General features: G+C 32.5%; 1 protein-coding gene and 1 non-coding gene across 2 annotated transcripts; one reads left to right on the top strand and one right to left on the bottom strand.

Moving 5' to 3' along the window:
- The first annotated feature begins 15,303 nt into the window (after window positions 1–15,303).
- Window positions 15,304–15,409, top strand: LOC133038622 (small nucleolar RNA R71). The gene has a single exon (XR_009688122.1). It is a non-coding gene; the product is annotated as a small nucleolar RNA R71 (small nucleolar RNA).
- Window positions 15,410–21,851: 6,442 nt separating this feature from the next.
- LOC133038277 (uncharacterized mitochondrial protein AtMg00860-like) lies at window positions 21,852–54,329 on the bottom strand. Its single transcript, XM_061116373.1, has 3 exons — window positions 54,251–54,329; window positions 49,012–49,082; window positions 21,852–22,214 (listed from the first exon to the last, which is right to left on the bottom strand). The coding sequence occupies exons 1-3, from the start codon at window positions 54,327–54,329 to the stop codon at window positions 21,852–21,854; spliced, it is 513 nt and encodes a 170-aa protein (XP_060972356.1).
- Window positions 54,330–72,089: the final 17,760 nt, after the last annotated feature.

The raw sequence follows: 72,089 nt of genomic DNA, 5'->3' as shown, positions 1-72,089 counted from the left end.
TTTACACTTCTCCAAAATCGCTACTCCACCCCCAAAGTAATCACCATCTCATCAGCAGACTTTCTAGCACACATGCAAGTCTCGAAATCTGATGTGGTGTAGTCTAAGAGTTTCAAAACCACCCTTATTGACTAACATATAGTTCCTCTTCTTAATCTTAAAAATTTACTTGATTGTCTTCCAATGTTCCTCTCCTGGATTAATCTGATACTTACTCATTACTCCCACTCAACAGCAGGTGTCTGGTCTAAGACATACAACATATCTGAGACCTCTCACTGTTGATTTAAGAAATTCTTTCATGGCTTTATCTTCTCTGGAATAGTTGAGACTTTTCTTTAGATAAATCAAATCTATATCTAAGAAGTTGTGAAGCTTCTATAGATTTCCATTGGAAAGAAAATGCATCAGCATCTCATGCTTGCATTAGAGTAAGTAATTACCAGGTATACCACAAGCCATAGGTTTAGATAAACTCAAACCTATAATACTAGGAACAGGAAGTTTGGTTAAGTCCATTGAATAGACTTATGAACGAAAATTTCCTTTCATGTCCTTGTAATAGAAAACTTTAGGTTACTCCATGTGAATGGATCAAACCATAGTTCTATTGGCTTTCTTCTTAGTTTCTTATCTTGACAATCCATTACTTGTTTAAACTCACAATGGATTTTAATCACTAGTGTCTTCCAAGTCATAAGAGTGAGTTCCTAGAAACTCTCCCACTACGACAAGGTACTGTGAACTATGTCTAAGAAAACTAAATGGTATAGACCTCTTCAGTTGTGTTAAGACAACAGAGGCAGTGGGATCATCTTGTAAAATAAGATGATAGAACACTTATGGAATCAAGAAAAAATATCTCCTTTATTTGCTACTTTATTTTCAGACTTAGTCATTTTCTTAGAAAAGTAGAATTTGTTTGAACAAACACTTTCTTATCCATTGACAATGGGATGGTCCACCCCTAATCACTTACAATAGCTAACAAACATGCAAACCAGGGTTAGCAGTTCTAGCTTTTCTTAAGATTTCGATTAGGTCATCCATGAATCTAGTAATGATTTACATTAAGTATACAACCATTGCATCATTCTGAAATTTTATTTCCATAGAAGGATTTAGGCAACGACTAATAACTAATCATCAATATGCAACTCGAATTTCTGGGGAGGTAAGTTTGGATATAATTCAAAATCAAATTAATGATCTTTGAACTGCATATCTACTAACTTTTTCTCCACCCCTATCAGTTCGCAAGATCTTTAACCACTTACCATTGCTAGAAATTCATGAAATTTTTTAAATATTTCAAATTTCTTTTGCATAAGGTAAAATCTAGAGTGATCGTTTTAAGAATACAACGAAAACTCATATCCACCCCTGAATGTACATCCATCTGCGAATGAGATGAAATTACTTTCAGTGGATATAGGCATATTAACTCTTTGCAGAGAATGATCTTGTCAAAACCACTATGAACAAGATACAAATGCCTTAGATTTATAAAATATGTGGTTGTATCTTTTGATGACTTAAGTTAGTTACATCAAAGAGTTCTTAGAATAGTGCAAGTGGATTCTGGTCACAGAATACTAAACTCATACAGTTTGAATCCATTGAAAGAAAATGGTTATGAAACACTTGTGAAAGTGTAACTGTATAATTAGTAACTCTTTCTTGGACCACCACTACTAATCTAACTCTATGATTTGCCTATACAAGTAGGAGATATCTAAGATTGAGGATTTATATCATTTAGGGATAGAATTCCGGGAATATAATCATATGCGTCATCTAATTTCTTAAGAGAAAATAAGACTTTATATGATTTATAGACCATTCATCCAATGATATGTCATTAAGCTAATTCGAAATGAATAAGCTAAGAGGAATTAGGATAATTTCGTTTTAAATAAGAATCCAACGATGCTCCGATTAGCGAGAGTCAAAGTAAACTTATTTATACAATCTTCTTGTTTCATATTGTAAAACACTAGTCTAAAGTGTCATCAATTGATGAACAGCTAGACCTTGCGTATACAATATTTATCTTTCGAGATCTAACACTATTATGTTAGTCTAATGGTGAAAATCCATTAGGGATTTATCTCATTAGAAAAACAAATCAAGTTAGACCAACAATGAAGATTCGAAATTAAACTACAATTTAATAACAGAAAATAACATGGTTCAATACAAATTCATACACAATTCAGAAATTATTAAGCACATAGCAAGTAGGAATGACAAGTGAAAATACTAAAACATACAATCCTAAATAATTTCCAAGGTTTTCAACAAACTGATATCAGTGTCCCGTTTAGGCGAGAGTCAAAGCTACCATTCATTGAACAGAGTTGTCAGCTCATCTAAAATGATCAACATTCTAGCAACCTTTTATTCGATCAAGATGTGAATCCGCGTTGTCCCGTTTAGGCGAGAGTCAAGGCGATTCTATCTTATGAGCTTCCACCATTGTTTCATATTCTTGCAAGTCTTATATAGTCGCCACCATTAGGGTGATCATAAACTATATAAAAAACTTACAAGATTACTTATCTTTCGAGATTAAACGGTGCTAACTTGCTAATGAACGTTCCTCCATTAGGGAGGATTATTCACTAAAACAATAGCTATGTAAAACCAACAATGGAGATCGAATATCCTAATAATAAATCTCATCATTTAATGAAGGGTTGTATTTTCTTCTAATATTTATTTTAATCCATTTATTTTAAATATATATTTATTTAATTAAAATTTCCAATTTAGAATGAAAAATTTCAAATATAAATTTTAATTTAATATTTATAAATTATACTTAGATGGATAAATAACGTGAATTATTTCCATCTTAGTAATAATTTCCATAAATATTTAGAAAATTATTTAATTTAAGTTGTTTCAAAATTAATTTGAATTAATTTACAACTCAAATTTAATTTTCTATAAATATATATTGCATTTTCGAAAATGCTTTAAAATAAAATAAAATAAATCTTGGAAAATTACTCTAATTTTATGTTGGCCCAAAATTAATAAAAATTAATTTTCAACAAAAAATATAATTTCCTTATTTAATTAAATATCTAAGAAAAATTTCAAATATTTAAGTATCATGATTAAAAAATCAACTTAAATATTAATTTTCTATTTAATTAAATACACTAGAAAAATACTTCAAGCAATACAGACAATAACTATCTAGACTTTCATAGACTAATTAATCCAATTTCTAATTATAATATATTTTAGTTCATTTATTTTAATTAACCATCAAATGAAAAAGTCACTGATTTAAGTTGGTCCAAAATTAAATAAATAATTTTCAACTTTAATCTATTTTTCAAATAAAAATCGAAATTTCTGCATTAAAGAAATGCAATTTCAAAATTTTGGGAAATGATTAATAAAATAAAATAAAATATATTCTGAAAATTATTCAAATTTAAGTTATTCTGAAATAAGATTCCAAACTTAAAATAATTTTCAACTTTAATTAAATAACATGAAAATAACAATATTAAAGTATCATGATGAAAATCAACTTAGATATTGAAATTTTCAATTTAATTAAATGTATTAAATTCAAGAAATAAATAATTAAGTAAAGAGGAAACTTAATTATTAATTCTAGTTTAATACTAGGAAAATATACTAAACTTAGATTGTACCAAAATTAATTATGAGACAATTAATTTCACAATCAATGATATTTTCCTATTTAAAATTAGAAATAATAACTAGTACTAGAAATAACTATCTAGAATATAACATTGACTAAGTGTTTTTCTAAAATTAACTTTAAAATATTACAATGAAAAATAAATTTCATATATTTTAAAAGTTAATTATGTTGCTAATTCAATTTTAATTAGGTTAGACTAATATAATTAACCTAATACAATTATTTAAATAAGGCAAATGGGCCTTCACAATTGGGGTAGTTCATGTGAGGGGGAGATGGGTTCAGTATGTCGTACCCACTTCTATGGCCCCCAACTCTCACACAAGGCCCAAAAGAGAGGAATTTAACCTTAAAATAAACAATTGTTATTCATTGAATAAGCCCAAATCTAATTGGGCCTAAATAAATTTCCTTATGTCAAAATTTATTTTAGCAACCTAGTCCATTTACTTAGTAAAAACTTAAATGGGCTCCCTATATGTATCTAAGCCCAAAAGCAAACATATAGGCTCACACAGGTCAAATGATTTGGATGGACCCTATCATGTTACTAGGTTTACACAGATGAAAGAAGTACAAAATTTACCTGTTACAAATTATTTATAAGATCTATCGTCAATTGGACTATGATTAAAATCAGATCATTGGATCATGATCTGTCACCAAGTTAATCATAGCAATTTAGATCAGATAAATAATAGGTTTGTTAAAAAGTTTTGAATAAACAATATAGATTAACAAACATTGTCCATGTAACAGATGTGAATCAAGATATTAATATAATTAAATTATTATTCTTAAACTAACCAAATAAAGGAAACTAATTTTAAAATATCTAGGTTTATTTGAATCAAATAAATTAAATATCTAATAAGATCAATGATTTAAAAGAAAAGAATCTCCAATATCACTTTCAGATCTTATAATTTAATAAAATAAACCAATTTTAAAATAGATTTGGTTAAATAATAATTACCATAATTATATGTCAAAATATCTTAAATTAAGCAATATTCAAATCTCTACAAAAATATCTATGTTATTTAAATATTTAAGATATGATTTATAAATTTCTAATAAGGAAAAAATGATATATATAGAAAAAATATCATTTTTAAACTTATAATTTATAAATAATTAAATATTTAACAAAATAACAAATTTTTGAATTTGAAAAACATTATGGTAAGTATATCTATAAAAATATCTATGTTAATTTCAAATTTATTAATTATTTAATTTGTCATATAAGATAATTTTAATATAATATTTTAAATAAAAAGACAAAGTTATCTTTTAATTTAAAATATCTTAAATATCAAAATATCCAATCTTATAATTAAATAAAAAATAAATATTAAAGAAGTTAACAAATTTTTAAATCTGACCATAATAGGAAATATTTAAAAATTGGAAACAATCCAAAATAGAAATATTTAAAATTGGAAAAATTCCAAATTAAAAATATTTAAAATTGGAAGCATTTCAATTTAGAAATATTTAAAATTGGAAAAATAAAATTTGGGAAACAATCCCTTGAAAAAATTGGATTTTTGGGGAAAAAAAACCCCCAAAAATCGCAATTTTTGGGAAACTGCCACTAGGCTGCCCAGTAGGCTGCAACTGCAGCCCAGGAGGGCTGCTAGCAGCCCATACGCGCGCGGACAAGGGCACCCAGCAGGGTGCATGTGCGGCAAACGTGGGCGCTGGCAGGGTGCACTTGGGCGAGGCTCACGGGCGGATGCAGGGTGCACTCGGACGTGTCACGCGCGTGCGATTGAGCACCCTGCATACCCGAAATCCCTATTTTTCCAAAATTCATAACTTTCTCGTTTTTCATCGGAATCGAGTTCCGTAAAAACAAAAATTGCTCAATTTTTCACAAGGAATCCAAATAAAATATTTTCAAAAATTGAAAAAATATTTTTCATGGAAAAATTTCGTACAACATAAACATTCATCACATAAGCACATAAACCAACATGAAACCATCCAAATCAACACAGAAACATGCAATCATCGTTTTAATTCATATTACATGAAAGTAAATCATTACCATGGCTCTGGTGCCAGTTGTTGGAAATTATTTTACCAGGATCTAGATTTACTAACAAGTATGTTGGATTAACAACCTAATATGAATTCTAAAACAATGAAAATAAACACATATAAAGTTAGAAAACCTTACAGTGGGTGCAGCGGAATAATATGACTCCTTCCGTTCAGATCTCTAGCCCTTGATTCCTTTCTGTAGTAGAGCATCACCAAGATCTGAACCTGGATCTTCTTTTCTCCTTCTTTGATGCAGAAATTCCATAGTCTTCCATACTATGATTGAGATACCACTTGATGTGTGTGGGCACTACTCATCACTCAAGGATTTCGAAAATTCTCTCTCTTTTCTCTCTTAATTTCGTGGATGATAGCATACCAGAGAAGAGACACAAAGGTTGCTTTATATAGGGAGAAGGGAGAGCACAACTTTCCAAATAAAACAGTTTCCTCTTTTACTGTGTAATTTATTAACTGCCTTATTTAGTGTGATCCACCACTTTCCTATTATAGCTAGGCTTTGATTAGCAATTATATGACAATTAAAATTGAAAATAATAATTGGGAAAACAAGCAAAGAGGTGCCGGCCATAGAGGGAATATGGGCCTCACTTGGATTTTGTAGTTTCCTCAATTTTATTTCAATTTCTCCAAAAATACCATTTTTCCAATTCTAATCATTTAAATGCCAAAACTAATTATTTAATAACTAAAATAGATTATTAAATAATATTTTCATTTAAAATAATTATTAATTAGACATACAAAGTCTCTTAATTAATAATTAAACCTAGAAACCCTTTTCTTTACGATTTCATCCTTAAACTGTGAGAATTCATAAAGTAGACATAGTCCAACTTTTAGAATTATAATTGATTAATTAAAATCAATTAACTGAGTCTTACAAGCAGTATGGCCTCAACTAGTATGGGGACCATGGGTCTATATAACCGAGCTTCCAATAAGTCGAACCGAATTTACCAAGTAAATTCCCTAACTTATTAATTCCTCATTGAATCCACACTTAGAACTTGGAATTGCACTCTCAGTCATATAGAAACGCTCTATATGTTCCACGATATAGACACGTCATTAGTTATCCATTGTTATAACCCTAATGTGATCAATGATCCTCTATATAGATGATTTACACTGTACAGGATTAAATTACCGTAACACCCTACAATGTATTTTATCCTTAAAACACTTAACCCTGTATAAATGATATTTCACCTAAGTGAAATGAGATCTCCACCATTTATCTTCGTTTGGTTAAGCTCGAAGGAAATCATCCTTTACTTCTATTTGCCAAATAGAAGCTATAGATTCCATATTTTTGTTAGCGCTCCCCCACTCAATTGTATTACCGTGTTCCCAAAATGTACGTATTACCCTGATACAAAACTGGGCTTAACTAACAAATCAAAGAACACGAATAATACTCTTGAAATTGAGCCTAACCATATCAGGATTTCGATCATGTGATCTAGGATCAACTTATGATATTGAATTGAATAGATATTTACGGTAAGTTTCAAAATCTAATTCAAAGTTCAATATCGGTCCATTCCAATGCATACTCCATGCATCCGATACTGGTAAACTTTGCCAATGTCCTGGAAAGGACATAACACTTTTTCAAGGTGTAAGAATACCTATCGCTGATTATACCATGTCAGTCTAAATCCAGTGTTCTGACAAATCAGGGAATCTACTTTTGAACATATAATAAAGATTATATTCCACTGTGCTGACAACACTATAATCTTTAACCAACTCATATGTTCTGGACTTAAAAAGAATTCATACATTATATACCTATATAATCATGAAATAAATCATGTGAACCATGCAACATAAAATGTTATTTCTGATCTTTATTAATAAGTAAATCTGATTATATGAAATGAGTTTTATTTAGGGCATAAAACCCAACAATAGGCATATTAACTCTTTGCAGAGTTTGATCTTGTCAAATCCACTATGAACAAGATACAAATGCCATAGATTAATAAAAATGTGGTTGTGTCATTTTGATGACTTAGGTTTAGTTACATCAAAGAGTTCTTAGAATAGTGCAAGTGGATCCTGGTCACAGAATACCAAACTCATATTCCATACAGTTTGAATCCATTAATAGAAGATGAATATTAAACACTTGGAAAGTGTAACTGTATTGCTTCCTGGAAATAGAAATATAAGAAAATTTCTGTTTGGATTCTAAAATTAAAGTGTCAAAGACTTAAATTCAACCAAATATAATGAGTAATTCTTTCTTAGACCACCACTACTAATTTAATTCTAAGTCAAATTTGCCCATAAAGTAGGAGATTTCTAAGATTGAGGATTTATATCAATTGGGAATAGAATTTCGGGATTATAATCATATGAGTCATTTAATTTCTTAAGAGAAAATATAATGACATGAAATGATTTATAGACCATTCATCCAATGATATATTATTGAGCTAATTCGAAATGAATAAGCTAAGAGGAATTAGGATAATTTCGTTGATTAAATAAGAATCCAACGATGCTTCGATTAGCGAAAGTCAAAGTAATCTTATTTATATATTCTTCTTGTTTCATATAGTAAAAATACTAGTCTAAGGTGTCATCAATTGATGAACAGCTAGATGTCGCATATACAATATTTATCTTTCGAGATCTTACACTATTATGTATGTCTAATGGTGAAAATCCATTAGGGATTTATCTCATTAGAAAAACAAACATGTTAGACCAACAATGAAGATTCGAAATTAAACTACAATTTAATAACAGAAAATAACATGGTTCAATATAAATTCATACACAATTCAGAAATTATTAAACATATAGCAAGTAGGAATGACAAGTGAAAATACTAAAACATACAATCCTAAATAATTTCCAAGGTTTCCAACAAACTGATACAGTGTCGCGGTAGGCGAGAGTCAAAGTATCATTTATTGAATAGAGTTGTCAGCTCATCTAAAATAGAAACCATTCTAGCAACCTTTTATTCGATCAAAATAAGAATCCAATGTTGTCCCGGTAGGCGAGACTCAAGGTTATTCTCATTTTATGAGCTTCCACCATTGTTTCATGTTTTATAAGTTTATCTCTGAGTAGTCACCGTAGGGGAGAGTCTAATAGAGACGAAAACTTACAAAACACTTATCAAAGGAGATCTTACGGTGTTAAATGCGTTCAACGAATAACCATCCATAGGGGGACGAAGTCTAGCGTCTCGAGGTTATATTGAAAACATTTAACTATTGTAAGACCAACAATGGAGATCGAATATCTTAATAATAATAAAGCTCATTATTTAAAGTGAGTTGTATTTTCTTTGATTCTCTTTATTTAATCTATTTATTTTAAATATATATTTATTTAATTAAAATTTCCAATTTAGAATAAAAAAAATTCTAAATGTAAATTTTAATTTAATATTTATAAATTTTACTTAGATGGATATGAAAATAATATGAATTATTTCCATCTTAGCAATAATTTCCAATAAATATTTAGAAAAATATTCAATTTAAGTTGTTACAAAATTAATTTAAATTAATTTACAACTCAAATTTAATTTTCTATAAATATATATTGCATTTCGAAAAATTAAAGTATTTAAGAATACAATTTTCGAAATTGCATATTAAAATAAACAATAAATCCTGGAAAAATTATTCTAATTTAATGTTGGCCCAAAATTAATTAATAAAATTAATTTACAATAAGAAAAATTTCAAATATTTAAGTATGATGATGAAAATCAACTTAAATATTAATTTTCTATTTAATTAAATACACTAGAAAAATACTTCAAGCAAAAATATCACCTATCTAGATTTTCTTTTGACTAATTAATTAAATTTCTAATAAAATATATTTTACTTCATTTATTTTAATTTAATCAATAAATGAAAAAATTATTGATTTAAGTTGATCCAAGAATTAATTAAAATAAATAATTAATTTACAACTTAATCTATTTTTCAAGATAAATTCAAAATCATCTTGCATTATGAAATGCAATTTCAAAAATTGATTAATAAAATAAAGAAAAATATATTTTACTTCATTTATTTAAATTAATCATTAAATGAAAAAAAAAATCATTGATTTAAGTTGGTCCAAAATTAAAATAAATAATTTACAACTTTAATCTATTTTTCAAATAAAATTCGAAATTCCAGCATTTAAGAAATGCAATTTTGAAATTTGATTAATAAAATAAAGAAAAAATATATTTTGAAAATTATTTAAATTTAGTTAAACAAAAATAAATTTCAACTAAAAATAATTTTCTATTTAATTAAGTGTCATGCAAAAGAAATATTTAAGTATCATGATGAAAATCAACTTAGATATTTAATTTTCAAATTAATTAAATGTATTTAATTCAAGAAATAAATAATTAAGTGTAGAGAAGGCTTAATTATTAATCTCTAGTTTAATACTAGGAAAAAATATACTTAAAATAAATTGTACCAAAATTAATTATTTAAATAATTAATTTCACAATGTATAATATTTTCCTATTTAATATTAGAAATAATAAGTAGTCTAGAAATAACTATCTAGAAAATATCTTATTTGACTAAGTATCTTTTCCACAAAATTTGAAAAAATATCTAATTTAAGTTATATTAGAAAAAATCTAGAACTTAAATATTTTCAAATTTAAATTTAATTAAATATCAAAAAATTAAGTTGAAACCACTTAATTTGAAAATATTCCATTTTAAGTTAATATTCGAAAAGTTATTAACTTAAAAAAAAATATCTTAAAGAATCTTAATAACCAATGCCTAAAATTCCTCAACTTAATTTTGAAATTTGAAATTCAAAAGATATTCAGATTTAAGTTGATTAGTTAGAGATAACTAAATATCAACTTAAATAGGAATATTTTATGAAAAATTTAAATTAAGCTTCAGAAAGAATCTAGATGGTTATAATTCTATATTTAATTAAATACAAGAAAATACACATAGCTTAGCTTAGAATAAATTCTTTAAACTATGATTTTCTTAAATTAATTTCAATAAATGAAATTAATTATGTTGCTAATCAATTTTATTAGGTTAAACTAGTTTAATTAACCTAGTACAGTTATTCAAATCAGGCAAATGGGCCTTCACAATTGGGGTGGTTTATGTGAGGGGGTGCTTGGTTCAGTATGTCGTACCCACTACTATGGCTCCCAACTCTCACACAAGGCCCAAAAGAGAGGAATTTAATCTTAAAATGAACAACTGTTATTAATTGAATAAGCCCAAAAACTAAATGGGCCTAAATAAAATCTATCAAGAACTATGATATTTTATTTAGCAACAACAACCTATATGCATCTATAATGAAATTAAACACATAGGCTCACACAGACACACTTTGGATGGGTCCTATCATGTTGCTAGGTCATACACAGATGAAAGAAGATTGTAAATATACTTGTTACAAATTATTTACTTGACCAAGGGAGCCATGAGTTAAAATCAGATCATTGGATCTGTCAACAAGTTAACCATGGCTATTTGCAATCAAGCAATAATAGGTTTTGAAAAATTACACACAAGCTAAAACACATACTCCTGCAACAAGGTTAGCTGGATAGTTGGATGTAGGATTTATTTAATTTTAAATTAAATAATTAATTTCGAAATAAATAATTAATTAAATAAATAAAATTTCGAAAATTTAAAATTAAACCTACAATTTTGAAAAATTAGGTTTCAACCAACCTAAATATCATTTCAAAATTTGCTAACTACTTTTAAAAATTAAATGTTATTTTATAAATAAAAATTAAATAAAAAATTAAAAAAGATAAATGAATATCTTTTTCAGATTTTAAATGTAATTTAAATAAATAAAATAATAAAATTTAAAAGTTAGCAAAATATCTTACATCTATTTAAAATTACATGATTATAGTTATCTTATTTTAAATTTAAATAAGGTCAAATTATTTAAAAAAGAAATTAATTTAAAATATTTAAAATCTGACCTTAAATTTAAAAATAAGATAAGATATAATCAAATTTAAAAATAAAATATATTATTAAGCAAAAAAGATAGATACTAACTATTTTTAAATTCAAATTACACTAATATCATGAATTAAATTTAAAAAATATTAAATTAATTCATTATGATAATTAGAGTTGAATTAGGAATAGTAATAGTATAAATACAGAACTACACAAAAAATCGGAAGTTAATTCCATGAAAAAGCATGAAAAAACGAAGAAAAACGAAAAAATTGCAAGCTGTACGGACAGTATGCTGAGCATACATGTCCGTGGGCGCGCATGAGGGGTGCTGGGCGTGCAAACTCGGCGCTGGTGGGATTTGCATGAAATCCGCGCGCGCATGAGGGTGCTGCTCAACCCCGATTTTTTCGAAACTTCAAAAAATCATAACTAATTCAAATTAAATCGAAATTGAGTTTTGTAAAAAAGTAACTTGCTTAATTTTTTCCATACTATCCAATAAAAATAATTCCAGAAATAGATATTCAATTACTTTTTACGAAAATTCACAAACATCAATCAATCATCAAATAACACTCAATACAACATGATACCATCCAAGACATCAAACAATCGTTTTAAAGTCCAAATTTCTTGCAAGTAAATCAATTATCATGGCTCTGAGGCCAGTTGTTAGAAATTATTTTACCAGGATCTTAGATCTACTCACAAGTATGTTGATTAACACCCTAAATATGAACTTTCTAAAACGATGAAATAAACACGTATAAAGTTTAGGAAACCTTACATTGGGTGCAGCGGAATATAATGACTCCTTCCGTTCAGATATCTAGCCCTTGATTCCTTTCTGTAGCAGAGCATTATCAATATCTGAACCTGGATCTCTTTCTCTGAATTTTTGATGCTGAAACTCCTTCTTGTTGAAAGTCTTTCTTCACGATCTTCTTCACTATGGTTGAGGTATCACTTGCTGTGTGTGGGCACTACTCATACTCTAATAATTTCGAAATTTGAGAGGGAAGAAAGAGAGAGGGAGTGGTCGGCCAGATAGGGAGAGAGAAGGCTCAGGTTTTTCTGAATCAGAAGTGTAGAAATTTAAGTGTAAATTTCCTGAAGCCTTCACTATCTATTTATAGCATTCCACTAGGGTTAGGTTTGAATTATTTGGCATTAAAATAATGAAAATATCAGTTTAAATTGCCTACAAAAGTGGCCGGCCATGCTTAGTGGATTTGGGCCTCACTTTTTGTAATTTTGCAGTTTTATCTTTTCTGCATCTGATTTTCTCAAAAACGCCAATTTTCTAATTCAACCATTTAAATTCTAATTCTAACTATTTAATAACTATAAATAATTATTAAATAATATTGTCATTTATCATATTTATTAATTGAACCATACAAAGTATCATAATTAATAAATATGCCCCTAAAACTCTTTCTTTACAATTTCGCCCTTACTTAGTGAAAAATTCACAAATAGACATAGTCTAAATTGAGAATTATAATTGATTAATCAAAACCAATTATATGAGTCTTACAAGCAATATTATCTCAACTAGTGCGGGGACCATGGGTCTAAATAACCGAGCTTCCAATAAGTAGATCAAGAATTTATTACTAAAATTCACTAACTTATTAATTCTTCGTTGAATCCACGCATTGAACTTAGAATTGCACTCTCAGTATATAGAATGCTCTATATGTTCTACCATATAGACACATCATTAGTTATCCATTGTTATAATCCTAATTTGATCAATGATCCTCTATATGAATGATCTACACTGTAAATTGTTATAATCCTAATTTGATCAATGATCCTCTATATGAATGATCTACACTGTAAAGGGATTAGATTACCGTAATACCCTACTATGTATTTTATCCTTAAAACACTTGACCCCGTATAAATGATATTTCAGCTTATGTGAAATGAGTACTCCACCATTTATGTTCGTTTGGTCAAGCTCGAAGGAGATCATCCTTTGCTTACTATTCGCCAGATTGAAGCTATAGATTCCATGTTTATGTTAGTGCTCCCACTCAATTGCACTACTGTGTTCCCAAAATGTACGTATCACCCTGACCTAAAAGTAGGCTTAACTAACAAATCAAAGAACACGAATAGTCTTTCAAGATTGAGCCTAATCATAACAGGATTAAGATCATTTGATCTAGGATCAACTAGGCGATATTGACTTGAATAGATATTACGGTAAGTTTAATAAATCTAAGTCAAAGTTCAATATCGGTCCCTTCCGATGCATACTACATGCATCCAACCTGAGCTTCACTTTAACCAATGCTCTGGAAAGAACATAGCATTTCTCCAAATGCAAGTAAACTCTGTTGTAGATTATCATATCAGTAAAACCCTGTGTCTGATAAATCTAGGAAACTTTATTCACATAGTCATGTTTACTTTCCAATGTGTTGACAGCACAATAAACAGGATCAAGTATGTGAAAAGGGTTTCAGATGAATTCATACATTATATACATATAATCATGAAATAAATCATGTGAACCATGCAACATTAAATATTATTTCTAATCTATATTAATAAGTAAATCTGATTATATTGAAATGAGTTTTATTTAGGGCATAAAACCCAACAAGGATCTCACTATGACTTTCCAGTACCTTTCCAGTGGATTTCAAAGCCTGAGGAAAGGGCACCTTTACTGGAAGATTTTGTGGCACATCAACATCTGGAGCAGGCATTGGTACACTAGTGGTCTTAAGTAATGGTGATACCGTACTTTGACCACTTTGGGTAGTAATGGCATTAACCCCTTTGAGATTAGACTCCGAAAGAGCGGAGGTTTTTGCCATATGTTGCTTTTTGGGAGTGATTAGAGGCTGAGCGGGAAGCTTACCACGCTCTTGAATGACTGAAGAATCATTTAACTTTGTTATTTGAATCTTTATGTCCTTCAATTCCTCTATCACCTGAGTGAAATAAGTCCTGAACTCTAGTTGGGATTCTGCGAGAATTTTCATGGAACTCTCAAGAGAATTCTTTTGTTGATCAGGCCTCCATTGGCTCCCAGATGCTTGATTTTGACTTGTATCCTTCCAACTGAAATTGGGATGGTTACGCCAACCAGGATTGTATGTGTTGGAGTAGGCATTATAAGGCTTCTTGTAATCCCCTAAGGCATTACACTGTTCCTCATCTCCTCCCATCAACATACTAAGACTAGGGCACTCTTGTGGTTGATGATCAGTCCCTCCACAAATGAAGCTTGGTTCTTGCTTTTCCACTTTTGCAGCCATCTGGAGTGCTTACCTTCTTGAGTTTTGAAAGCCTCAAATTGTTTTTTCAAAGCTTCAAGTTGAGCTTTCACACTGTCCTCCTCCTTCAATTGGTAGACTCCGGCTGTTCGTGGCTTGTCCGTAGGACTTGGCGCACTCCATGTGTATGATTTTTCAGAAATTTCTTCAAGATATTCCAAAGCTTCTTCGGGATCTTTCTGTAGAAAGTCGCCATTGCACATCATTTGTACGAATTGTCTTTTGTCGGCTGTGAGACAGTCGTAGAAATAGCTGACAAGACGTTAACTTTCGTATGCATGATGTGGGCACTGGCCCATCAAATCTTTAAACCTCTCCCAGACCTGATGAAACGTTTCATGGTCCTTTTGGGTGAAGGTAGAGATTTGCCTCTTAAGGCTGCTAGTCTTATGGGGTGGGAAAAATTTAGAGAAAAATACTTTTGTCATTTTGTCCCATGTCCCAATAGACCTTGGCCTTAAGGAATACAACCAGCTTTTGGCTTTATCCTTGAGTGAGAAAGGAAAGAACTTCAATCTCACCAAGTTAATAATGTCAGCTTGGTTGTTGAATGTGGCCACCACCTCTTCGAAGGCCTGAATATGCACATATCGACTCTCATTTTCCAAACCATGAAAGGTTGGTAAAAGTTGAATCATGCCAGGTTTGAAATCGAAGTTGGGCATATTCATGGGGTACATTATGCATGAAGGTGTGGCCGTACGCGTAGGATGTAGATAATCATGTAGCGTTCTTGGTTGGATTTCCTGTTGTTGAGCCATCATTGGCAGTGCAGGAAGTATGGGTGATGGTGGTGAATGAGAACGAGTGGAAGAAGACGATTTAGGAGAGTTTTCTAAAATTTCAATTTGTTGTTTTACAAATCTCCCTAATCTGTCTCTATTTCGTGACATTCACTATTTTTTTTTTTTTTTGTATTTTCACTTGTTAAATAACGTAAATTACAACTATGTAATAATGTAAGGGTATTCACACAAGATATTCCCAGGCTGATTGGGAAGGTTGCCAAGGTACCGCTTCGTCCCACACTTTTACTAGAACTCCCCGGGGTTGCTAGAAAGTGTAGAGGGTACTCTACCACAAACCTTTAAAGCCAATCTTTCTTAGACAGAATGATCTCAGTTTGTACCACTTTTACCATTACACAATTGGGTTTACACTAAAAAGTTTATGAAAATATTTTATGCACAATTTTTTTTTTTTAGCCTAAAGGATAAAAGTCTACAACTAACCTAAAGTAAATAAAAAAAAAATGGCTAATCCTAAAAAAAAAAGTACACAAAATAAAATAATGTAAGAAAAAAACTAACACCCTAATATAGTAGCAAAATAATAAATACAACTAACAAATAAACTAAACAAAAAAAGTACTTGCTTTTTTTTTTTTTTCAAAAAGATTGAAGAAGAGAAAAAAATAATAACAATAATATATAGTGATTTTTTTTTTTTGAATCTATATATATAACCAAAAAAAAAAACTAAATTATACTATATTAATTAATTTTTTTTTTATATAAAAAAAAATAAAGAAGAGATAAAAAAAGTAATAAAAAAACTACTATACTAACCTCTTGTAGCGTAGAAACCTCCCCGGCAACGGCGCCAAAAATTGATGTCGCCCAATTAGTTACACTGCGGTCGCGGTAGTAAACGGGCTATATGTCGTAACCACAGGGAGGAAAAAATACACTGAAAAGGACAGTTAGTAATTTTACGAGAATAAAATAAGAACCTTGAATGTGATGTGAGAATATTGAGAAAATGATTTTCAAAAATTAAACAAGTAATTAAAATGAGAAGTGATCAGAAAATGATTATGGAAGACACAAGCTTTGTACATACAATTATATTTTCCTAATAAAATTGATTCTTTAACCTCAACTATAATTCTACACCATTAATTATAGTTGGAAAATGTGTATGATTAAGCTCACTAGAAAAATATGTTCTCTAATTAAATTAATACTACTTCTAAAAATACAATCATATTATATAATTTAAATCGACAAAATACCACCGGCGGAATGCAGTAAAAATCATATAATATAATAAACACTCTAATAATTAATAGCCTAACTTACATAAGAAAAGCATGACTGAACTTATATAAAAGGTACTATTAAATTTAAAGTGCAATTAAGAAGAAGAGAAATTTAATATAACAAATGTGAAAATGAAGAACAAAGAGAATCATTATATTAGAAGAATAAAAAATCTGAGTCTTGCCAAAGAAATTAGTCTAGAAAAGGCATTGTCTTTACACCAAAATTAATAAAGTAAAATAAAGAAGAAGGAAAGAAAAAAGATAAATTTTGTTATAATAACACTACTAAAATCTGATTGCTTTTTCATTGTATTTAGCTCCTATTTATAGTGCACATTTGCTCTCTAAATTGGAATTTTCGTACATTATTTAGTGGTTTAGTGGCTTAAAATGCTGAGATAAAATGAGAACATGGGCACATCTCAGTTTGATTGAATAATGACTTGCACTCCGGACACGTCACAACTAGCTTCAACCACCATATGCATGTGGCAGGTGTAGTGGAGTACATGCTGACTAAGTGGACTTGCTGCTCAAGGAATGTGATCCCTTTGATGTTGGATTGTCTCGTGTTGTGGTCATTTGAGATGATCAACTAAAGATTTAATTGATATGGGCTCTTAAACCCAACAAAGACAAGATTTAATGGGCCTTTTAAAAAAAAATCCAATTTCATTTATAATCTGAAAAATAACACAAAATTAAAATAAATTAATATTTTCAACTAAAATAATATTATAATTAAAATTATTAAAATATCTACTTAAATTAATTTTATGTGTATAATTAAAGGCTTAAAATATACAAATTTGAGCTTTAATCAGTCTGCACATGGTAACTTGATAAGGGTGAGCTACTAAACTCAGTAAGGAAATGTGTGTCAGGTAGTCACATAAATAAAAATAAAACTTAACTAAAAATGCACATGCACATATATAGATAACTAGCAAAACATAAACTTAATCATATCACTAGTAGCTAATAATTAGGTTCTAAGCTAAATCACATAAGATGATTACGTCCGAGTCCGACTTTGGAAAATAAACTTGAGCTATTAGATTAAAGGGCGGAGGGCTGTGTTCAGTAAAATCGTACCCACTACTAAATGGCCCCTATCTACCAAATAGACCCAACAGTCAAGTATCTAACCCTTATCTTCTCGGTCAAACCATGTCACATAAACTATAATCTACCTAATTTAAATAATGCCAAACTACTATACATTATTTAAATAACATTACAATCATAACTAAATAATGTGAATCTTATAAACACACTATTTACATACATACTTAAATAACATGAATCTTATAAACATATTATTTAAATATATACCTTTAGCAATGGCCATGCTCTAATACTGTAAACATACATAAATAACATGAATCTTATAAACATATTATTTAAATATATATTATACAGTACATTAAATAACAAACAATAAAGAGTCAGGCAGAAGACCTTAGTTAACTTCTCTTTTACTATTCCCACTCTTTCTATGACTGTTATTACATATAGAAAATTTATGTTTTTCTACTTAATTTCCTTACCTCGAATGTGGAGTCCTAGCCTTGATTGGAATGAGAGTTATCCTCGAGAAACAATAATTACTTATGAGAAACCTAAATTGCATATTAATTAGGATTTGTCATAATGATAAATATGTAATATATGAAATTTTAACCTTGAATCTACACACTCAAAATTGTAAAATGATACCTTAGCTTCAAAAGAAAATCTGGCAGACCACTAAAATTTAAATGTGAAAATGGTGGTGGTGACATTGATAAGATGAAAGATATCTATAAATGTATAAGAGATAATACTCTTGGCCCTTGAAATAACAAGTAAGCTTGGAGGAGATGACAGTAGGATGGCGTTAAGGGAAAGAGAATATTTATATAAATATATACATGTAAGACCTTGATGGTGAATAATAGTGTTGGGTCTTAATGAAACAAAGAGAATTTGGAAATAAAGAAATTAGAGAGGCTGACTTTGGTACGTAGAAGAATGCTTGAGTGAGAGAGAGAATAAAATCTAATTCAGGTTTTTGAGTGAGTGAATCAATGTGAGAGTCATGACACTTGTATTTATATAGTCTAACACTAACTAAACCCCTCCTACTAACCATATGCCGTGGTTATTGTTAACTTATGAATTATTCAAATGAACAACTAAAATTTATAATTCACCACATGATTCGGTCAACTAGGCTAACAAAGATAACATTTTTTTTCTTAAGTGTAACCGAAAAAGACTTATCCCTAGTCTTCAATTGTTGATCAATGTGAGCTACTATTCCTCAATGGCAGCCATGTGTCCCTTATATCAACAAATAATTCAAATTTTGAATTGCCTTCCACATCCTCTAAGTCCACTCGTTCAAGCTAATACCACCATTGTCATTTTATACATCAATAGCTATAATCACACATCTAAATATACTATTGCTACTACCATTTTACTATTTCATTGCTACTAATTCTACTACTATATGATAGGTGTTACATATCCATTTTATCACATAAAACCCACCAAAATTACCTTTGACTTAGCTATAAAATCTATTTTATCACATGCCTAATGCTATTTCAAACAAAACCTATTTCTTATCATACGACACTGCTACTATTATTACTGCTATTTAACTATATAGTCAACTAATACCACCATATATAATATGTTCCATTACTATTAAATTTTCAATATATCCGTTTTTATTATTAGTTTTCATAATCTTTTATGTTGGACCATCACAAGTTAGTACTATTCTTGGAAATTTACTACTTTCTAATTATTTTAAGAAATAATTTCTTCTAGTTATTATTTCCACATCGAGATAACTAGACTAACGCAATAGAAAATAATAATCAAATATTTTGGTTATTACAATCTACTCTCCTTAAAGGAATTTCGTCCTCGAAATTTACTTACTTGGAGAATAACTCTAGGTACTGATCCTGCATGTCCGTCTCCAACTCCCATGTCGCTTCTCTATCAAAAATATCACTCCACAGAATTTTGACTAAAGGTATAGTCTTATTTCGAAAGACTTTTGTTCCTTTTTCTATCACGCGCACAAGGCGTGCCATATAACTCATATCCTGCTGCAAGTTCAAGTTCTCGTATTTAAGCACATGTGTCAGATCAGGTACATACTTCCGTAACATAGAAATGTGGAAAACATTATGCGTTTCTGTTAATGTTGGCAGTAGGGCCAAACGGTAATCAACCTGACCAACTCTGTCCAGTATCTCAAAAGGACCTATAAATCTTGGGCTTAACTTTCCCCTTTTTTCGAAACGCATAATCCCCTTCATAGGTGGTACCTTCAAGAACATTAAGTCCCCTACAAAAAAAAAAAAAAAAACTCAACCTCCCGTCTTTTCAGATTTGCATAACTTTTCTGTCTACTTTGGGCGGTGAGCATCCTTTGCCGTATCTTTTCAACTGCTTCTGAAGCTTCTCTTACTGCTTCTGGACCTAAGTAGCGTCTTTCTTCAACTTCATCAAAGTGAAGTAGTGATCTACATTTTTTTCCCATACAACATCTCATATGGTGCCATTCCGATTGTGGCTTGATAACTATTATTGTAGGAGAACTCTATTAGGGGTAAATACTTACTCCACGAGCTGGTGAAGTCTAGTGCACACGCTCGAAGCATATCGTCGAGTATTTGGATGGTGCGTTCAGATTGTCCATCTGTTTGGGGATGAAATATCGTACTAAGTTTTAATCTCGTCCCCATTGCCTTATGTAGACTCTCCCAGAACTTGGAGGTGAATAATGAACCTCTATCAGAGACTATCGTCTTTGGAACTCCATGCAACCTCAATATCTCTTGTACGTACAAGTCAGCGTACTGCTCTGTGTTGTAAGTAGACTTTACTGAACAAAGTGTGCTGACTTTGTGAATCTGTCTATAATTACCCAAACTGAGTCGTGTTGCTTGGTTGTTTGGGGTAGTCTTGTCACAAAATCCATGGCTATATCTTCCCACTTCCATTCTGGTATTTCCAAGGGTTGCAACATCCCTGCTGGTCTCTGATGTTTAACCTTAACTTGTTGACATGTGAGACATGTAGCTACGAATTCAGCCACATCCTTCTTCATCCCTGGCCACCAATACAAGGTTTTTAAGTCATTGTACATTTTGGTTGACCCTGGATGCATTGAGTAGGGTGTAGTGTGTGCTTCCATCATGATCTTTCTTTTAAGCTCTATGTCATCGGCTACGCACACTCTTCTCTTATACCTTAGCATGCCGTCGGTACCTTCGGAGAAATTCGTTGCCTCCTTCTCTGGCAAGCTCGCTCTTTTCTTCTGTAAGAACTTATCAACAATCTATGCATCATTTGTAGCAGTGTTGAGACAATGGTTAGGTTAGCTAGTTTTTGAGTATGATCTCTATACGACTTCTTTTGAGTTCTTGTTGTAGTAGCATTTCTATTTAAGCTAGTATTACCAAGCTGGCATAACTGCGTCTACTTAGCGCGTCTGCTACTACGTTGGCCTTCCCCGGATGGTAGTGGATTTCACAATCATAGTCCTTAACAAGCTCTAGCCATCGCCTCTGCCTCATGTTGAGTTCCTTTTGTGTAAAGAAGTACTTTAGGCTCTTGTGGTCGGTATAAATTTCACATTTCTCCCCATAGAGATAGTGCCTCCATATTTTTAGCGCAAAAACTACTGCTGCCAACTCCAGATGGTGTGTTGGGTACCTCTGTTCATACTCCTTAAGTTGTCTTGAGGCATACACTACTACTTTGTCATTTTACATCAGCACGCATCCCAACCCTTGTTTTGATGCATCACAGTACACCACAAGCTTATCCTTGTTATTGGGAACACATAATACAGGGGCTGTTATTAGTTGGTCCTTAAGTGTTTGGAAGCTACCCTCACGCTTTTCTGGCCAGACAAACTTCTGCATCTTTCGTATTAAGTTGGTTAGAGGAGTTGCGATCTTGGAAAATCCTTCAACGAAGCGTCCGTAGCAACCAGCTAGACCCAAGAAGCTTCTTACTTCACTTGCAGTCTTAGGTGTTGGCCAACTCTTGACTGCTTCGATCTTTGTGGGATCCACCTCAACTCCATCTATGGAAACTATATCGCCTAGGAATTCCACCTTCTCTAACTAGAATTCACATTTCTTATAGTTTGTTCTCCTTAAGTTGGTTTAGAGTCATCCTCAGGTGTTCCTCATGTTCCTCCATAGTTTTGGAGTAGATAAGAATGTCGTCAATGAATACGACAACAAACTTATCTAGGTACTCCTTGAACACCCTATTCATCATATCCATGGTGGCTTCTGGGACATAAGTTAGACCGAAAGACATTACCCAAAAACTCATAGTGTCCATATCGTGTTCGGAATATTGTCTTGGGTATGTCTTCCTTCCAAACCTTCAGCTGTAGATCTATTTTTGAGAACACACCCAAGCCTTGCAATTGATCAAAGAGATCGTCAATCCTTGGAAAATGGTACTTATTCTTGATGGTCACCTTGTTGAGCTCATGGTAGTCTATGCACATCCATATGCTTCCATTTTTCTTCTTAAAAAAGCGTACTAGAGTACCCCAAGGTGAGCAACTTGGTCTAACGATCCCTTTGTCTAGGAGCTCTTGTAGCTATACTTTGAGTTTCTACAGCTCGTAAATTTCCATTTTGTATGGAGCCTTCACAATTACAGCAGTACTCTTGGAGCTAACTTGATTATGAACTCTACATCACTATCTGAAAGGTATTTATGGTAGATCTTTTAGAAAGATCTTTTAGAATTCACAGACTATGTGCATGTTTTTCATTGTTAGTTGTGTCTCCACTGCTTGGTGCACTACATTAGTCAACAATGCTTGACATCATACCTTCCTTAGCTGGCTAGAAGTATGAGATTAAAGAAGTTCATAAGGCTATCTTAACTCTTGTGAAAGTAAACTGGTCTCTGGCCTTTGTTACCAAAAGTGACAAAATACTTTTAGCAATTGATGATGGATATCCAATCCAAATCGAGTGTAGCATCATGATCCTTCATTTTCAGCTTTATCAAGTCATTCGCCAGTTGTCTATTATTGAGTTCCATATATCTAATATGGTCTAATATGGGTGCTACAATTCTAGGTCATTCCTTCTCCTCCAATGGGTTAAAGCCTCCTTCAAATGTCGATGGTTCTTTTTTTTTCGATTCTTTCATATGGTGGCTCAAAGCAGTGTGTTGGTTGTTAAGATGAATTCCTCGTGCTTTACCGCTTATTGCAACACAACTTTTCATCCTGAGATTGGAGTCGTTCCCTAAGCTTGACATTCTCTTTCACCAACTACTCGCAAAAACGAGCGTCCTCTCAGCTCAGCTTACACGGGTGCCTCTTCCATAATAGTACAAGTCGTTAGCCTTGTCCTCTACCATGACTAGCTTAGCCTCGTAGTTCGTCACCTTCTTAAACTCCTTGTAGGTGTTGAAGCTCCTCCTTCTTGATTGTTTGTATTTAGCTAACTTGATCGTCTAAGCAGTACTGCCTCTTAAATTTTAGTTCTATTTCTTCTAAAATAAAATTTTTAAGAAACGGGCGTAACTATTTGAATAATTTATAATATTCCTAGTAGATAAAATCAACTAATTATTTTTCTATAAAAGAAAAGTTTCTCTCTATTAACATAACATTGATAGTTCACGAAATAATTTCTATTTTTACCAAGATAAAATAACTAAATAACAACGTAACACATAAAATAAAATAGTAAAAAAAAACTTTTTCTTTTAATATTGTTACTTAAAGAAAAGAAAATTTCTAGGCTTTCTAGTTATGATTTTTTTTTTTAAAAAAAAAAAAAATATCTAGAAATATATCTATACATATATATTAAAAAAATTAAAAAAAAAAAAAATATTTGATTTCATATGGGTAGTACCTAAACTTGGATATTGATACTAAGATTTTTGTAGTAAATGCAATTTTGAAATTATACACCTACAAATAAAAATGCAAACATATAATATGAGACTTACATGGTAGCGAGCGAAGACTTATTAGCCGATGTGTGTAACTCGTGATGACGTTCGGGACCGATATAACTGTGGCTCTGATTACCAAATTGTAACGCCCGTACTTTTATAAAAATATTAATTTTATTTACAAGCATTAAACGCGGAAAATTATAATGTCACTTTTTTTTTATTTAATACTTGAAAATGTTCACAAATGACCAGTTTTCGTACAAAAGATATCATAAATAATAACTAAAATAATTGCGACATAAATTTAATAGCATACATAAATAAACAGAGCGCCCTAGACCGCCTGCAGTTATATGACCCTCAGCGAGTTCACACACACAAGCATCTAAAGTTCCACTCGCCACTCGCATTCTAGACTTTCAGTTACCTTGGTCTGCACATGGTAACTTGATAAGGGTGAGCTACTAAACTCAGTAAGGAAATGTGTGTCAGGTAGTCACATAAATAAAAATAAAACTTAACTAAAAATGCACATGCACATATATAGACAACTAGCAAAACATAAACTTAATCATATCACTAGTAGCTAATAATTAGGTTCTAAGCTAAATCACATAAGATGATTACGTCCGAGTCCGACTTTGGCAAATAAACTTGAGCTATTAGATTAAATGGCGAAGGGCTGTGTTCAGTAAAATCGTACCCACTACTAAATGGCCCCCTATCTACCAAATAGACCCAACAATCAAGTATCTAACCATTATCTTCTCGGTCAAACCATGTGACATAAACTATAATCTACTTAATTTAAATAATGCCAAACTACTATACATTATTTAAATAACATTACAATCATAACTAAATAATGTGAATCTTATAAATACACTATTTACATACATACTTAAATAACATGAATCTTATAAACATATTATTTAAATATATACATTTATCAATAGTCATGCTCTAATACTGTAAACATACATAAATAACATGAATCTTATAAAGATATTATTTAAATATATATTATACAGTACATTAAATAACAAACAATAAAGAGTCAGGCAGAAGACCTTAGTTAACTTCTCTTTTACTATTCCCACTCTTTCTATGAATGTTATTACATACAGAAAACTTATGTTTTTCTACTTAATTTCCTTACCTCGAATGTGGAGTCCTAGCCTTGATTGGAATGAGAGTGATCCTTGAGAAACAATAATTACTTATGAGAAACCTAAATTGCATACTTATTAATTAGGATTTGTCATAATGATAAATATGTAATATATGAAATTTTAACCTTGAACCTACACACTCAAAATTATAAAATGATACCTTAGCTTCAAAAGAAAATTTGGCAGAGCACTAAAATTTGAATGTGAAAATGGTGGTGGTGACATTGATAAAATGAAAGATATCTACAAATGTATAAGAGATAATACTCTTGGCCCTTAAAATAACAAGTAAACTTGGAGGAGATGACAATAGGATGGCGTTAAAGGAAAGAGAATATATCTATTCTATATAAAGTGTGCCTATATAACTGAAATTCTTGGTTTGTGAGAAATTTATGGGTGAGTTTTTATTTTTATTTAATAAAATAATAAAATATTATTTATATATAATAAAATAATAATAAAACAAATCCTATTAATATTTGAATTGATATTTAGCATATTTCAACTCTGTATATAATCACAACTATAACTCTAGAAATTAAATATATATATATATATATATAAAATAATCGTCTATTTTATTTATATTATTTAGAATAATTCATTGTGGTTCAAGATCAAAATGAACAGAAAAAGTGGCAAAAAGACAAATGTAGTTCAAAATCATAGTAAACTAAGAAAGAATGAGATGAGATTATTAAGCATTAAATATTCTCAGTAAACACACTCAAAGAATCGCAGAGAGGAAAAAAAAATACCAATTGTAATATATATTAATAAATAAAAGCTAAGAATATTATATAATTATTTATATCTATTCTATATAAAGTGTGCCTATATAACTGAATTCTTGGTTTATATATGAGAAATTCATGGGTGACTTTTTATTTATATTTAATAAAATAATAAAATATTATTTATATTTAATAAAATAATAAAATATTATTTATATATAATAAAATAAAAATAAAACAAATCCCATTAATATTTAAACTGATATTTGATGATATTTGAACTGATATTAGATATCTATATATCTATATATATATGACGTGGCACTCTCAAATTATTTTTCTCTACTTTTTAATTCTCTCATTTTTAATATTTTATTATATCATAAATCTATAAATTATATTTTACTATTATTTTAATAAACTAATTAAAAACTTACATATCTAACTTTAAATTTTCTCTAATTTTTAAAACACATATAACTCTAAACCTATAAATATATATTATATATATTTATATATTATTCTATATATCTCACGTTTTTTTCTTCTACTTTTTTTTTTTTTTTTTGATAAAAGTTGTTTTATATACATCTTTCTCTTACACTATTTCTTCTTCTTCTTTGTTCTTTTTATTTTTTTCTTTTATTTTTTAATGAAAATTCTACATCTATCGCTAATCTTATTTATTTTTTTTTTCTTTTTTCTTTTATTTGCTTTAAGTTTAAGTAACTATTAATTTTTGATGTATGCACGACACCTCGACAGTAATAAATAGCATCAAGACCTCGATTTTTAATATTTCTTCATAATTTGAAGACATACAGACTTTCTTTCTTTATATCGACAACTTCACCGTCATCGATGTCTTCACATTATTCATAAATTATTCATTAGTATGAATTATTTGATGTAAATAATTGATTTTTTAATGATAAATTCATTCTAAAATCATTCTAGAGCTATTTTTCTCTACTTCTCTTAATTCTCTCATTTTTAATATTTTATTATAGCATAAATTTATAAATTATATTTTACTATTATTTTAATAAACTAATTAAAAACTTAAATATCTAACTTAAATCTTCTCTAATTTTTAAAACACATATTTATATATTATTCTATATATGTATCTCATGTTTTTTTTTTTCTTCTTCCTTTTTCTTTTTATTATTTTTTTAATTTTTAATAAAAGTTGTTTTATATACATCTCTCTCTCACAATATTTCTTCTTCTTCTTCTTTTTTTTTTCCTTTTGTTTTTCAATGAAGATTCTCCATATATCTATAATACTATTTATTTTTTCTCTTTTTTCATTTATTTGCTTTAAGTTTAAGTAACTATTAATTTTTGATGTATATATGGCACCTCGACAGTAACATCAATAAATAGCATCAAGACCTCAATTTTTAATATTTCTCCATAATTTGGAGACATACAGACTTTTTTTCTTTATGTCGACAACTTCACCATCATCGATGTCTTCACATTATTCATGATTTACTCATTAGTATGAATTATTTGATGTAAAAAAGTAATTTTTTAATGATAAATTCATAAAAAGTGATGAAAAGACTATTATAACTTTTTCTTCCTCATTCTCATATGATACTCTCTATTCTTCATTATATTTCTATAGTTTTTTATATTATTACTTTTAGTACTTTTTTCTCAAAAAAAATATTTTAAATCAAACCTTATATCTATATGAACAATAATTTAAATTAATCTTATAATCTTAACTTTTTAATTTAATTAATAATTATTTGTCACGTAATTATTAAGTCTTTTCCCTTTAATTTTTCTTTTGTTGATGATGCTAATTTATTCATATTTTAATTTCTACAATTTTTGTGCTCAAACCATTAAGGTAGTGTTCTACTAGGGGATCTAACGAGTTTCGCCCCTTCGCTAATGGCCTCTAAGAGTTCAAATTTCAGTATTGTATAAATCTTCAATTTGTTCTATTTCTTATATTAACTGAAATTTTGCTACTTTTTTTTTTTTAATTTACAACTTTGTTGTTTATATCTTATTAGGGACATTCATGAAAATTTAGGTTTCTTTGAAATATACAATTAATGAGCATTACTTTTTGATCATAATGTGTTTTCCATGGCTAAAAACCTCAATAATCTCTATCACTTGATATCAAATAAAATAAAATTATCATGATGTATACATTATGGTTATTTAATGAGTAATTAGTGTGTTGAAATTGTCAAGCTGATATTTAGAATTATTTATAATTGAATTGTTTCTTTGTCAAAATTAATATTAAGTATATTTATATGTTTATAGGTTTATCTATTTTCTCTTAGATCAATCATGCTCGTATAGCAAAAAAATCATACTCGCATATAGACATGTTATTTTCATTTCGTAATTTAGATCTTCTTAGTCATTATTTAGTTCACATTATTTATTTTTGACTATGAGGATGTGGATTTCTTTATTGGGAAACATATAGCGTGACAAATTATTGTTCATATATTGAATAATTATTTTTGATTAATGGGATTCATATATATAACTGTGTATATTGAATTCTTTATTCAAATAATTATTTTTGATTTTTACGTGATTATTTATTGTTCATATATTTAGAACCCTATTTGATTAAAGTTAAGATTATAAGATTAATTAATTTGTGATTTCTTCCTATAATAATAATCTCACCTAATAATTAATAATATTTTTTCTTTAATTTTTAATTGTATCACTTTCAAATAACATAGAAAAAAACTAGCATAAAATTTAGTATACGTGCCTCGCACGTAGTTTTTTGCTAGTATATAAATATATATGTAAGACCTTGATGGTGAATAATGGTGTTGGCCCTTAATGAAACAAAGAGAATTTGGAAATAAAGAAATTAGAGAGGCTGACTTTGGTACGTAGAATAATGCTTGAGTGAGAGAGAGAATGAAATCTAATTCTAGTTTTTGAGTGAGTGAATAAATGTGAGAGTCATGACTTGTATTTATATAGTCTAACACTAACTAAACCCTTCATACTAATCATATGCCGTGGTTATTGTTAACTTATGAATTATTCAAATGAACAACTAAAATTTATAATTTCACCATATGATTCGGTCAACTAGGCTAACAAAGATAATATTTTTTTTTCTCTTAAGTGTAACCGAACAAGACTTAACCCTAGTCTTCAATTGTTGATCAATGTGAGCTACTATTCCTCAATGGCAGCCATGTGTCCTTTATATCAACAAATAATTCAAATTTTGAATTGTCTTCCACACCTTCTAAGTCCACTCGTCCAAGCTAATACCACCATTGTCATTTTATACATCAATAGCTATAATCACACATCTAAATATACTGCTGCTACTACCATTTTGCTATTTCATTGCTACTAATTCTACTACTATATGATAGGTGCTACATATCCATTTTATCACATAAAACCCACCAAAATTACCTTTGACTTAGCTATAAAATCTATTTTATCACATGCCTAATGCTATTTCAAAAAAAACCTATTTCTTATCATACGACACTGCTACTATTATTACTGCTATTTAACTATATAGTCAACTAATACCACCATATATAATATGTTCCATTACTATTAAATTTTCAATATATCTGTATTTATTATTAGTTTTCATAATCTTTTATGTTGGACCATCACAAGTTAGTACTATTCTTGGAAATTTACTACTTTCTAATTATTTTAAGAAATAATTTCTTTTAATTATTATTTCCACATCGAGATAACTAGACTAACGTAATAGAAAATAATAATCAAATATTTTGGTTATTAGATTATCTATTAACGGTAAAAAAAAACATATGCTTCTCATATATTAAAATAATCAAATTAAAAATATAAGTTGATAAATCAACTAGTTAGTGCATTATTTTTTTTAATAACATCTAATAAATTTTAAATGTAATTTTTTTTATAAATAAATACAATAAAAAATAATTTTAGTATTATTTAATTCTTTAACAATTTATAAAAGAAACTGTTAATTATAATTTCAAACATCTCATTTGGTAATATTTGGTAATAGTGTATAAAGTGTGGTTCTCACATGTTTAAATAATTCACTTGAAGAATATGTCACACTAATATTATTTTTTTTAATTAAAATAATACCGTAGTTGTTATTTTTTATTAAGATCGTAGAAAAAAATATTAAAAAATTAATAATAAAAACAAATGTTAGTGGTCACTCATACAGAAAAAATAATAAAAAAAAAAGAAAAAAAACTAAAAGATGGGCTGTGACAAAGAAAAAATTGGATACTTTGATATATTGGGCAACACTAACAAGAATGTATAATTTAATTTAGCAGCGGTATATATGTTAATAATTATAATGTTAAGTATATAATTAAAAAATTCCCTAATTTATATTTATAACATATACAAAGGGTCGGCCCTGAGCATAGGCGGGCTAGGCCTGTGCCTAGGGCCCACCTAGCTCAGGGGCCCAAAAAAAAATTTATCCCCTTTTAAAATTACATATTTTTTTTATCAATTTTGAAAAATACCATATTTTTTTCTAAATGAGGGTCCAAAAATATTTTCTTTTACTCACTAAATTTCAGGGCCGGCCTTGCATATACATATAAAAATTTATAAGTAATTCATTGTATTGACCTCGCTTTTAGTTAACGACGTTGAGTCAATTAAAACGATTAGAATAATAAATAATAATTATATGAAATTAGGGATGAATCTCATCAAAAGAAGAACTATGTAGAACCAACAATGAAGATCGAATATTCTTATAATAAAGCTCATTATTTTAAATTATGTATTTTCATTTAATATTTATTTTAATCTATTTATTTTAATATATATTTATTTAATTAAAATTATTAATTTAGATTACTCCTAATAAAAATTTTAATTTAATATTTATAAAATTATACTTAATAGATCTAAAAATAAATAAATTATTCCCCATCATAGTATTAATTCTCAATAAATATTATGAAAGTTATTTAATTTAAGTTGGTCCAAAATTAATTAAAATTAATTTTCAACTTAAATTTAATTTTCTAATAAATATATGTAACTAAATTCGAAATCCAATGTATTTAAAAAAAAATACATTTTTGAAATTTATATAAAATAAAATAAATTTTGCAAAATTATTCTAATTTTTGTTGGTCTAAAATTAACTAATAAATTAATTTTCAACATAAACTGAATTTTTCTATTTAATTAAATTTCTTAAGAAAAATATACAATATTTAAGTATCTTGAATAAATCAAATTAAATATTATTTTTTTATTTAATTAAATATATCTAGAAAATACCACAAGTCTATACAGAAAGTAACCATCTAGATATTTTATTAACTAATTATTTATTTTTTAATTAAAATATAATATATTTTAGTCTATTTATTTTAATAAATCATTAATGAGAAATTTACTAGATTTAAGTTGGTCTAAAATTAATTAAAATTATAAATTTTTAACTTTAATCTACTTTTAAAATTTTCAAAATATCTGCATTTAATTAATGCATTTCAAAATTTATTAAATTAAGATGATTAATAAAATAAAATGAAATTTGAAAATTATTCTAATTTAAGTTGTTCTAAAATTAAAATTTCCAACTTTAATATAATTTTCCATCAAATTAAATTTCCTGAAACATATTTAATATTTGAGTGTCTTGAATAAAATCAACATAAATATTAATTTTCTATTTAATTAAATGTATTAAAAAAATGAAATAAATAATTAAGTATCTTGAATTAAATTAAATTAATTATTAATTCTAATTTAATATCTAAGAAAAATATTCTAATTTAAGTTGATCCAAAATTGAATAAAATTAATTTTCAACTTAAATATATTTTTCAAATTAATTAAATATTAAAAAATATAATTTAGTTACTAGAAATAACTATCTAGAATTTATTTCATTAAACTAAGAGTTTTTTTTAAATTAATTTTATTTATTTTAATATTAATGATCTTGCTAATCAATTTTAATTAGTTTAAACTAATATAATTAGCCTAATACAATTATTTAAATAAAGCAAATGAGTATTCACAATTGGGGTGATTCATGAGGGAGGACTAAGTTTAGTATGTCGTACCCACTACTATTAGGATTGAACATTTTAAGCGGGTTTGACCCGAACTCGAGCAACCCGCCCGAACCCGCAATTTTTTTTTAAAAAAAAAATGTTCGGGCAGGTCGGGTTCAACCCAGTACCCTTCGGGCGGGTTCGCGGGTTGAGTTTTTAGGAGTACCGGGTTTCGGGTTAAACCCACCAACCTGCAATTTAAATATATTATATATATTTTATTTTTTTTATTACAGTTTATATATATTAAATTATTAATTAAAAAAAAATCCTAAATTTTTTTTAAAATTTAAACTCTCAAATTTTTTTATTTTTTATAAATTTATTTTCTGTTAAATAATATAAATTAAAGATATTTTTATATATAATTTTTTATTAATAATTTATATATATTATATATAAAATAATTTATATTCAGAAATATATAATAAATTTTTAATAATATATATAAATTTTATTTTAATTTATTATTATTTTTATTAGTTTTGGATAAAAAATTAATTTTTTTAAAGAGTTGACCAAGTCAACCCGGCAACCCGGTCAACCCGGCCAACCGAAAGCCGCCAACCCGTGACACGCTAACCTGCCAGCCCGTGCCCTATTCAGGTCCGGGTTCGGTTTCATTTTTTTGAACCCAAAACCTGCATACCAAAAACCTGGTAAACCCACCCGATGTTCAACCCTAACTACTATGGTCCACTTACTCTCACACAAGGCCCAAAGGAGAGGAATTTAACCATTAATTAAATAATTATTATTCATTGAATAAACCCAATACTAATTGGAACTAAATAAAACTATCAAGGTGATATTTTTATTTTAGCAACCTAGTCCATTTAATTTAATCGAGCTTAAATGGGCTTCCTATATCCATCTAAGCCCAAAAGCAAACATATAGGCTCACACAGGTCAAATAATTTGGATGGACCCTATCATGTTACTAGGTTTATCACAGAGGAAAGAAATTACAAAAATTTACCTGTTACAAATTATTTATAAGATTTATTGATAATTGGACTATGATTAAAATAAGATTATTGGATCTGTTAACAAGTTAATCATAGCAATTTAGATCAAATAAATAATAGATTTATTTTTTTTAAAAAAAGGTTTTGAATAAATAATTAAACAAACAATCAAACATGTAACAAATATCTGGAAAGTAGGTTAAGATATTTTTATTTTAAAATAAAATATTTAAACAAATATCTTAACTAGAATTTAAATTTAAGTTGTCAGAAAATATTTGAAATCTAACAAATCCTAAAATATCTTAAATTCAAATTGTTGGATATTATTTTACCAGGATCTAGATTTACTAACAATTATGTTTCATTAACATCCTAATATGAATTCTAAAACAATGAAATAAACACATATAAAGTTTAGGAAACCTTACATTAGGTGCAGCGGAATATAATGACTCCTTCCGTTCAGATCTCTAGCCCTTGATTCCTTTCTGTAGCAGAGCATCACCAAGATCTGAACCTGGATCTCTTTCTCTCCTTCCTTTGATGCTGAATCTCCTTCTTGTTGGTTGATTTTCCACAGTCTTACACACTATGATTGAGATACCACTTGATGTGTGTGGGCACTCACTCATTCACTCAAAGATTTCGAAATTTAGAGAAGAAAAGAAGAGAGAAGGGAAGTGGCGGCTATGTATAGAATAGGAGGCTCAACTTTCATCTGACAGAATTCACAAAGTTAAGTTTGAATGAGAGCCATCACTATCTATTTATAGGTAACCACCTAGGTTTAGGTTAGAATTATCTGGCATTAAAATAATAAAAAAATAAATGATAAAATCCTATAAGTGTGGCCGGCCATGGGCTTGGATAATGGGCCTCACTTATGCAATTTTGCTGTTTTATCATTCCTGCATCCGATTTTCTCAAAAACGCTAATTTTCAAATTCAACCATTTAAATGCTAATTCTAATTATTTAACAACTAAAAATTAATTATTAAATAATATTGTCATTTAATATATTTATTAATTAGACATATAAAGTCTCTTAATTAATAAATAAACCTAGAATCTCTTTTCTTTACAATTTCGCCCTTGCTTAGTGAAAATTCACAAAGTAGACATAGTCTAACTTTAGAATTATAATTGATTAATCAAAATCAATTAACTGAGTCTTACAAGCAGTATGGTCTCAACTAGTATGGGGACCATGGGTCTATATATCCGAGCTTCCAATAAGTAGATCAAGAATTTATATCTTAAATTCACTGACTTATTAATTCTTCGTTGAATCCACGCATAGAACTTAGAATTGCACTCTCAGTATATAGAACGCTCTATATGTTCCACGATATAGATACGTCATTAGTTATCCGTTGTTATAACCCTAATGTGATCAATGACCCTCTAATAGATGATCTACATTGAAAAGGCACTAAGTTACCGTTACACCTTCAATGTATTTTATCCTTAAAACACTTAGCTTTGTATAAATGATATTTCAGCGAAGTGAAATGAGATCTCCACCATTTATCTCTGTTTAGCCAAGCTCGAAGGATATCATCGTTTCACTTCTAAATTCCTATAGAAGTTATAGATTCCTTATTTATGTTAGCGCTCCCACTCAATTATACTATCATGTTCCCAAAATGTACGTATCACCCTGACCCAAAAGTAGGCTTAACTAACAAATTAAAGAACATGAATAACACTCTTGAGATTGAACCTAATCATATCAGGATTAAGATCATTTGATCTAGGATCAACAGGTAATATTGAATTGAATAGATATTACGGTAAACTCTAATATATCTAATCAAAGTTCAATATCGGTCTCTTCCGATGTATACTCCATACATCCGATGTTGGTAAACTTTGCCAATGTCCTGGAAAGAACATAATACTTATCCAAGGTGTAAGAATACATATCGCTGATTATACCATGTCAGTCTAAATCCAGTGTTCTCACAAATCAGGGAATAAACTTTGGAACATATAATTAAGATTATATTCCACTGTGTTGACAACACTGTAATCATTAACAAATTGATATGTTTTGGACTTAAATAGAATTCATACATTATGTACATATAATCATGAAATAAATCATGTGAACCATGCAACATTAAATGTTATTTATGATCTATATTAATAAGTAAATCTGATTATATTAAAATGAGTTTTATTTAGGGCATAAAACCCAACACAAATATCCAACTAATTTTCAAATATACAATTTATTTAAATAATTTAAATTAACTAAATATCTAATAAGATAATATAACATAATATCTTAATTTTAAAATTTAGATATTTCTGATATTATATTTCAAATCTGATAATTTAATAAATTAAATTTAACAAAATATTTGAAAATAGGATATTTTTATGGTTAGGATATTATCAATTTTATTTAAAAAAATAAAATAAAATATCCTAAGTTTGAAAATTTTATCGTTGGGAAACCCTAAAATATCTATTCAAGTATTGGCAAGCCAATGTTGGCTTTGGCTGGCCAAGCCTACAATAGGCAGTTATTCATGGCCGACTAGACCTGCATAGGGCATGGTCTGGCCGCCGTGATTCCTCAGTTGGCTGATGTTGCCGGTGTGTTGACAAGAGGTATATTGCACCGGTTCTTGGAGTTTGGTGGATCTAGATGTCTAAAGTGATTAGTTTCACTTCTCAGATTGTCATTTTGGGTGTTTCCACCTGCTCTTGGTCCTTCTCAGTTGAAGATTGACCTTTAAGTGGCTCGCTCCCCTCGGGGAGGGAGTGCTCCTCTAGCTAGCGAAAGGGACTCCTACAGGTGGTTGGCCAGCCAAAGGTTGGATAACGGGGGTTGTTGCTGAGCCTAAGATCCCTGGCTGGCTCCCATGCCGCTGGTTGCCAGGATATGACTGTTCTCATCGTTTGACCTTTGTGGCAAGGTCTGTCCTCCCTCTGGAAAGGAAAGATTTGTCCTTGTCCCTGAGGAACCAGGTTGGTCAGCTTGTTAATAGAACCTCCTTGATCTATCAACCAGTCTTCCTTGGAGTGGATCTCTGATGAGATCTTGTCCTCTTCCGTCAATTCTCTGGTTGAACCACCTTATCAGGTTGCTGGCCTCTCTATTACAGTGATCCAACTCCATTTGGTGAGGTCGAAGGATGTACTCTTGGTCATCCATCCACCTCAGGAATTTGCGTCTCTGTTGAGTGAATATTGTTGGAATTTATTTTACCATGATCTTAGATCTACTCACAAGTATGTTGTTTAACATCCTAAATATGAACTTTCTAAAACGAAAATAAACACATATAAAGTTAAGAAAACCTTACATTAGTTACAGCGGAATAATATGTCTCCTTCCACTCAGATCTCTAACCCTTGTATCCTTTCTGTCGCAGAGTATTATCAAGATCTGAGCCCGAATGTCCTTCTTCTTTGAATGTGATCCTTCACAGTCTTCCAATCTATGATTGAGGTACCACTTGCTGTGTGTCGGCACTACTCTATCACTAGGAGATTTCGAAATTATGAGGAAGAAAAGAGAGAGAGAGAGAGAGAGAGAGGGTCGGCTATAGAGAGAAAGTGGAAGGCTCAGTTTTTCTGAAAGAGCAATCTTAAGAAACTAATAAAAACTTATTTTTGACTGAGCCATCACTTTCTATTTATAGGCAACTACTAGGTTTAGGTTAGTAATTATTTGTCATTAAAATAACGAAAATATTAATTGGAAAAACCCAATCAAGTGGCCAGCCATAGGTGTTAGTGGGCCTCACTTGGATTTTGCAGTTTTCACAATTTTTATTTCTATTTTCTCAAAAATGCCAATTTTCCAATTCTAACCATTTAAATGCCAAAACTAATTATTTAATAACTAAAATATATTATTAAATAATATTGTCATTTAATATAATTATTAATTAGACATATAGAGTCTCTTAATTAATAATAGACCTAAAATCTCTTTTCTTTACAATTTCACCCCTGCTTAGTGAAAATTCACAAATTAGACATAGTCTAACTTTAGAATTATAATTGATTAATCATAAATCAATTATTGAGTCTTACAAGCAATATGGTCTCAACTAGAATGGGGACCATGGATCTATAATGCTGAGCTTCCAATAAGCGAACCGAATTTACTAAGTAAATTCCCTAACTTATTAATTCATGTTGAATCCACTCTTAGAACTTGGAATTGCACTCTCAGACTTATATAGAGCATTCTATATGTTCCACGATATAGATATTCTATCTCATTTAACCATTGTTATAATCTTAATGTGATCAAAGATCCTCTATATAGATGATTTACATCGAGATGGGATAAATTTACCGTTTTCACCCCTCAATGTATTTGGCCCCTTAAAACACTTAGCTACCTGTAAATGATGTTTTAGTGATCTAAGAAATAGTCACTGAAATAAGAGCTCATCCATTTACTTCTATTTAGCTAAGCTCGAAGGGAATCATCATTTGACTTCTATACACCAGTAGAAGCTATAGATTCCATATTTATGTTCAGCGCTCCCACTCAATCATACTATCATGTTCCCAAAATATACGTATCACCCTGACCCAAAAGTAGGCTTAACTAATAAATCAAAGAACAAGAATAGCACTCCTGAGTTGAGCTTAAGCATATCAGGATTTAGATTCTTTTGATCTAAGATCAACTAGTGATATTGACTTGGAAAGATACAACGGTAAGTTTATAATATCTTGACTAAGTTCAATATCGGTCCAGTCCAATGTATACTCCATACATTCGAAACTAGTATACTTTACTAATGTCCTGGAAAGAACATAACACTTACTCCAAGTGTAAGTACACATCATCGCTGATTATCACATCAGTATAAATCCAAAACACTGATGAAACAGGGACTTAGTCTTTTGAATCATATAATCACAATCACATTCCACTGTGTTAACAATACTGTAATTGTGAATAAATATATGTTCTGGACTTAACTGATTTTGTGCATATATAAACATATATATTAAACCATAAGCATGAAAAACTCATCCAAACATAAATCACTTCAAATTTCTTAGATTGATAACTAATCAGATTGTAATGGGTTTTATTTAGGGCACAAAACCCAACAAACTCCCAGTTGCACTAACATAAAACAAATTGTCCATTCCAATCAATATGTTGTCTTGATCTTCAGATCAAGTGTAGTATATTTGAATCCATCCAAAATTCTGGAAACAAGTTGATAAAAACATTATGAAACATCGTTTACTATATGCTTACTCATCAAGGGATACTGAAATCCTTCCTTCTTATTAAGTACATCTGAATAAACAGAAGACATATCTCTCATATTTTAAAATTTGGAACTGAGATAATACAGTGTAGAATTTTCTTCAGTGAAATAACTTTCTGGTAATTTCGAATTTACAAAGTTATAAATCTTTTCTGGTAGAGCTTGAATTATTATAGAAGGGTTTTTACACTCTTGTAGAATAACTCCTCCACCCCCAGAGTAACCACCATCTCAAATTCTTGAATGAGTTGGGGTAGATATAAGGATAAGTAATATACAGTTCCTTAATATCTAATGTTGCTCGTAAATTCGCCCAAAATACGTGGACCTGTCGAGAGGGGACACGTGGATCAGATAACTTGGAAAGATTTGCTAAGTCTTTCTATGCCACCTGGAAGCGCTATTAGCATGGGTCCCGGAGGAGACACCCGGAGTACAAGGTACTCCAGGAAGCTAGTATAGCATGAAGGCTCTCCGGGATGTGTCAGGTCTCTCCCGAGAAATCAAGTCGCATTTAATGCTGCATGGGAGGAAGCGTGTTGGGACTGTAACACGCAATAAAGTCTGACGGCACAACACCCAAACAGCAGCGCTACAGTAATGATCATTTAAGTCTAGCGACGGCTACTCTGCGAAGAGTCACGTCAATCACAAGACAAAAAGGACATTCTCCATAAAAACCCTACAGCACCTAGGGATTTGACCATGCATCACCCATGGTATATTCATCGGAAATGCCCAACTTTATGGATACTTACAGACACATGTGTAAGAACAATTCTAGGGATTACCCCACCAAAACACTATAAATACCCCCTCAAAGCTCATTTAAGGGGGTCGAGAATCTTGGTTGCAAAAGAGCAAGAAGAGAAAAAACTCACCAAGAACATTCTCTGTATTTAAGAGAAAAACATTCTCTCAAGTGTAGAATCTGTATTAAATACATCCATTAATAGCAGTGGCTCGTGGACTAAGGCTCATTAACGCCCCAACCACGTAAAAAGTCTTCATCTCACTTTCTTACAGCTCATTATTATAATTATATTTTAATAGTTGCCGAAAACCTCGGTCAACATTTTGGTGCTTTCATTGAGAGCTGAGGAAAGCTGCTTCACAACAAGCATTTAACTTCACGACAATGGTGGAGACAAGAGCTACACGTCATCCTCGCCCTCTAGAAGACGCTCAAGATCCCAATGAGGAAGATGTAGCCTCAAGGGCAGCAGAGGAGTCCGAGGAAGAAGAAGAAGAAATAGTTCCCGATGAAAACTACGAGGAACACCTCGACGAGTATGCCTATGAAGGAGGAAGCTACTCGGAGCTGGTGCTCCTTAGACAAAAAGCTATCGATCATGAAGCTGAGATCGAAGCTCAGAAAGCGCAAAATCAAAAAATGCAGGAAGTGATGCTAGCCATGCAGAAAGCCATGGAGGCAGCTGGTATTCACGTGCATCCCAAGGCGATGGCCGCTGGACTCGACGGGGAGCCAGCAACGTCTTCGCCTAATTCCCAGCAGCAAAGGCCTAGGGAACCTAGCCCTATAAGGCGTCCTGCTGAGGAAAACCAAACAAAAAACCCTACTTCTGCCCCTGGTCGAAAGAAAAAGGCGCAGGATCCGCGAAAGGTCCGCTCGGATTTCCCTAAAGGGAAAGGTCCGCAGAGGGGCAAGCCCCGAAGAGGGAGTCTTGGCCCTCAGGATCGAGGGGACCGGAAAAGCGTTTCCGTGCACCAGGAACCAGGGGGTAGAGGAAGAGGAGGACAGAGATGTCCACCCATTGATCTGAGAAATCAAATCAATGGGAATCAAGGTGACCTCCGGGATCACCTTGACCAAAAAAGATACAGGCCCGTAGTCTCCTCGGGTACTGTAAACGAAGGGATTATGGCAGAACTTGCCATACTTCGAAAAGATATTGCCCGAGTCTCCCGGAGGCAGAAGGGAGATGACTCCGACTCGGACAGTGAGGATCGGGAGCCTTGTGCCAAACATATCCTGGAGGCGGAGCTCCCTAAAAACTTCAAGATGCCAGAAATGGCGGCATATACTGGGAACTCCGACCCCAGTGATCACTTGTCACGATTCAACCGAGTCATGACAGTCATGCAGGTCAGCAATGACGCCAAATGCTTATGCTTCCCCCTCACCCTGAGCGGATCGGCAGAGGAATGGTTCGAGAAATTGGAACCAGGATCGGTGGGTTGCTGGAACAAACTCCAAACCAACTTCCGGAGACAATTCGTCGCTGCCAGGAAGGTCAACTTGGAGGTTAGTGCCTTGACCAACATCAAGCAACTGCCCACCGAGACCTTGAAGAATTACATCAAGAGGTTCCGAGAGGAAGCCTCGAAGACCAAGAAGGTCGACGACGGACAACAGCTTGCGCTTCTCCAAGCAGGAATCCGCACTGGGACTCCCTTCTGGAACGAATTACAGCAAGAAGGCGCTGCTAGCCTTCAGGACTTCCAGAAGCGAGTCCAAAAATATATTAACCTCGAAGAAGCCCAGATCGTGGCTTACGGAGGCTATTATCCCACTGGGATAGCGGGATACATGCCAGGAGTGTCGCCCTCGGGTACTGTCCCGATCGCGACTCCTCCAGTAAGTGGCATACAGTTCTCTGCTACTCCCGGATACAGCCAGGGCCAGGCTTTGGCCCCGGCATCTTCCCATTACGGCAACCCGTCCGGGGTGAATGGACGGGCTCCTTCACAAGCTGCCCCGACTGTTAGCTTAACAGGCCCTACCCAGGGGTCGAGGAGCAAAAGGTCTTCCAAAGGCAGCACCCGAACGGGAGAGAAGCGCCAAAAGAAGGGGTACACACCCCAATACACCCAGTACACAGAGCTCACGGACTCTCAGGAACGTGTATATTTTGCCACAAGGCAGAATACGCACTACCGGAGACCACAGCCATTGTACAAAGACAGCTCCCGGAGAGATCCGAGTAAAAGGTGCGAGTACCACAACGACATTGGTCATAGCACCAATGAGTGTAAAAATCTCAAAGACGAGATTGAAAATCTGATCCGTTTGGGCCACCTCTATGAGTGGATCAAAAATAGGTTGCCCCACCTTAATCCGGGGCAGGTGGCAGGGGGTATGCCTTCGGGAACACCAGGGGGTACAGCAGGAGTATTGCCTCCAGCTGCTCCCGCAGGTGACACCCAGCATGTACCCGGACTACCGCCCCGGCCTAATCGACGGGTAGCCATGATCTCCGGAGGTCCCCATATCGGAGGAAACACTCGCAAGGAGCGAAAGAGATATGCCGAGGCCGCAAGACACAGTGAGGTGTGGGAGGTCACTCAACTCCCGGCTCAAAGGCCTCGGCTAATGGACCAACCCATAACGTTCACGGAAGAAGACGCCAAGACGGTGCGTTTTCCTCACCACGACCCGCTGGTCATAGAGACCCCCATCGCAAATAAAGTGGTGGCTAGGGTCCTGATTGACAATGGGAGTTCCGTGAACTTGCTCTTCAAAGAAGCCTTCACTGCGATAGGGTTGACCGACCGGGACCTCTCTCCTAGTGGATCGCAGCTCACAGGGTTTAACGGGACGACGCTAATCCCGATGGGAAAAGTCAGGCTCCCGGTTACCCTGTGCCCCGATACCCCCCAAAGCACATTCAAGTATTGCACCTTCGTGGTGGTAGACTGTCCAACAGCCTACAACGCAATCTTAGGCCGACCGGCCCTCGTCGACTTTGGTGCAATAACCTCAATCCGACATCTATGCCTAAAATTCCCTATCCAGGAAGCCGGAGTCGGAGCGGTGAGGGGAAATCAAGGAGAGGCCAGGCAATGTTACAATGTTGCCACCCACTTGCCAGTACTCATGGTCCGGGGGCCCCCTGAGATAGAGAAGGCTGAAGAGGACGAGTTGGATCCTCGCATAGGGTCCGAAAGGGTCGTAGAACCAATGGAGGACGTCGAAGAAATACCAGTGTGCGACGACGACTCCACTAAAGTACTCCGGATAGGGAAAAGCCTGGATCCGGAGGAAAAAGATAAAATAATAAAAACACTGAAGGGCGCCATCGACATTTTCGCATGGCGCCAAGAGGACATGACCGGCATCAGCCCTCATGTCATCACCCATGTACTCAACGTCAACCCGGACATGCCCCCTGTACAGCAAAAGAGACGCCCGCTCGACTCGGTGAAAGCCGAGGCCTTAGAGAAAGAGGTGGACAAACTTTTGTCCAATGGCATGATCCGCGACGTATACTATCCGGAATGGCTGGCCAATCCGGTCCTGGTGCCCAAGCCGAACGGGACTTGGCGGGTTTGTATAGATTTCACAGATCTAAACAAAGCCTGCCCAAAGGACTGCTTTCCGCTGCCCAGGATCGACCAGATGGTAGACGCCACATCCGGATTTAAGCTGCTGTCTTTCATGGATGCCTATGCTGGGTACAACCAAATAAAAATGCATACGACAGACCAGGAGTGCACTAGCTTCAGGACCGATAAGGGGGTATACTGTTACCTAGTCATGCCTTTCGGACTGAAAAACGCCGGAGCAACCTATCAAAGAATGGTTAACCGGATGTTTAAAAGCCTCCTGGGACGAAACATGGAGGTATATGTAGACGACATGCTCGTCAAATCCAAAGCATGCAACAGCCATGCAAACGACTTAGAGGAATGTTTCGAAGTCGTCCGGAGATACGGCATGAAGCTCAATCCGAAAAAATGCACCTTCGGGGTCAAGTCGGGAAAATTCCTGGGCTTCATAGTCAGCCAAAGGGGGATCGAGGCGAACCCGGAGAAAATCCAAGCTCTCCTGGACATGCCATCCCCCAAGAAACATAAGGACGTGCAGAGTTTGACCGGAAAGGTAGCCGCTCTGAGCCGCTTTATCTCACGATTCACGGACAAGTGCATACCCTTCTTCAACATACTAAAGAAATGCCAAAAGTTCGAATGGTCAGATGAATGCGAGGAGGCATTCAAAAGGTTAAAAGACCACATGGCCAAACCTCCTATCCTATCAAAGCCCGTCCTTGGAGAAGACTTGTTCCTTTACTTGGCCGTCTCCGAGCATGCGGTCAGTGCTGCACTGGTCCGGGAGGAAGAAAAAATTCAGCACCCCGTGTACTATGTTAGTAAGCGCATGGTAGGGGCCGAGACAAGGTACCCGGTTATTGAAAAATTAGTATTCTGCCTCTTGATGGCATCAAGGAAGTTGAGACCATATTTCCAACCCCATCCGATCAGAATCTTGACCAATCATCCACTCCGGCAGGTTCTCAAGAAGCCTGAAGCATCCGGAAGGCTCCTCAAGTGGGCGATGGAGCTGAGTCAGTTCGACTTACATTACGTGCCCCGGATTTCCATAAAAGGCCAAGCCTTGGCGGACTTCATCACCGAATGTAATGAAGCCGAGGCGACAGCCAATACACCGGAGCCACCCATCCCCACTTGGAGAGTATTTGTGGATGGAGCTTCTAATGAGAACGGTTCAGGAGCCGGAGTGGCTATGATATCACCTACTGGATTGCGGCTCTAGGCAGCACTCCGATTCAACTTCACAGCTTCGAATAATGAAGCCGAATATGAGGCCCTGATAGCAGGGCTAAAATTGGCTAAAGCTGTAGGAGCCAAGAGGGTGGAAGTCTACAGCGATTCTCACCTGGTCGTAAACCAAGTTTCCGGAGAATACCAAACTCGCGGCGAAAGGATGGCCGCGTACGTAACAATAGTCCGAGAACTACTCCACGAATTCACGGACCATAAAATAGATAGAATCCCCCGAGAAAAGAACGCTCATGCGGACTGTCTGGCTAAGTTAGCCTCGGACAGCGAAATCGAAGAGCTGGGGGTAGTACCAGTGGAACGCTTGGCAGAGCCAAGCATCAAAATAAAAGAGACCACACAAACGGTTGGGCAAGAACCCAGCTGGATGGTCCCCATCATAAAATACATAACCACAGGTGAGTTGCCCCAAGAGAGGGCACTGTCTCGAAAGATTCAGTATCAGGCTCATCGTTATGTAATGATGGATCAAATTCTCTACCGGAGAGGACTCAGCATGCCTTATTTAAGGTGTGTATCGGACCCTGAAGCTAGACAAATCATGCTGGAGGTCCATGAAGGGTTTTATGGAGATCATACGGGAGGACCCAGCCTCTCAAAGAAAATATTGAGGCAGGGGTACTTCTGGCCAACAATGAAAAAAGATTGTATAGACTATGTCCAAAAGTGTGACTCGTGCCAAAGGTACGCGAACATACCGAGAGCCCCTCCAAATGAGATCACTTTGATGACCAGCCCCTGGCCCTTCGCGGTCTGGGGAATAGATCTCATCGGGTCTCTACCTACGGGAAAAGGAGGGGTAAAGTATGCAATAGTAGCAGTGGACTACTTCACCAAGTGGACAGAGGCTGAGCCTATGAAGACAATAACTGCTAAGAAGGCGTTGGACTTTGTTATCAAAAACATAGTGTGTCGATACGACTTGCCTCACAAGATAGTCTCAGACAATGGAAAGCAATTTGATTGCGAGGAATTTACTGACTTTTGCAACCAACACGGAGTGGTAAAAAGCTTCTCCGCGGTAGCCCGGCCTCAAACAAACGGCCAGGCGGAAGCAGTCAATAAAATCCTAAAGGTCACCTTGAAAAGAAGGTGCTGGCACGTAAAAATAACTGGCCTGAAGAATTGCCAAGGGTATTGTGGGCCTACCGGACGACCCCCAGAACCACAACCGGTCACTCGCCGTTCTCAATGGCATACGGTTGTGAAGCAATGGTCCCGGTGGAAACATTATTCCCATCCCACAGGAGGACGACTTATGATCCGGCCACCAATCAGGCCCTGCTCCAAGAGGCTCTGGATCAAGTCGAAGAACTCCGGGATGAGTCCCAAATACGGATGGCTGCTTATCAAAAGAAGGTGACCAAGTATTTTAACTCCAAGGTTAAAAATAGAAAGTTCGCTATTGGGGATATGGTCCTAAGAAGGGTTTTCCCAGCCACCCAAGAACCCGGAGTGGGGGTACTTGGACCAAATTGGGAAGGACCATATGAAATCGAGGACGAAATCGGTTCTGGCACTTACAAACTGAAAAGAATGGACGAAACTACTGTCCCAAGAGCCTGGAATGCCGATCACCTCAGAAAATATTACCAGTAGCGAATTAAACTTAGATTTTGTTCAAAGGGTTTGTACCGTCCAAATGTATGCCTCCTCTATATTAAATAAAACTGAGTGCCTTAAAAACAAAGTTTCTATGCCACTCAGGGGGGTACTAGGGTATACCGCACGGACAAACAAAAACAAACTAAGTAAAATATCTTGACCCAAAGGGCATGTCAATCTAAGTAAAATATCCTGACCCAAAGGGCAGGTCAATCTAAATAAAATATCCTGACCCAAAGGGCAGGTCAAAAAATATGCGCAAAAATAAAGAGCGTAAGTATAAAAGCCCTGAGCCAAAGGACAGGTTAAAATACCTAAGTGTGACAAATAAAGATCGCATATATATAAGAAAAAAAATATCCTAGCCCGAAGGGTAGGTCATACACATGTAAATGGCCCGGGGACAGGCCTTAAGATATAATTGTCTCCCCTTCAAATAAAAGCTGCCGCCTATATGTAAATTGTTCTAAGGCAGCAGCAAGTATGTACAAAAAAAAAAGTTATAAGAAGAACGGGTAGAATCTGGGTCAATAATACGGCAGCTCAGTCAGCCCGCGGTGGAAGACGAGGTCCAATCCGTGCCTCAAGCTCAGCATCAAGCCTCTTCTTCTTTTCCCGAAATTTGGCAATCATGTCCTCGGGTTTGGGATAAAAAGTAAGCTTGATACTCTGATCATTGGTGGCCCAAGCCATGTAGACACCATCATCAAAGCGCTTCGGGCACCGGGCGCAGGAGACAGGAGAAAGGAGCTCGGCCCTCTTGGCCTTCCTGGTAGACTGATCTTTGTATTCCCTAAGCTCCTTCAACTCTGCAGCTAGAGCGGCCTTGGATTCGATATCCGACTGGTGAGTCTCCTCTAGAGACCTCACCTTGGCGGCCATTTCATCCAAAGCCTCCCTGGCCTCCCGGAGATCTCGCCTGGCCTTCTCGACAGCCTCGGTTTGAGCCCTTAGTTCCTCCTGATGATGGGCCTCCATCCTGTCTCTCCGCTGGGCCTCGTCCCGGATCATGGCCTCCGCCTGAGCCTCCCTCCGGTGGGCCTCCTCTTCCTTGGCCTTGGCCGCTGCCTCCTGGCGCTCGGCAGCCTCCTGGTAGATCTGCCTCTCCGCTGTGAGGTCTTGGAGGACCTTCCTGACGTCGTTCATGTCCCCAAAGTCGGACAGAGCGAAGCCATGGTTTATGATGTTCCTGGAGAGGCGACCAGCCTCAGCAGCAAGCTGAACCATAACGAGGTATAAGAAAAAATTTCTCAAAGGAAGAAAACAAAATACAAACAACAAAAAGGAAACGCAAAAAATTGCAAAGTACTTACCACTGTGAGAGAATGGCTGAGGTCCTGGACCTGGAAGATAGAGTTCAAGGAAGCACAAGTGGCGAACCGCTTGGGCGCACAACGTGTAAGCTGAGAAGCGAACTCACCGGTCATCTCCGCGGCAAAGGGAGCCAAAGTGGGCCCTAGGAGGGGACGGAACCAATCCGTTAAGGGGTCCAGGTTGAGGTTCCACGGATCGTGATAGTCCGGGTGGTTGATGCTCGCCTCAACCTCAGCTCGCAGAATCCTCCTAAGGGCCTCCACTTCGGCATACCCCCGGGAGTACTCGTCCATAGCATAGTTGTGTTTGGCTATGCGAAGCTCCTGCCTCACCTCATCCCCCGGAATCGGGGTAAGATCAATGTGGGGAGGAGCAGGATTTTCCTCCATCGGGGAAACCCCGCCGTCTAGGCCATGAGCAGGAGTGTCGGCCCTCCGAGGCCTCTTCGGCTCGTCCTGGGCAATCATCTTGCCCTTACGCTTGCGAATCAGAGCCACTTCAGGCTCCTCCTCGTCCTCCTCTGCTACCACTGGAAGGGCTTGAGGCTCTCCAGTACCCTCAGCGGCTTCCTCCGAGAAGTCCCACCCTTTCCCTTGGCCTTCTCCCGGAAGCACCTCCTCGTCATCCACTAAGTCAATGGTTTCGGGGGGAGCGCCGGAAGGAACCTTCAAGGAAGGAGCCGGGGGAGAGGGGTGAAAGCCGGAGGAGCCACGGGAGTATGAACCCCGGCAAGCTGTTCCAGGATGGCATCCATGGAGGTACCTGTTCCAAAAAATAAGCAAGTGTTAGAAGTTCGTGAGGAACCGCTTATAAAAGATGCAGCAAATAAGCTACTCCTACCCGAACTTCCTAATTCGGCACTAGCAAAGTCCCGAACTTTAATGCTGGCAGCATCATCTCCAAGATAACTGTCCGAGGGCCGAAACCAGCTGGACGCTATGTAAGCCGACGGACCTAAGGGAATAGGTTCCGGAGGGCCGGAGCCCATCCGGGACCGACCTAGGTAATCTCCTAAGTTCGTAAAATAAAATTCCTTCAAATGATCCCCCCACCGGGTCGACGGCATCTTAAACCTACGGAGACGCTCGTCGAACCCTATGGGCCTACGACTGGTATATTCATCAACGGAAGGGACATAGCGAATTATCAAGGGAGACTTACCACCGGCACCGGAAGTGCTAGCACCGGGAGCACCCGAGTTTGGTTCGGGGGCTGAAGGCTGAGGCCGGGAAGTCTGATTCTCAGAAGAACCTTCAAGACGAAGGGGCCTCCCGGCGGAAGGACCCCCAATCTCTTCTTGAAGTATCTTGTCAAAAAATTTAGCCTCGGACTTCCCGCCAATGGCTTGGCTCCTTCGCACCACCGGACTCCCCACGCGAAGCCCTCTCCCAGAGGCAGCCTGGGCCTTAGAATACGCCTTCTCCTGGGCCTTCCGGTAGAGATAATCTTGGTACTTCTTCTCTGCCGTAGCAATGAGCTCATCCCGGAAGGCCTTCTCCGCAACCGGCGCCCTCACATTGGGGCAGATGACCTTTGAGAGGTTGGAGTCATCCACGGATTGATGAGAAAGGATAAGTTTAGCCTTCCTACAATTCTCCGTGGTGACCAGGCCCCCGACATCAAGATCGGCATGGTCGTAGGAGGCGAAGGCTTGGGCCCGTCGAAGGAAAGCCTGAGTGGGGAGCGTCCGCTGGTAAGGTGGGATCCGCACCCACTCCGTGAGAAGCTCCGGGTGGTCCACGGCTCTGAACCCGGACGAGAAGAAAAAGCGGTGGCGGTACTCCTTAACATGAGTCTGCCTATTATATGGAACCATCCCCTCGTTAGCAGGGTGGATCCGGAACCCATAAAAACCATCCTTAAGTTTGTCCCCTTTCTTGGGGACGGATACAAGTTCATAAAAATATAAAATTTCCGCCGGGCTGGGAGATCCCCAGCCACGGGCGGTGTAAAAAATGAATAAGCCTGAGAGCAGGCGGTAAGCTTGAGGAATAAGTTGGTATGGCGCAAGGCCGACAAATACAAGAAAATTCACAAAGTAATCTTGGAGCGGGAGCATGGCACCGGCCATCAAATGGGTCTGACTCCAAGCCCCGAAGCCGTCATAGTTGTGATTAGGCGTCTCCGAGTCGCGAGGAGGCCGGTGGAAGGTCCCTGAGGTAGAGGGTTTGATCCCAGCCACATTAATAATATTCTCCAGCTGGTGAGGACAAGTCAGGGTCGACCGAAGCTCGGCCGCTTCCCAGCCAGTTGCACGGGACTTGTACCCCTCTTGGGCGACGGGTCCCAAAGAAACCTCCTCCAGCGTGGCCATACTTTTCCCTTTCTTCTTAGAAGATTTTGATCCAGAAGCAGACATTTTGTGTTCTGAGAAAAACAAAAGGGAAAAAGAAAAACCCAGCAGTTAGGTCCCATACCAAACCCTAAATCAAGAAAAAGGGAGTGGGGGTCCCCTAACCGCTGGAAAGAGGCCCCCTCCGGACACGTGTCACCTGGGAAACTCTGGAGAGAATCCCTCAACAAGTGTCGGGTGCAATGAAATCGCAGAAAGTGGTTTCGCAAAAAAAAAAAAGAAAGAAAAGCCATCTTATGCCCTAAGCAACTGTTAAAAGAAGAACACATGGCCTTCTCCAAACAGAACTGTATAAACTACAACAGGGGCATGATAAATGGCGATTCTGCAACTAATGCAGTAAACATAAAACAGAACTCGAAGAACTTAAACACTCACACACCCAGAAGCCTCTAAGTGCGAACCCAGAAAACAAACGAAGTAAATATAAGCATGTTATTATCTAAGGATGCAAGAAACTTACAGTCGATTGTTGAACTGGAGGAACTGAAAGGTGGTTGAGTGAGAGTTGAGAAGCACTGGCAAAATCAAACACTGGAAAATTGAATGAAGTGTCTGAGTATTAAGATAGTTCGTGCTACTTCGAGAAATTTTCTCTCTAGGAAATTCGAGCAGAAATGGCAAGGAATGGAAAGTAACCGAAATGAAGGAAAGGTGGTGGCTTTTATAGGCAAAGGTGCATGAGGAACAGGCGTCTTCACCTACCAATCGCACGGTGGGGGAAACGCACGATTCGAATTCCCAAAGATCAACGGACCAGATCAATCTGCCATTAAGGCGGTGGAAACGTTTGAGCATCCGTCTGACACCATCAATGCGCCGCATCAATCATGGGGCGTGAAACGAATCGACCTCTGCAAAAGTGAATCGCTGCATTTAATGCCATTATCAGACACACCTCCACGCGCCCCCAAGTCGAATCAAAAGACCGAGGAGGCGGCTGGAAACATTCCTAGAAAAAGCATATCGCCGCATTAAATGACATCATTTAATTTGCCCCCACGCGCTCGAGACTCGAGCTAGGGAAACGAAGGGTCAACCGGAGACACTTGAACAAGCCTTGGTTTATTTTTACTAAGTAAACAAGGCTTGGGGGGTAAATGTTGCTCGTAAATTCGCCCAAAATACGTGGACCTGTCGAAAGGGGACACGTGGATCAGATAACTTGGAAAGATTTGCTAAGTCTTTCTATGCCACCTGGAAGCGCTATTAGCATGGGTCCCGGAGGAGACACCCGGAGTACAAGGTACTCCAGGAAGCTAGTATAGCATGAAGGCTCTCCGGGATGTGTCAGGTCTCTCCCGAGAAATCAAGTCGCATTTAATGCTGCATGGGAGGAAGCGTGTTGGGACTGTAACACGCAATAAAGTCTGACGGCACAACACCCGAACAGCAGCGCTACAGTAATGATCATTTAAGTCTAGCGACGGCTACTCTGCGAAGAGTCACGTCAATCACAAGACAAAAAGGCCATTCTCCATAAAAACCCTACAGCACCTAGGGATTTGACCATGCATCACCCATGGTATATTCATCGGAAATGCCCAACTTTATGGATACTTACAGACACATGTGTAAGAACAATTCTAGGGATTACCCCACCAAAACACTATAAATACCCCCTCAAAGCTCATTTAAGGGGGTCGAGAATCTTGGTTGCAAAAGAGCAAGAAGAGAAAAAACTCACCAAGAACATTCTCTGTATTTAAGAGAAAAACATTCTCTCAAGTGTAGAATCTGTATTAAATACATCCATTAATAGTAGTGGCTCGTGGACTAAGGCTCATTAACGCCCCAACCACGTAAAAAGTCTTCATCTCACTTTCTTACAGCTCATTATTATAATTATATTTTAATAGTTGCCGAAAACCTCGGTCAACATCTAACATATAGATCACTTTCATAAATCTTTCTTGTGTATCTCCTAACGTTCCTTATTTGATTACATCTCAGATAGCTCCCACTAAATAGTAGATGTTTGGTTAAATAATACTTTTAACCTCTTATTGCTTGGAGGGATATCTAGTTGTGACTTATGGTATTAGTCTAAGACTGTAAGTTTCTATTAAGACTAAATCATCAACATAGCAGTCTAGTATTTGAAGTGTAAAATACTTGCTAGAGATTAAGTAACCAAATTAAGATACCATAAAATGTTATGAGGATTAGAAATCTTGGCTCAAGTCATTCGAATAGACTATGCAAGAATTCTTCTATCTTATTCTCATAATTCTGATAAGTTATTTCTATGCACATGAATGGTTAGATTTGCTTTCTCAGTAGTGTTCTTAAGTTCCTATCACCAGTGTCAACCAAATGAAGATGGGTAAATAATTTTAAAATTCTCCCACTCAATTAAGGTAGTGTGATACATTATCAAAGAACTTTATTGGTATCATTTATTACAACAGTAAAACTAAACTGGAACATATAATCAAGATCAAGGATTTATTCTGATAATAGCTAATTTATTATATTACTTCCGTGTTTAAAGAAAATATGTGTTACAGAGAGTAATGTGGATTAAAGTCCACCCCTAAGTATATAGAGATTATGATCCACCCCTAAAGGTTATAAAGATCATGATTCTCTAAGTGTTATAGAGATTATGTGGAGTTGAATATAATCCAGAGTTCATTAGATATAAAAGATCGTTGAACTGCATATTATTCTTAACTTTTTCTCCACCCCTATCAGATCAAAAGATCTTTTTATTAAACAAATTCTTAATAATTGTATTAGAATTAACAATTATTCATAAACATAGAAATAATTTCTGTGTTTATGTAGTAATAACTCTATGAAGAGTTTAAAATATTATAGAATTTGTACCAATAATAATAAAAAAAAACACTTATACATACAAACATATAAATATAATTGGTAATTGTTGTTTAAGATAAAGTAGATGAAGCTCAATCTCATAAATTGCAATTTATTTGTAAAATAAAAATTATAAAATTAAAGAAAAATTGTTTTGCAACATTATGAGAAAAACAGGGAATAAAAATCCCAAACTAATAATCGAAATCCAAATTGTTTTTAAACTAAAACAATTAATTCAAAAATAAATAAATGAATAAATGAGCTTCATCTTTATCTTGGACGAACTCCACCCTTTTGTCCAGCTTTCCGATTCAACTCACTAAGATAGTACCTGAGTTCAAGCAGCTTGGGCTATAATAAGAAGAAAAACAAATAAACAAGGTTAGTAGTCCAGAATTAATAATCCAATTGGATAATAATTCACTAAAACTCATCAGTTTATAGAAAGAAATACCTTGTTTCTTTGTAAGAAGTTTAGGACATTGGGGTTTCCAATGGCCTTTCTCATTGCAGTAGAAACACTTTCCTTTTAGTGCATCACCAGTAGCAGCAGCCTTTTGTTCTTAACTGTTTTCACAGCTTGGGCTCGCTTCTTGGTATTTTTCCACTTCTTCTTTGTCTTGGGTCTTGAAGTAGAGGCTACATGTGCCTCAGGTTTAATCGTCCCATTACCATTTCTAGAATTCTGAGGTTTACTCCCTTTCTTCTTGGGTCTCCAATCAAATTTTCATATGTTTGAAGGTCATTGACTAGCATGAAAGTCTATCTCCTTTTTATTCATGACATAATTTGATGTATAGGGCAGAAAAGCTGGAGTCAGACTATTCAAGATAAGGCTTACTTGAGTTGTCTGATCCATTTCAGCACTATAATTCTGGGCAACCTGGAAATAACTTGCCATTAGGAGAACGTGATCACGCACATTCTGATGGGGTTCCATCTGTGCATTGATGAATTTCTTAGTCGCGTCAAAGCGAGACTGAATAGATGCCATACCGAATAGCTCAATTAACTTCGTCATAATTTCTGCAGCCGTGTCGGTTTTTGCAAACCTTGTTTTTAAGGTGTCAACCATGCTGGAAAGCATGAAGTATCGAGCTTTATTGTTAGCATTCTGCCAACGCTCGAACTTCTCTTTCACAGCTTTAGTTGCATTGTCACCCGGCTGTTCAGGAGACGGCTCAGTTAACACAAACAGGGCACTTTCACCTATGAGAGCAATATTAATGTTCTCATTCCATTTAGGGAAGTTAGATCCATTTAGCTTATTTTCAGTCAAGAGTGATAACATGGGATTTGACATGGCTATACAGGATACTACAAAATAATAAATAGAAATCAATTATGGTTTAACACAAAATCCAATTCAGAAATTATTAGCACATAGCAAGTAGGAATGACAAGAGAAAATACTAAAATACAATCCTAAATAATTTCCAAGGTTTTCAACAAACTGATATCAGTGTCCCGTTTAGGCGAGAGTCAAAGCTACCATCCATTGAATAGAGTTGTCAGCTCATCTAAAATAATAAATATTCTAGCAACCTTTTATTCGATCGAAAAGAGAATCCGACGTTGTCCCGTTTAGGCGAGAGTCAAGGTCATTCCTATTTCATGAGCTTCCACCATTATTTCATATTTTGTAAGTCAAATAGAGTCGCCACCATTAGGGTGATCAATACTAATATAAAACACTTACAAATATACTTATCTTTCGAGATTAAACGGTGCTAACTTGCTAATGAACGTTCCTCCATTAGGGAGGATTACTCACTAAAACAAAAGCTATGTAAAACCAACAATGGAGATCGAATATCTTAATAATAATAAAACTCATTATTTAAAACGTATTGTCTTTTATTATTTATAATATATATATATATATATTCATTAAATATCAAAATTTAGAATAAAACTCTAAATAGAATTTAATGTAATATTTATAAAATTATACTTAGATGGTTATGAAAATAAATTGAATTATTTCCATCTTAGTATTAATTTTCCAATAAATATTAAGAAAATTATTTAATTTAAGCTGTATTAATTTAAATTAATTTGCAACTCAAATTTAAATTTGAGATTTTTACGCTTGATGTCCTTTTTTACCTTTTTTTTACATTTTTATTTATTCTCAGTTATTTAAACCTTTTTACATTTTTTATTTTTCAATTTTACTTTTTCAAAAGTTCAATAATTACAAATATACCTTTACCATGCATATGTCATGTTTTATCCATTCTAACACCCCACCTCCTCCATATCTGCCCTATTCTTCTTCTTTTTTTTTTCTCTGTTTCTCTTTCCTCTGTTCTTCAACCTCCATAGCTCACGATCACCCAGTCGAAGCCCTTACCCACATTTTTTATCAACCTCCCATCTATGCCACTATCTCCATTTTGTTCGATAATCTCTATAAGTTCTTCCTCCCCCATTGTGTTCTCTTCTTCTATAAATGACCACCACTAGAAGTGGTTCGAAGTCCCCATCTCCAGCTAAAAAAAATTCTAAAAATTCAAAGAAACCTCCTAAAAATTCATATAAAGTTGATCTTAAGATGGGTTTGAAGCGCATTGCTAAGAAAGTAATGGGTGATGTTCCAGAGCCATCTGCTACTAAGAAAAGACCCATTCCAAATAAGGTCGAGTCTCGTAAGGCAAAGAGAGCGAAACCTTCGAAGTCTACAAAGGATGTAAGTTTGGTTTTGTTGTTTTTCAATTTTTGTTTAGTTTTTTTCTAGTTGTTGTGTTTTTTCGTATTACATTTTGTGTTTTAAATTTTCCCCCCTTGTTGTTCTAGGTTATATCCGATTCTGATTTTGAGAACGAAATGCATGATGGGAGAGAAAAGCCTAAAGTTAAATCCAAGGTATTATTACCTTGATTTTTATCATTTTATTGAGTTTGTTTTTACAGTAACTATTTTGTTTTTTTTTTGTCAATGTTTTACTCGTTTATCATGACGGTTTTATGTATTCTGTCATTCTTTTTGTATTTCTTTTATGTATTTTTGTTGATGTTATTTTTGTGTTGTTATTGAGTTATTTTTTAGTTGTTTTTATATTCATCTATTGCTGTAGTTTTTTCTTTGTTGTTTTCTGGTTGTTGTATGGTTGATTATGATGTCACGGTCCCTGTTCCTAAAAAAAATGTATCGTCTTGAACTGATCCAATTGTTTGCGCAGATAGTTGTTGCTTGGAAGTTGTTGCCGGGTTGTTTCTGCATTCTTTGCAAATCTGCACTGTCTTTGAGTTGTTGTCATCCCAATGCCCATTGCTCTGTACCAAAATTTGTAATGGTTCCGTATCCTGAAATAATGTAAATTATTTATTTGTTTCAATTTCAGAAGTTGCAAACAACTATTTCAATCTGGCAAAACAACTACTAAACAACTCTTTCTAGCAACAACATTTGCAGATAACATTTTGATCTGGACGACTATTTGAATCTGTCAAATCAACTATTAAACAACTATTTTAAAGCATTCAGTAATTAATAAGAATAGATTCATCATTTCTCGTTTGCAGATCCCAAACAACCATTATTTTACTGGAAAACAACTTATAAACAACTGTTTGCAGATTAAAACTCTGTAGCATATAATTATATGCATTAATATTTGTTTTATGCAAACCGTTGTTGTTTTTTTGTTCAAATTCACCAATATTTTATTATTATTTCAATTTATTCCAGTTTTCCTCAATTAATAACAAATTCTCATTTATGTAGAATAAAAGATTGGAAGATGTTCATGAAGAAATTGTATTACCTTCAATTATTTCTCTGATTCAATCATGGGTGAGTTTCAATGATTACAGATCTCCTTCTCTTCGATTCTTCTCCTCTGAACGCGTTGGGCTTTTGACTGAATGTTGTTTTTGAGTTTTTTTTTTTTTGTACAACAATGGAGGTTGGATAATTTTTTTTCCCTTTTTGTATTTGGATTTTCGGGATCTGAGTAGTTTTTCTTTGAGATCTACAGTTTTTTAGATATGATTTTCCTAGTTTTAGAATGAAAATGGTTGAAAATGGTTGTTGGGGTTCGACAGCTGGGTCACAAAGAAGGAAGATCCCCTCCGTTTTTTTTTTTTGGCAGGTATTTTTGTAAATAACAACTTTTAGTTTCTATTTTTGTTTATTTTCTCTATGTAGGTCATAAATGTAAATTTTTCCATTTTCAGTTTATTATAGAAAAAATCCCTTTAAATTTTCATAAGAATATATTTATTGTATTTTGAAAAAGAAAGTATAATACTATACTATTTTCGAAATACTTTAAAAATAATTACTAAAAAAATACTTCAAGCAAAAATATTACCTATCTAGATTTTCTTTTGACTAATTAATTCAATTTCTAATGATAATATATTTTAGTTCATTTATTTTAAATTAATCATTAAATGAAAAAATCATTGATTTAAGTTGGTTCAAAAATTAATTAAAATAAATAATTAATTTACAACTTTTATCTATTTTTCAAGATAAATTCAAAATCCTCTTGCATAATTAAATGCAATTTCGAATTTGATTAATAAAATAAATAAAATATATTTTGAAAATTATTCAAATTTAAGTTGTAAAAAAAATTTCAACTTAAAATAATTTTCTATTTAATTAAGTGTCATGAAAAAATATATTTAAGTATCATGATGAAAATCAACTTAGATATTTAATTTTTTAATTTAATTAAATATATTAAATTCAAAAAATAAATAATTAAGTATAGAGAAGGCTTAATTATTAATCTCTAGTTTAATACTACGAAAAAATATTCTTAGCTTGAATTGTACCAAAATTAATTATAAAATAATTAATTTCACAATGTATAATATTTTCCTATAAATATTAGAAATAATAACTAGTCTAGAAATAACTATCTAGAAAATATCTCAATTTAACTAAGTATCTTTTCAAAAAATTTAAAAAATATCTAATTTAAGTTGTTAAAGAAAGAATCTAAGATAAACTTAAATATTTTCAAATTTAAATTCAATTAAATATCAAAATTAAGTTGTAACCACTTAATTTTGAAAATATTCCATTTTAAATTTAAAACTAACTTAAAAAATATCTCAAGAATCTTCAATAACCAATTCCTAGAATTCCTCAACTTAATTTTAAATTCAAAAAAAATATTCAAATTTAAGTTTGATAAGAAAAATCAGTTATAAATAACTAATATATAACTTAAATAGGAATATTTAATAAATAAGCTCCAGAAAGAATCTAGTTAGTTAAAATTCTTTATTTAATTAAATACAAGAAAAATACAAATAGTTTATCTAGAAATAATATCTAAAAACTAAGAGTGTTTTTCTTAAAATTAACTTTAAAATATTAAAATGAAAATAAATTTCATATATTTTCAAAGTTAATTATGTTGCTAATCAATTTTATTAGGTTAAACTAATTTAATTAACCTAGCACAGTTATTCAAATCAGGCAAATGGGCCTTCACAATTGGGGTAGTTCATGTGAGGGGGATCCGGGTTCAGTATGTCGTACCCACTCCTATTGGCCCCCAACTGTCACACAAGGCCCAAAAGAGAGGAATTTAACCTTAAAATAAATAATTGTTATTAATTGAATAGGTCCAAAAACTAAATGGACCTAAATAAAATCTATCAGGGTGTGACATTTTATTTAGCAACAACCTATATGTATCTATAATAAAATAAATATATAGGCTCACACAGGCACACAGATTTGGATGGACCCTATCATGTTTCTAGGTCATACACAGATGAAAGAAGAATGTAAAATTTACCTGTTACAAATTATTTACTTGACCTATTGACAATTGAACCATGGGTTAAAATCAGATCATTGGATCTGTCAACAAGTTAACCATGACAATTTAGATCAAGCAATAATAAGTTTTATAAAACTTACACATAAGCTAAAACACATACTCCTGCAACAAGTTGAACTGGATAGTTGGATGTATGATTTATTTAATTTTAAATAATGAAATTTCGAAAAGAATAAATAATAATAAAAAAAATATTTTTGGATTTTAAATTAAAATAAAATAATATTTAAAATTAAACCTACAATTTTAAAAAAATTAGGTTTCAACTAACCTAAATATTATTTCAAAAAATTTGCTAACCACTTTTAAAAATATCATGTTATTCAATAAATTAAATATTCAAAAAAAATTAAAAAATGATAAATAAATATCCTTTTTAGTTTTTATAATTTAATTTAAATAAAAAAAAATAACAAAATTTAAAAGTTAGCAAAATATCTTATTTCTATTCAAAATATCATGATTATAGTAATCTTATTTTAAATTTAAATAAGGTCAAATTATTTAAAAAAAAATAATTTTAAAAAAATTTAATATCTGACCTTAAATTTAAAAAATAAGATAAAATAATAAAATTTAAAAATAAGATAAAAAAAATTAAGCAAAAAGATAGATTTTTACCTATTTTCAAATTCAAATTACACTAATATCTAAAATTAATTTTAAAAAATTCAAATTAATTTATTATTGATAATTAGATTTGAAAATTGAAAAGTAAAAATCAAAATACAAAACTACACAAAAAATTGGAAGTTAATTCCATGAAATAGCATGAAAAATCGAAGAAAACGAAAAATTTTTGCAAGTGGTACGGACAGTATGCAATCAGTATGCATTGCATACTGTCCGCGCGCGTATGCTGGGAGGCTTGGCCGAGGTCCCTCGGCGTAGGAGGCTGCATGCAGCCTCTCTGCGCGTGCAAAGGACGATTTCAGACAAGATCTTGTCTGACCGAGGAAGCTCGGTCGAGCTCGTGTCTGAGCGCGTGCAGCCGAGGGTTTCATCGTCATCCGCGCGCGTAGGGTGGGTGACACCATCCCGATATTTTCCAATTTTCAAAAATTCATAAATTATTCAAATAAAATCGAAATTGAGTTCTGTAAAAAAGTAAATTGCTTAATTTTTTCCAAACTATCCAATAAAAATAATTTCAGAAATAGAATTTAAATTATTTTTCACGAAAATTCACAAACATCAATCAATCATCATATAACACATAGATCAACATGAAACCATCCAAATCACATACAAATCATTTTAAGTCCAAATTTCTTGCAATCAAATAAATTACCATGGCTCTGATGCCAGTTGTTGGAATTTATTTTACCAGGATCTTAAATCTACTCACAAGTATGTTGTTTAACATCCTAAATATGAACTTTCTAAAACAAAAATAAACACATATAAAGTTAAGAAAACCTTACATTGGTTGCAGCGGAATCATATGTCTCCTTCCACTCATATCTCTAACCCTTGTATCCTTTCTGTCGCAGAGTATTATCAAGATCTGAGCCCGAATGTCCTTCTTCTTTGAATGTGATCCTTCACAGTCTTCCAATCTATGATTGAGGTACCACTTGCTGTGTGTGGGCACTATCACTATGAGGTTTCGAAATTATGAGGAAGAAAAGAGAGAGAGAGAGAGAGGGTCGGCTATAGAGAGAAAGTGGAAGGCTCAGTTTTTCTGAAAGAGCAATCTTAAGAAACTGATAAAAACTTATTTTTGACTGAGCCATCACTTTCTATTTATAGGCAACTACTAGGTTTAGGTTAGTAATTATTTGGCATTAAAATAATGAAAATATTAATTGGAAAAACTGAATCAAGTGGCCGGCCATAGGTGTTAGTGGGCCTCACTTGGATTTTGCAGTTTTCACAATTTTTATTTCTATTTTCTCAAAAATGCCAATTTTCCAATTCTAACCATTTAAATGCCAAAACTAATTATTTAATAACTAAAATATATTATTAAATAATATTGTCATTTAATATAATTATTAATTAGACATATAGAGTCTCTTAATTAATAAATAGACCTAAAATCTCTTTTCTTTACAATTTCACCCCTGCTTAGTGAAAATTCACAAATTAGACATAGTCTAACTTTAGAATTATAATTGATTAATCATAAATCAATTATTGAGTCTTACAAGCAATATGGTCTCAACTAGAATGGGGACCATGGATCTATAATGCTGAGCTTCCAATAAGCGAACCGAATTTACTAAGTAAATTCCCTAACTTATTAATTCATGTTGAATCCACTCTTAGAACTTGGAATTGCACTCTCAAACTTATATAGAGCATTCTATATGTTCCACGATTTAGATATGCTATCTCATTTAACCATTGTTATAATCTTAATGTGATCAAAGATCCTCTATATAGATGATTTACATCGAGATGGGATAAATTTACCGTTTTCACCCCTCAATGTATTTGGCCCCTTAAAACACTTAGCTACCTGTAAATGATGTTTTAGTGATCTAAGAAATAGTCACTGAAATAAGAGCTCATCCATTTACTTCTATTTAGCTAAGCTCGAAGGGAATCATCATTTGACTTCTATACACCAGTAGAAGCTATAGATTCCATATTTATGTTCAGAGCTCCCACTCAATCATACTATCATGTTCCCAAAATATACGTATCACCCTGACCCAAAAGTAGGCTTAACTAATAAATCAAAGAACACGAATAGCACTCCTGAGTTGAGCTTAAGCATATCAGGATTTAGATTCTTTTGATCTAAGATCAACTAGTGATATTGACTTGGAAAGATACAACGGTAAGTTTATAATATCTTGACTAAGTTCAATATCGGTCCAGTCCAATGTATACTCCATACATTCGAAACTAGTATACTTTACTAATGTCCTGGAAAGAACATAACACTTACTCCAAGTGTAAGTACACATCATCGCTGATTATCACATCAGTGTAAATCCAAAACACTGATGAAACAGGGACTTAGTCTTTTGAATCATATAATCACAATCACATTCCACTGTGTTGACAATACTGTAATTGTGAATAAATATATGTTCTGGACTTAACTGATTTTGTGCATATATAAAGATATATATTAAACCATAAGCATGAAAAACTCATCCAAACATAAATCACTTCAAATTTCTTAGATTGATAACTAATCAGATTGTAATGGGTTTTATTTAGGGCACAAAACCCAATAAATATATCGCAGTCAACAGGCGCGTGGTTCTTCACTTAGGGTAGCTTGGCCGACAGCTTCTCTAAGTCTGGCTAACTTGAGATCTTCTCCCAAGTCCAAATGGGGCTCACCAATTGTAGGCTGGCCAACTCCTGGTCCTATCTCTCCAGCATAGTACCGGAGACGAGATCCAATTATTGTTCCTAAGGGTTGTCGCCCATGTGTCCTTCCTTCAGTGGGAGACACCAATGGAGGGTCCTCTCTTGGAGGCAAGGGCCTACTATTCAAATCTACCGGGATGTTTGTGTTGCTTTGGCAAGCTGTAGTGGCCAGACTTGTGGTGCCTATTATGGCAACAGGATTGACCACATCAGCAGTGTTCTTAGGAATTCTAGTTGTGGCTGGAACATGAACATTAGGATCTGCAGTCGGTGGGTCTTTAGGGAGACCTACATATACAGACGGTGCAATTGAAGTTCTTCTTGTGTTAACCATGGAATTTGATCAGATACAATATCCACTCGCTCTCAATGAAAGCACCAAACTGTTGACCTCGAAAAGTGATCAACCGATAGTGGGGTCGTATGAATCTGATATTTACAACGTGTTACACAATTAGAATTAGAAAGTAAAGAGCGTACAAAATTTTATAGAGGTTCGACCCCCTTAGTTAACGGGTAATGAACTACTCCCCTTTTAGTTTTATTGATACCGAGGGATAATACTATTCAAATCACTATAGGTGAGATCTGATATAGATCCCTTAAGGGTACAAAGTATGAATCAAAGATGGCAAACCTCGAGCGTTGAGAATGTTTGTATGGGCGTGTGAGAGAGTGAAGAAGAGAGTTATCAGACTTAGAGACTTAGGGGCTGTTTGGTTTCATAAAACTAATAGGGATTGTTTGGCAAAATTTTTTAAAAACAGTTTGTTAAAGCTTAAGTTTTAAAAAAACTAAAAAAACAGAAACATCAAAATGTTGTTTTCAATTTTCAAAAACAATTTTTTTTTTTGTCTAAGATATTATATTTTATATTTTTTCTCACATACTCGGATCCTAGACTCGGAGCCAAATGGGTTCATATTATGGTATGGTTTTAAAATATTGATTATTTTTAGTAAGAAAAAAATTTAAAATAGTTTTAAAAAACTTGTGCCAAATACCATTAAATTTGTAAAATGACCAAAAACCGTTTTCTATTCTCACATTTAAAAACACAATTTTAAGAACTGAAAACTGAAAACACAACCAAACAAGCTCTTAGGGTGCATTTTTTTAAGATTCGGACTTCTGAATCTGAATGCACATTTGAATAATAAGATATTTTATTTGATTATTAATTATAATTATTAAATAGATATATTTGACATTTATAGGATTAGAATTAAAAAAAATGACATTTGTGAAAGAAAAAATAAGTTCTCAAATAAAATGACAAAATTAAAATCTGTAGGGCCCACATAGTGGTTCGACCATAAGGGTTTAATTAAGCTATTATTTATCTTTTTTTTTTAATTCCATATAATTTAAATCCTAACCCTAGATGAAATTCTATATAAGGAAAGAGGTGACTATTATTTTCATAACACTTATCAGACGACTTTGTCAGACAACTGAGAAGAATAAAGTGAAAGCCTCTCTTGAATTTCGAAACCTTCTCCTTCCTTCTTCATAATTTTGTGTCCTATATATATTGAGTAAGTGTTTGCCCACACATTTCAAGTTAATACTCAGATATAGTGTGGAAGATTGTGAAGAATTCTATCATCTAAGGAGAATCGAGTTCAGATCTTAGTAATACTCTGCGAGAGAAAAGAACAAGGGTTAGAGATCTGAACGGAATGAGTCATTATATTCCGCTACCACCAATGTAAGGTTTTCTATAACTTTATGTGTTTATTTTATTATTTTAGAAAATTCATATTTAGGATGTTAGATTATAGATCATTATCAAACACACATGTTAGTAAATCTAGATCATGATAAAATAAGTTTCAACACATACACTATCATTAAAAAAAATTGACTAAAAAACTCTTCTGTATGCTGAATCAAATATGTTATCATGTATGTTGTAGCTATTTAGGATCATTTGTAAATTTTTCAAAAAATTCTGAATAGTTTACAATGTCGAAATTAAAGTTTAAACAGTTAGTTACTATGTGTATAAGAAAAACAGTCGCAAATACTACAAAATATATAAATCTTGTTTTCGATATTTTAAACTATTTAAAATTATTTAACAATTTACAAATAATCTTAAATAACTATTACATACAAAATTATTAAAAAAAAAATACTAATTTTTTTTTGTTAAATGTCTTAGGAGATAAAAAGTTTACCCAAACACTTCTTTAAATGGTGTAATCTAAACTAGGGGTGTGCAGAAAGTCATCCAATCCAATTCTAACCGACCGATCTAATATAATCGGATATCCAATCATAATTGGATCGGATCGGATGCAAATTTTAAAAATCCAATTGGATCGGATCGGATGTTGGATGAGACATCCGATCCAATGGATAACTGATCCAATCCAATCCAATATCATCCAATGTCCATCCAATCATATTTAATATTTAAAATTTTATATATTTAATTATTTTATTTAATATTTTATATATTATTTTATTATCTATGTGAGATTATTAGGTTTTAAATTATGTTTTTTCATATATATTTTTTGTTTTAATGAAATTAGCCTAAATAGTGGTTAAAATGAATTGGATTCATCCATGAGATCCATTGGATGGATCCAATCCAATCTAATAAAAAACCAGTTAAAGCATTCAATGGATGGAACCGATCCAATCCAATACATCCTTTGGATCGGATCGGATCGGATGACTCAATTCAATTGGATTGGATCGGATGGAAAAATCCAATATCCAATAAATAATTGGATTGGATTGGATGAATCCAAATCCATTGGATGTGATCCAATAAACACCCATAATCTAAACTTACCCTATATTTATAGCTAGCTTATTTAGTTGTTGTTTAGTCATGTCACTACTGTATAAAAGAAAATTGTAATCTCGTTCAATGCATGGTGATGTGACTAATACTCTTAACCCTGCTTGATTAGACACGAGAAATCAAATACATCTTCTTTAATTTTTTTGTCTTACCAAAAAAAATTATTATTTTATCATCAAGATCTTACCGCTAATTTTCAATATTGATTAGATGACACAATTGATGTTTTATTTGTTTCACCAATGGCTGGAACTTATTTTGTAAAGAGTGATTTAAAGGTGGGTATTATTACGTTCAATGTAATGGATTTTTGTTTGGAGATAATGAATTATTTTGCTTTTAGTAATAGAACAATCATTGTTTTATTACTTAGTAATTTTTTTTTATTAGTAGAAGGTGTAATTTTGTAATCTATGATATAGTAAAGTAAGCTTTTAACTATAACCACTGTTTCGTTGTTTTTTCTATATTCCGAACTACATCTTTTATGACAGCAAGGAAAATTTGTCAGTCTAATTTTTTAATTGTCTATATTATAATTATTTAAAATAAACTATAAAATTCAAAAAAACAATTAATATGTTGAAAATAAAATTTAAATAATTTATTGTAGTTGTGGCTCTTTTATTTTATAAGTGCAAAATATACCATTTAAATTTTATTTTTAACCTATTAAATGTTTCTAAATTTTTTAAATTTAGATATCTTAATCGTTACAAGATAGATGACTATGAAAAAAAAAAGACTAAAAATTTACTTGAATATCGAAAAATAAAAAAATACATTCATACATATTATTATTAGTAATTTTTACATGAAAAATCCATTTTACACAATTAATTACAAAATTACTCACACACGCCTATGATTACATTTTTACTTACAAAGTTGCTTTTATTACACAAATACCACTTAGTCATCATTCCATCCATCATCAATCAAATCCCACTCTCTTTCCTCTCTTTTTTCATTTTCTATCAATCAATCCATCATTTCACTCTCTTTTTTTTTTCTTTTCTTTTTATTTTTAATTTTATTTCAGTTTTTAATTTTTTATTTTTAATTTTATTTTCAGTTTTTCATTTTTAATTTTTTTTTCCATAACAATTCTTCTTTTCTTTTTATTTTTAATTTTTAATTGTAAAGCTAGTTTCTTATATATTGTTGCTTAGGTCTAGGATTGACTTCTATCAATCAATCCATCATTTCACTCTCTTTTTTTCTTCTTTTCTTTTTATTTTTAATTTTATTTCATTTTTAATTTTATTTCAGTTTTTAATTTTAAATTTTTTTACATAACAATTCTTCTTTTCTTTTTCTTTTTAATTTTTAATTGTAAAGCTAGTTTCTTATATATTCTTACGAAGAAACGGACTTTGATAACATATGGAGCGACTGTGTAGAGAATAAAGCCAGAAAGAGTATAGAAATCATTGTGCTTCTTATGTATGTTTGCTCAACAAATAATGCAGAGATTTCATTGTTAACGTTTCTGGGAAAAAAGCTAATGTTGGTGCTGATGTTCGAACCGAGGTTTGTTTTCGGTTTCTTTTTGGTTTTCTCCCATATTTGAAATTTTACACCTTCTATATGTATTTTTTTAATAAGTTTTTTATCTAGTTGTTTCCTGTCCATTTTTATATCATCAATGGGTAACAATGAGATTTATCATGGATGTTGATGTTCAAAGAGTTTTTCCTGTATTTTAGTTTGTATACAGTTGTTTTGTAATTTTATTATAGTTTTGCTACTTGTATATGTTATTTCACTATAAAATTAATATGCAACTATTTGCACAAAACTTACTATGTATAACTACTATTTTTTAGTCCCCATCAAATTAAATTCTTGCATAATATATAAACTATCATAAAACGATAATGCAACTATAAGGCAACTATTTGCACTTGCATACAGTTGTTTTGTAGTTTTATTATAGTTTTGCTACTGGCATATGTTATTTCACTATAAAATTAATATGCAACTATTTGCACAAAACTTACTATGTATAACTACTATTTCTTAGTCCCCATCAAATTAAATTCTTGCATAATATATAAACTATCATAAAACGATAATGCAACTATAAGGCAACCAAAACAAAAAATAAATCAAAATGTAACTGTATATAACGTAGATGTATTATTCATGAGGTTTTTTTAAAAATTTTCACATCATACATTGTTTTGAATTTGGTGGGAGGTCCAGATCTGTTTGTTACAGATCTACATTTCATGAATCTGGATTTCGATATTAGGGGGAGTTGTTTTGATCGAATAAAACAGAAAACAAATGTGTAATTTCAGTTTCTTCACGGTTTTCTGATTTTTTTTTCGTCATTTTCAGTTTAGATCATTGCAGGTATTTTTTTCCAGTTGTTTTTGCCAGAATTAATAGTTGTATTTTTCTCGTTTTGGTTTCATTTTGGTTGTTTTGCGGTTTTGAAACGAGCGCGTATTTTCATCTTCATGGTTCGCTCTGTACAGCTGAAGGCTTAGTGCATGTGGTATTTTTGTAAATATTTGTATGTGGACTGTATAAATGTTTAATGGGCCGGCCCAAAGTATTTTTGTAATTTTTTTTCCTTTTTTGTATTTTTTTGTTTTTTTCCCTTATTATTATTAGTATAATTTAATATGGAATCATTAAGTAATTATTGAGTGTCTAAAAAGTATTTTACAATTTTAGGGGTACATTTCATTAAACGGGTGAGGAATAAAACAAACCAATATAATTAACATATTTTTAATGAGCCTTTTGGCAACTATCCAGTGGAGAAAGTTGACCGAGTCAATAAACCACCGACGATTAGTTCTGTTTAAAGAAAAAGGTCAGAAAATACGATACACATGCACGTTGACTGGATGGCTGATGTTGACTCATACCAGCTAACAACCAATCCAACACGTTTGTTCCTCACACACGTGACCTGTTATCATTGGTACATGCTTGCTTAGACGATGTGGACATTGATATATATATAGAATAATTAGCTTTTTTAGTCCCTGTACTTATGACACTATACTATGATGCCCCTTAATTTATAAGTGTAGTTAAAAATACCCCCTAAAATATATCAGTTGGAATAGTATAATCCTTCTATCTAATTTTGTTAAAATTGACTAAAGTTGACTGTTAAATTAATAATGTGGCATTATACATAGATAGTAGTTGAAAAATTATATACCATTAGAAAAATAAATTACAAGTCATAAAAATTACAATCATCCATCTCTTCAAATACTGTAGAATCCTAATTTTACACCTTTTTCTAATTTGAACTGCTAAAAAACGATTGGAATTATTTTAATAAAATTATTTTTATTAAATTTTTTTAAAAGGTTATGAAATCATTTTTTAATCATCTTTCATTGTCCGTTATTATGCCACCTCATAGTCAATTTTCCCTCTAGAAAGAGATGAAATTACTACTCTATCCTTTGTTATAATACCACATCATCAATACAAACAGTATTTTTAAACAAAATAAACAGAAGGACTAAATGTATGCATATAAAATTATACAAGGACTATTTATAACAAGCTGAATAGATTAAGGGGCATAATAGTATAGTATCATAAGTACAGGGGGTAAAAAAGATAATTATTCATATATATATATATATATATATACTAGGTGAATGTACGTGCCGAGCCACGTATTGTTAGTTTCATTTAAGATTTTGGTCTTTTTAAGATTTTGAATGTATTTTATTTTTAAAGATTGCAAATTTTTTGTTTGAAAAAATTAAATATTTATATTTGAAATATTATTTAATAATGTATTAAAAATAATATTAGTGTAATTATAAAATTGTAAATAAATTTATTATTGGAGTAGTAGATTATTCTATTTAGTTCTTTTTTTAACATAGCATTGTAATGTAAGTTTATATCTATAAATATTCTGTAAAGTGTTAATATTATATGAACATCTCCATTTATAAAACTAAAAAGTGGGTCAATGACAAAAGTGGTATATCTGCAATCACACAAAGATAGAAGTGGTATTTCTGCTTCCTATGCTTATCCAGAGAAAACATTAAATAACGTGAGATTAACTTTAATATATAAAGATTTTTCTTTTTTAAAAAATAAATAAAAAAAATTATTAATATTCCCCAAGATAGGTTTGTTAGAGATATATGTGGCTAAGATGATTTTTTTTAATTTAAAAAGAGATTATTAATATTTAAAAGATTGTTTAATTTTTTGGGTTTAATTTTTTGGGTTTATTTGTTAACGGGAGATCAAACCTAATCGTTAAATTTAACAGAATATTCTTTTATTTTTAAGTATATTCTGTTAAACCAAGAAATACCGTTAGATAGACACTTTTAATATATAAAGATACTAGGTGAATGTACGTGTCGAGCCACGTATTGCTAATTTCATTTAAGATTTTAGTCTTTTTAAGATTTTAAATATATTTTATTTTTAAAGATTACAAATTTTTTTCTTGAAAAAATTAAATATTTATATTTGAAATATCTTTATATTTGAAAAAAATGAAATGGTATTTCTGCTAAACCATGACACTTGAATCATCGGGACGAATTAACACCAACTAATAAGAAAGAAAAAAAAACAGAGAACAGTTTCAAGGTGGAGTATTGTGTTTAATATATGAGTTTGCACGATCAGATTTAGAACAATTACAAATAATGAGAAAGTAGATACAGAATTAAATCTAATCAAATTTAAATTTAAATGGTATATGATTTAGATATTTTTAATTAATCTATTTAATATTTAATAATTATTTAGTAAAAAAAAATATCTACAAACATCATAGTGAAAAAAATAATAACAATAAAAAAAAATAGTTATCCTTATATGATAAAAAAATAGAAAAATTAAATTTTATTAACATTATGCATCGGAATCAAAAAAATAAAGATTTTTTTAAAAAATAAATAAATAAAATTATTAATATTCTCCCTATATAGGTTTGTTAGAGAGATATGTGGCTAAGATGATTTTTTTTAATTTAAAAATAGATTATTAATATTTAAAAGATTGTTTAATTTTTTGGTTTAATTATTGGGTTTATTTGTTAACGGGAGATCAAACCTAATCGTTAAATTTAACAGAATATTCTTTTATTTTTAAGTATATTCTGTTAAACCAAGAAATGCCGTATATATATGAAATGCAAACCACGTCATTATCACTATTGATCAAATGAGTGTGTTAAATTGTTAATATGTTATAGATTATATAATATGTATATATAATTATATATATAAATACTTTTTAATAAAAAGAGAAAGAAAAAATCAAATTGTCTATAATTAATATATTTTTGTAAAATAAAAATTGATAATAATAATATATATATTTAATTATTGTGTATTGTCTTTGTATATATATGATAATAATATATTGTGTAATTGCATTATTTTGTAGTTTTCTTTGTTAAAAAAGTTATACATATTTTTACAAAAAAGCATAGCCCTCCCAACCCACCCGAATTTGATCCACCCGGGCCCAAAATCAAAAAAATCTATTTTTCATAAGAGCGGGTTCGGTCCCAAGATTTCAAAACCCTAACGTAGAAAATTCAAAAACTCATTTGATGTGAAAACTACTAAATTATGCCTATAACCATGTACATTGATATCTTTTGGTGGGGTCCCATGAGTATCTTACTAATTTTATGCCTTGGACTAATATTTTTAATATTTTTAGATAAAATAAATATAACTCAATTCTATCATATATTTTTCATATATAAAATTTAATTTAAATTTATATATACTTTTAAATAGATTTAAATATATATATTTAGATACAATATGTCGCTGATTTAAGTATTGTGACTAAAAATATATTTAAAATAAATTGTAATTTTTGTGACTAATACCTTTAGTTATAGACACATTTTAGCCACAACATAAAAATAATAATTAATAATTTATAATTATTTTTATATAATCATAAATTTTATTACGACTAAAAATAAAATTTTTTGTGGTGAATATTTAAATTATCCTATTTTATATTTTTAAAAAGTTAAAATTTTTTTATAAGTGTTTTAACAAAAAATTATAAAAAACCAAGATATATCATAGTTGTGATCGCAGCCTTGTAACAATCTTTAATTATTTATTCAAGTTAAGTGATTCCTTGAAAAAAAAATTCTTTTTTTTTTTTTTAAGAGCATTGAAATAAAAATAATTAAAGATTGTTACAAGGTGACACCTTTTAGCTATTTTCTTTAACTTTTAATAAAATAAAATAAGTAAGACTCTCATAATAATATTACACTTCATAAAATTATTAGGCATCACCAAAAGTACTTGCTCTTCAGCAAATAATAAAAAAAGTTAATTAAGATTTTTATCTCTTAAATTTTGACATGTATCAAATTATGTCCCCCGAATTTTTAAGGTCGTTAAAAATTTCCCTAAAAAAAAAATCTAACATGGATGAAAGTTCAGAGGGCATGACTTATATATATCAAAGTTCAAGGGACATGATTTGGTAGATATTAAAGTCTGGGAAGCATGATTTAATATATAAACAATCACTGAAACAGTAAAATTGAATGAAATCAAACAAAAGTCCTTAAATCTAACAATCTCAATAGTTTAGAGGAAATTTTTAACGGCTAAAAAAAAAATTCAAGAATCATAATTTGGTACATGTTAAAATTTAAAGGGTAAGAGCATCTCCAAGGAGCACACTAAATTTGGTGTTACACCATCACCAAATTTAGTGTCAAAAAGTATTACCACTCCAACCACAACACCAAAAATTACACTAAAAACATATTACTTATTATTATATTATTCTTTTAATAAAATTAATAAAATTAATATCATATTAATTAACTAAAATCACAACAATGTATCCCTCTAAATGAAAAAGTGATGCATACAACAGACAGTTTGAATTTTATTTTCGGCGTGTTAAATTTCTCTGATTTTTTGAAATTTTGCAGGCTATATTTAATAACTATAATGTACACGACTATGAAATAATAATATGTTAGAAAAATTAATAATATACCCAAGATCTATTTGTATATAACATAGAACACAATAATAAGATATAATAATTAGGTATGTGTACCTGATTGATCCATAGCAATTATCTCAGTTTGATCCACAGCAGTTACTCCAATTTGATAGTGCAATACTATCAACTAAGTCTTCCTCCCTAGATCTCTAAATCAGAAGCAGTTTGTTTTATCTGATTATCAAAAGGTATACAATTGTGATGAGACAATATGTATTTATAGAGTTAGGGAGGGGACTTAGCTACAAAACCCTAGTTGGGCTGGGCCTGCTCATCAAAGGCTTCAATCAACTAGAAAAGCCCACACTTCTGCTTCACCTAGACTTTACACACAGATGCTAAGCCCATTAACAATTGATCACCAACAACATGGGCTAACACAGCAAAGAACTATCCAATCAACTCAAGTTTTAATAAAACCAATAAAATTTAATGTAAGCCCAAATAAAAGTCTAACATTCTCCCACTTGGGCTACATTGATTTTAATACATATATATTATATATCAAAATAATTTTGTTTGAAAACGACTCATGGGTTGAACAACAGGAAAACATTTGTGGCCACTTTAAAAAATGATAGTTCTCTGATAGCATCTCAACATACCGGTCCAATTTAACCTTTGATAATGAACTATGACAGTCATATTGTTTTTAACTCAACAAAAGACATTCATAATCACAAATACCAAAGTATTAAATCGACATGGTCAATAAGTCTAGTAGTGTGGTAAGGAATTATGTTCAACATGTGATCAATTTAAAATAACATAATATCCTTATCAGTCCTCAATTTCATTGATACCATGATGCTTAATAAATAAGCCAGTGAAATTAAACATACACTACTTAATAAATAAGTAAGTGTCACTAAACTTGCTTAAAACATTAAGCCAACAACATATCATTGTCAATAAGCAAATAAATTTAAAAGACAATGATCACAACAATATGAACCACATGCTTTCAATTCAATCATTCTCGAGAATATAACAAAACATAATTGAAAACATATCCATTCAATAATAAAAAATATTGAAACATAAAATGTAGTTCATAACTTTATTCAGAAAATTATAAATAATAATTTCTAAAAACAAACAGAAAACAAAACTCCCACTAACCCAAAAGATCAAAAGATTCTAAAATGCCCATATTAACAACATGTTTATTAAACAACACGGCACTTAACCCTTTGGTTAGAGGAT

This window comes from Cannabis sativa, chromosome 5, assembly GCF_029168945.1.
Source record: "Cannabis sativa cultivar Pink pepper isolate KNU-18-1 chromosome 5, ASM2916894v1, whole genome shotgun sequence".
In the NCBI taxonomy this organism is placed as follows: Eukaryota; Viridiplantae; Streptophyta; class Magnoliopsida; order Rosales; family Cannabaceae; genus Cannabis; species Cannabis sativa.
Note: the sequence above shows the minus strand (reverse complement) of the source record. Positions and strands in the feature narration are given on the sequence as shown.

Coding starts and splice junctions, on each gene's coding strand:
- LOC133038277 (XM_061116373.1), bottom strand. CDS start 54,329: ATGGGGGAGGAAGAACTTATAGAGATTATCGAACAAAATGGAGATAGT. Junction 49,083..54,250: donor GAGGTTGATAAAAAATGTGG/GTAAGGGCTTCG, acceptor TGTTTTTCTCAG/AACACAAAATGTCTGCTTCT. Junction 22,215..49,011: donor GTATGGCCACGCTGGAGGAG/GTTTCTTTGGGA, acceptor TGTGAATTCTAG/TTAGAGAAGGTGGAATTCCT.